At 39.6% G+C, this 72,089-nt stretch overlaps 2 protein-coding genes and 1 non-coding gene across 4 annotated transcripts; all 3 read left to right on the top strand.

Moving 5' to 3' along the window:
• Positions 1–24,568: 24,568 nt before the first annotated feature.
• Positions 24,569–29,860, top strand: ZBED5 (zinc finger BED-type containing 5). 2 transcript variants are annotated; one of them, XM_047071163.1, is made up of 3 exons: positions 24,569–24,759; positions 26,355–26,469; positions 27,568–29,860. In XM_047071163.1, the coding sequence occupies exon 3, from the start codon at positions 27,709–27,711 to the stop codon at positions 29,791–29,793; it is 2,085 nt and encodes a 694-aa protein (XP_046927119.1). In that variant the 5' UTR covers positions 24,569–24,759; positions 26,355–26,469; positions 27,568–27,708; the 3' UTR covers positions 29,794–29,860. The 2 variants fall into 2 exon arrangements, with proteins under 2 accessions (XP_046927119.1, XP_046927120.1); XM_047071164.1 differs by having other exon boundaries at positions 27,537–29,860.
• A 31,382-nt stretch (positions 29,861–61,242) lies between these two features.
• On the top strand, positions 61,243–71,213 carry EIF4G2 (eukaryotic translation initiation factor 4 gamma 2). Its single transcript, XM_047072017.1, has 22 exons — positions 61,243–61,258; positions 61,588–61,714; positions 62,042–62,107; positions 62,757–62,897; positions 63,437–63,539; positions 64,296–64,427; positions 64,516–64,582; positions 64,670–64,821; positions 65,073–65,183; positions 65,361–65,444; positions 65,535–65,633; positions 65,894–66,035; positions 66,137–66,297; positions 66,651–66,764; positions 67,320–67,445; positions 67,597–67,701; positions 67,790–68,005; positions 68,094–68,352; positions 68,662–68,866; positions 69,002–69,213; positions 69,308–69,429; positions 70,387–71,213. Exons 1-22 carry the CDS (start codon positions 61,243–61,245, stop codon positions 70,450–70,452), a joined length of 2,826 nt encoding a protein of 941 aa, XP_046927973.1. The 3' UTR covers positions 70,453–71,213.
• LOC124506595 (small nucleolar RNA SNORD97) lies at positions 66,817–66,955 on the top strand. Its single transcript, XR_006960842.1, has one exon. It is a non-coding gene; the product is annotated as a small nucleolar RNA SNORD97 (small nucleolar RNA).
• Positions 71,214–72,089: the final 876 nt, after the last annotated feature.

The raw sequence follows: 72,089 nt of genomic DNA, 5'->3' as shown, positions 1-72,089 counted from the left end.
CCACCTAACTACCTAAAATGGGTATCTCTAACTAGCAAGAGCAAACAGAACACTCTTGATTTATTCTTCACCCTAAGCAAATAACCAGCCAACAAAACAAACAAAAAAAGACCTGCTACTACTCTTTCTTTTGTCTCAGGAAAGACTATCCAGATATTCAAGCCCCCCCCCAAAAAAAATGTAAGCTATTTTTGGGTCCTCTCTACTATTCCCTACATAAATCCATCAGCAAGCCCTATCCATGCTGTGTCTAAGATACACCTCCAAAGTCTATTCTTCTCTCCATCACTATTGCCCCACTAGTCCAAGCCATTGACATCTCATCTGGACTTTAGAGAAAGCCTCACCACTTTCCCTGTCTTCTACTTGTGCCTGTCTATGATCCATTCTTCATCATCTGCCAAAGTAAACTTTTTAAAATGTAACTCCCATGCTTGAAACCCTCCACTAAAATTTCATTTCATTAAGAAAGTTCTATACTCCTTATCTATTTACAAAGCCCTATGTGATCTGACCCTTGTCCACCTTTCTGATTCCACTTGATACTAATATGTCAGCCACACTGACCTTATTTCCATCCTTGAAATATCCATCTCATTCATACCTTTTTGTGCAGCAAATGTTAAGGATTTATTGCATAATGCAACTATGCTTAGAGCAGATGTTAGTGGGCAGTGATGTAGGTTGTATATCCAGTTTACCACTCTAGATCAGAAAATGCCTCCGATCATAAAGAAAGAATGATATTACATATTGATAAAGGAGTCAATTCATCAAGAAGATATAACAGATATAAACCCATACATACCCAACAGAATCCTAAAATATTATGAAGCAAAACCAAAAGAATTAAAGGGAGAAGTAGACAGTTCTACAATAATAGTTGGAGACTTCACACCCCACTTTCAATAATGGATAGAACAGGGGCACCTGTGTGGCTCAGTTGGTTAAGCGTCTGACTTGGGCTCAGGTCACGATCTCGCAGTTTGTGAGTTCAAGCCCCGCATTGGGCTCTGTGCTGACAGCTCAGAGCCTGGAACCTGCTTTGGATTCTGTGTCTCCCTCTCTTTCGCCCCCTTCCCTGTTTGCTCTCTGTCTCTGTCTGTCTCTCTCTCTCTCAAAAATAAATAATAAAAAAAATTTTTTTTTAATAATGGATAGAACAATTAGAAGACCAACAAGGAAATAGAGGACTTGAACACCATAAACCCACTAGACCTAACAGACATATGTAGAACACTTCACCCAATAACAGTAGAAAACACATGTTCTCAAATATACATGGAACATTTTCCAGGATACACCATTTTCCAGAATACACCATTTGTGCTAGGCCACAAAACAAGCCTCAATAAATTTAAAAGAATTTAAATCATAAAATATCTTCTTCAACCACCATGGAATGAAACTAGAAGTAAATAACAGAAGCTAGTCTGGAGAATTCACAAATACATGGAAATGAAATATGCTTTAAGAATCAATGGGTCAAAGAAGAAGTTCCTGGCAAAATTTAGAAAATTCTGTCTCACCTAGTAACCCAGTAATTATAGTATCTACTTACTACCTTAATATCCTAGAGGAAGCAGTTGTATGATGTTGAGGCAATGCTATGAATCCCTCTATAAATCAGCTTTTGCTGCATGACAAACCACCACAAGACTGTCATGCAACAACAAGCATTTATTCTTATGTTCACAGGCCTTCAGATTGGCTGAGACAGGCTACATTAGGCTGTATATTTGCAAGATAACCAGGATAGTCTGGCTAAAGGAGCAACAGCTACCAGGGGGCATTTTCTTTTCATGGCAAAGGACAAAAGTTCCCAGAGCAATGTAAGGATGCACACAATTCCTCTTAAGACCTAGGCTCATGTGTTGTATGTTATCACTTCTGCCCATATACCTTTTGCTTTAGCCCAAGCAAACCATACAGCCAAGTCTGACATCAATGAGAAATAGAAGAATACTTGCCCCTACCGTAAGGGTTGGGAGGGAGGTAACGAAAATTCACTGAATAACAAACAATCTACTCTTCCACAGCCTCCTTTGGAGAAGAGCTTTAAAAAAAGGTGCTGTTAAAATAATACAAAAACAGGGAGGGGGGACAACACACAAGAGACTCTTAAATATAGAGATCAAACAGAGGGTTGCTGGAGAGTTTGTGGGAGGGGAGATGGGCCAAATGGGTAAGGGGCATTTAGGAATCTACTCCTGAAATCATTGTTGCACTATATGCTAACTAACTTGGATGTAAATTAAAAATTAATTAATTAATTAATTTAAAACTATGTTGTTATTACTACTTATGGATAATGAGCAATAATGTCTTCTTACTAACCACATTGGATGTATTATGAATGAATAATACTCATATTCTTGCTATATGTGTTACTGCTAAAAGCCATATAGAAATATTAACTTCTTCAAAGCAATTTTACCCAGATTCAGTCAACAAGCGTTGACTTACTACTTTATTCTTAGCTGAGCGGCGTTATCACCTCAAGAAGAACTTTTCCTTCAACACAATTTCTTTTCTAGTACTGAATGAGAACTTTTTAAGATGCCCATGTGATATATCAAAGCACTAAAAGTGAATCTGACACTATCAATAAGAACAGAATTAATATACCTTTTTTGAAAATCTTCCTAAAAGAAAAATCCTTTGACATCTGAATTTTTGACTTGTGGAAAACTTCAAGTTTCTGAAGGAATCTTAATGAACGCTATCTCTGCTCAAGTAAAAAATATCCGGTGTACATACGATATAGAGCCTAACCTTCCTTGGCCTTGAAGACCTTGATATGCTGCTAATATTTTCACATGTGAAATAAGTCAATGGTGAATGATGACATTATGCTGGATTCTGCATTGTTCAATTGAGGATACATAGCCTCCATTTATGCTATAACCTCCCTTCTAATAAACAACTCTCCCACAAGATTTTCATCCTATTTGTTTGATTTAGATCTTGGTGGAAAGACATGTTTATCTTAATTTCATGCCAGAAAATATGAAGTCATGAAAACATACCGAAAAGGATAGACATTTTTTAAACGGGATCTTAAGAGCCAGGCCCAAAGACTGTTGCCAAATTCAATGAAGAATTGTTTGGAGTAAGAACAGAACATTGCTCTGAGATTGAGCCAACTAGAAAGGCTGATACACTATGATATCTCTGGCATGTATAACCTCCCTGCCCTTGAAATGAACTCTGGAGGGAGGCAGCACAGCGAAAGTCAACAATGAGGTGACGAGTGCACCTCCGAGGCACAAAGTATCCAAAACCTCGCTCTGCAAGCCAATCTAATTGGGGGAAAGATCCATCTAAATTGGTGAAAAGTCAGAATTCCCATTATCTCCAAACACAAGGAAAACTTCTGGGTTTAAGATATTGACAAATGAAATCAAAGTTCTTTCCACTCCTTCCAAAATACCATTGAAATAACAAAGACATAAAAAGAAAAACAAATAGCAGTACTAGAAAAATTGAGAGGAATGCAATCACCACCAAAGAAATCTTGATGAATTTCTGAAAGATATGAAGCAGATAGGGTACAAGAACTCGGTGTATATTTTTGTAATGTTTGTTTATTTTGAGAGAGAGAGAGAGAGACAGAGACAGTGGGAGAGGGAGAGAGAGAATCCAAGCAGGCCCCACACTGTCAGCACAGAGCCCTACGCAGGGCTCAAAACCACGAATTGCAAGATCATGCCCTGAGCGAAAACCAAGAGTCGAATTCTTATGCAGCTGAGCCATCCAGGCACCCCAACTTGGTATATGTTTTTTAAATTATGTCTATGTATAAATATTTGACTTACTGATCAAACTGATAAAAAGGCAATTAATGTCAGAGTTGAGCACCCAACCCAACAGAGGCAGAAGAAGACAGGAATGAAGATTTCCCCCAAAAGAATCATGGGGAAAAAGTCAACATAGCAAGGACATGAAGAAGAGTAGGCTGGGGAAAGCTCAAGATAATAACACTAAAAGACTTAAATTTTAGAATTTTGTCGGTGTCTCATATGCTGGTCATGTAGACCCACTGTTCTCATTGTGTGAGGACTGTGAGATTAAAACACTAAGATGTTTTTTGCCTTTCTCACTGTGTTGACATTTGTACTGATGGAACAAAAATAATTGTGGGTAAGCTGCTGATTCCTTAGGCACCTAACTGGTACTAGTAGCCATTTTGTTCTTCATTACCAGACACTCAGAGGAAATAAAATAAATAAATAAATAAATAAATAAAGCCCATCTCATACAATGCCTTTGATGAAGCAGTAAAAAATTATTAATATTATGGAAATTTCAACCCTTGGGTCTAATATTCTGTGTGACAAAATGGGAGGTATATATAAAACACCTCTGTTGAATACCAAAATATAATGGCTGTCTCCAGAAAAAGTACTTGTACAATCATTGGAGTCACAAGCTGACTTAGCTGCTTTTTTTGTGGAACTCCATTATTTCTTGAAACAACAGACAAGCTATAGTAAATCAGACTTAGATGTCTGGCAGAAATTTTCTCAAAAATGAACGAAATGAGTCTGTCAATACAAGGAAAACAGCTGGCAGTATTTGTTGCCAGTGATAACATTCTAGCTTTCAAGAGAACATTAGAATTTTGGAAACCTTGTATACAATGCCATAAGCTTGACATCATCCCCATATAACTTAAGACTTTTTGATGAGATCAGTGGTAATAGTATTGAATTATTTTTTGATGTTTTATAATTAAATGCATCAACATGTGAAAGATCTGCGTAATTCAGCAAGTCAATGTTTTCCAAGTGACCAATGTATAATGTTACAAAATTATGCAAGGGTAATTAAAAAGTTCAAGGTACAAAACAGACCTCTGGATTGTAATGTAATAGAATACAAAACATTCACTGCTACAGTTCCAGATTCCACATTTGAACCATTCTTTTAAGAAACTTGCACTTGTCGAGTTCTGGGGTAATATCAAATAAGATTGTCCACGTTTAGGGGCGCCTGGGTGGCGCAGTCGGTTAAGCGTCCGACTTCAGCCAGGTCACGATCTCGCGCTCCGTGAGTTCGAGCCCCGCGTCAGGCTCTGGGCTGATGGCTCGGAGCCTGGAGCCTGTTTCCGATTCTGTGTCTCCCTCTCTCTCTGCCCCTCCCCCGTTCATGCTCTGTCTCTCTCTGTCCCAAAAATAAATAAACGTTGAAAAAAAAATTTTTTTTTAAAAAGATTGTCCACGTTTATCAAAAAATATCTTTTAAAATTTTTTTTTAACATTTACTTATTTTTGAGAGACAAAGCATGAGCAGGGAAGGGGCAGAGAGAGGGAGACACAGAATCTGAAGCAGGCTTCAGGCTCCGAGCGGTCAGCACAGAGCCCGACTCAGGGCTCAAACTCACAAATCGCAAGATCATGACCTAGGCCGAAGTCAGATGCTCAACCAACTGAGCCACCGAGGCACCCCTTATCTAAAAATATCTTAAAATACTCCTCCCTTTCCCAATTACATATCTGTGTGATTTATACATGATTTTTTTATATACTTCAACTAAAACAACATATTTTAATAGATTGACTGTAAAAGCCGATGTGGAAATCCAACTATCTTCTATTAAGTAGCTGTTAAAGAAATTTGTTAAAATGTAAAACAATGCTACTATTCTGAAAATTTTATTTTGGAAAACAGAATAATTTTTCATAAAATGTTATTTACATTCGGGGCGCCTGGGTGGCGCAGTCGGTTAAGCGTCCGACTTCAGCCAGGTCACGATCTCGCGGTCCGGGAGTTCGAGCCCCGCATCGGGCTCTGGGCTGATGGCTCAGAGCCTGGAGCCTGTTTCCGATTCTGTGTCTCCCTCTCTCTCTGCCCCTCCCCCGTTCATGCTCTGTCTCTCTCTGTCCCAAAAATAAATAAACGTTGAAAAAAAAATTTTTTTTTTAAATGTTATGTACATTCACATGTAATGAGCTTAGAGACATCTGGCTGGCTCAGTCAGTAGAGTGTATGACTCTTGATTACAGGGTTGTGCCTTCAAACCCAATGTTGGGTGTAGAGATTACTTAAAATAAAATCTTAAAAATATATATATAATAAACTTATTATTGTTACTTAAAAATAAATATTTCAAAAATGTCTCTAATTTTAATTTCTAACATAGGAGCTATCAATAGATATAACCCTTACAAACAAACACTCTTTGGGATCCTCAGTCATTTTTAAAGGTGTAAAGTGGTCCCAACACCAAACTTGGAGAATCAGTGCTGTGTTCTCTCTCATGCCTGCCGTCGATTTCTACCTTCTGGGTTAAAAAAAAGATGGAGGGGTGGAAAACTGAACATTGATAATGTCCTAGCTGCCAAGAAAGTGAGAAGGAGGATGACACATCATAGCAGTGATGTTCCTTAACTGTATCTCCTCATATCTTTCATGAGTCTAGAGTCCTGAGGAACACAGAGACTCAATGATCCATCAGTAGATTCTGGAAAAGTTGCAGTTTGAGAGTAGGCCTGGGGAAACGGAAAGGTTTCCATACAATCTATTCATATGTGGAACTGCTGGCCTGGCTCCATACAAATTTGAGAAAAAGTGGTGGAGGGAGGGGCATTAAATAAATAACCTATAAAGAAAAGGAAAAAAAAAATCACCTGAATATCAGTTTATGACTCTCCATCCTTAAGCAAACATCCTAGGAGGTTGTATAGTGTGGCAGTCACTTCCTTCCTTTAGGAATTGTAAGGTCAGGCCTGGCTATAAAGATGAGGTATGGTGATACGCAGGGTTTGGAGGCACAGGCAGGGGTGCCTGGGTCGCTCAGTTAGTTAAGCATCAGACTCCAGCTCAGGTCATGGTTTCACAGCTCATGGGTTTGAGCCCTGCATCCGGCTGTCTGCCTTCCAGCTTCAGATCCTCTGTCCCCCTCTCTCTCTGCCCCTCTTTTGCTCACTTTCTCTCTCAACAATAAATAAACACTTGAAGGCATAGGCAAACTCTCAGTACAAGCACTCAGATTCTCACAGACGATCATGGTTAAGCATTTAGTCATCTATTTATTCAGCAAAAATTAAATGTATTAACCAAGACTTCATGCATTGTGGACCAGGAAAAGGTTGGTATGGATTTTTTAAAAGTTTAGATATATATGGATCTGCTACAAGATACACTGTCCTTCATCTACTGCAAATTTTCTCTTCCTTTTAGAAGTGACTTGTTATTCTCAGTCTAGTGAACAAATTATTACTAGGTCGGTGATAAGGTAAAGCATTTCAGTAAGTCAATAATGCTCAATAATTCCAAAAACACATAAATCACTCTACTAAAATTTTCAGTGAAGTGACTTCACTTACTGAATATCCAACATAGTTCCTTTGATGTGTGATAAAATTAACTATTTTCTCCATTTCAATTCTGGTGACTGAACTCGAAATTTTAAAAAGCACATTATTGATAGAGGCTCCTGGGTGGCTCAGTTGATTAAGCATTCAACTTCAGATCAGATCATGATCTCATGGTTGTGAGTTCAAGCCCCCACATCTGGCTCTCTGCTATCAGTTGGAGCCCGCTTGGCATCCTCTGTCTCCCTCTCTCTGCCCCTTCCCCCACCCTAAAATAAGTAAACATTAAAAAATAACTTTTCTGTTTTTTTAACGTTTATTTATTATTGAGAGACAGAGCATGAGCATGGGAGGGGCAGAGAGACAGGGAGACACAGAATCTGAAGCAGGCTCCAGGCTCTGAGCTATCAGCACAGAGCCCAATGGGCGCTCAAACTCACAAACTGCAAGATCATGACCTGAGCCAAAGTCCAACGCTCAATCGACTGAGCCACCCAGGCACCCCAACATTAAAAAATTTTTAAAGCACATTATTGATAGAGTTGTTAAGTCCTAGGAAAACTAGAAAAATGGCTAATGGCCCTCACTGATAACACACTATCTTAGTTTCTTACACAATTTCTCCCCATTTCTCATTTTTATATTTGGTAACTAGGAGTTAGGGTTTGAGAACACCTGGCCCTGGTCTGCAATCTTTGAAATTTCCACCTCCTTAAAGTGATTCATCAGTTATACAGCAGCCAGGGATAAAAAATATTAGAGATATGAAATGCAAATGCTTCTCAATTCCTATGGTAATCCCAGCAAAATAAGACTCCATATGTGTTTATGAGGGAAAAAGAGGCAGAGGGACATGATTAGAAGGTGAATGAAGGGCGGTATTATGTCCATCTCAGTGCTGATAACTGCCACTATCATTTTGGGGCTGATACCTGCCACTATCATTTTGGGGACACACCACACAGCATGTCACAGATCCTAGTATCTTCCTCATTAATGTATTTCTTTCTTCTTCTTCTTCTTTTTTTTTTTTTTAGGATTTTATTTTTAAGTAATCTCTACACCCAACATGGGACTCAAACTCATGACCCTGAGATCAAGAGTCACATGCTTTACCAACTGATCCAGGCTTGCACCTGCTAATGTATTTCTTAATACTTCAGGGGAGGAAATCCCAACTGGGACTACTTCAGGAGATATAAGAGGAAGGTGCCACAAACTGAGTAGGAAAAACTCACTTTTCTGTGTCTCCTCTCTTACACCACTACCACCCTCACAACACTTCTGATGCCAGATGTGAGGGGTTATTCCCACAACAAGCAAGTCTGTGACAGTAGCTGGGTGTCTTACACTTTAACTCAATTCTAATACTATCTGCTTAACTCAATTCTGATACTATCTACTTGGATATAGTATCAGATCCCACAGGTTAAGGGCTCAGTCCCACATGACTGTCCCCCACTTCAGATGACAATCATAAGTAGTAGGTCCCCCAAGTTACCCACAACTTCTGTCTACTTGACTAGAAATCATACATTCCCATGGTTTCCTCCCCCTTGGATTTAATTATTTACTAGAACAGCTTACAGAACTCAGGGAAACATGTTTACCACTTTCTGATAAAGGGTACAGATGGACAGTCAGATGAAGAGGCACATAGGGCAGGGTCTGAGAGGGTCCAGGGCACAGGAGCTTCTGTCCTTGTAGATCACCTTCGCAGTACATAGATGTGTTTGCCAACCTAGAAGCTCTCTGAACCGTTCCTTTTGCATTTTTATGGAGGCTTTATTACATAGGCATGGCTGATTAAATTATTGGCAGTTGGTGATTGAGCTCATTCTCCAGCCCTTCTCCCTTCCCTGGAAGTAGAGGGGTGGGACCAAGCGTCCCAACCCTCTAATCACACCATTGATTCCCTTGGCAACCAGTCCCCTTACTTAGGTGCTTTCCAAAAGTCACCTCATTAACATAAATTCAGGTGTGGTTGAAAGGGATTTGTTATAGATATCAAGACACCTTTATCACTCTTTGGGGCACTTGGAGTCCTTCCATATATTATGTAAGGGAAGATGTGGTGCCAAATTTCAATGAATGTGCACCATCATAGAGTCTAAAATTTAATTATCCAAGCAAACTATTAGAGCCATTTCCAGCCTTAGCTAACCCACATTAAACCTAGAATATCTGGTAAATGTGCCTATATCAATATATTAATCCTGATACAAAACTGTATTCTGTTCCTTTTGGCTTAACATCCTTAGAATCTATTCTCACACATATCTCTTGGATTTCTACCAATATGAATTATCAAACTCCTGCATTTATTTTGTACTCTAAGCAATTTCCTCCCAAATCAGAATCTTCATTTGTTTTGCTTGAGCATTCTGAGATCTGACTCTAGTCTAGGTCTAGAATAGGAATAATGGACAGTTGAGGATGGGCCTTGAGGAGAATAAGCATCTCCTTGCAAAGCAACTGCCTCAAATAAGGTGATTTTAGAGTCCAAGAAGGAAAGGGCAGTGTTCTCAGTCATAAGAAGAGGGACTGCAGCTGCTTGCTCAGAAAGACCTGGGCATTTAACTTCATCCAAGTGCAATCCAAGTCTGAGAATCCCACTTGTTCCCAAAGCTCTGATTGTTACATAAACAATTTGGTGGCTCAGTGAACTCAATTTCCTTTAAAATTCTGCAACCACCTGATCACATTTTTAATATAGTTGGTCTTACAGTTATAAGAAATAGGCTTTTTTTGGATTGCCATAAAAGTTCTCTGATTGTGTGAATGCAACCTTAAAGCCTTGATTTTGTCTTTTTCTGTCATTTTTCTAGTGCAGTCATAAGGTATCATCCCACCCCATAGTCCTCAGTGTCATCATTACTACCATAATGGTTAAGTGCAACAATCTGCTTGATCTGGAAGGCAACTACTTCAAGAGGTACTTCTTCCCAAATAACTGTAGGTGATACTTTAATTAATCATGATCCTACTGCATGTTACAAACGATCAGAATCCTGTTTTCCATTGACAAGTAACTGAACATCTGATTCAAGGCCAAGGACATCCACATACATTCCAAGACCCCTAGTAGATGCCATGGTACCCAACCATACATATACTGTTTTTCCCTATACAACATACCTATGATAAAGTTTAAGTTATAAATGAGGCACGGAGAGACACAACAATAACTAATAATAAAATAGGACAATTATAACAATACACTGTAACGAGAGTAATGTGAATGTGGTTTCTTTCTGTATCTCTCTCCCTCTAAATATCTTATTGTTCTGTTACTCACCCTTCTTTGTATGATGACGTGAGGTGATAAAATGCCTACATGGTGAGATGAAGCGAGGTGAAGGATGTAGGCATTATGACTTAACGATAGGCTACTATTGACCTTCTGACAACATCAGAAGGCAGATCTTCTGCCTAAATAATGGTTCTAAATAAATGGAAAACACAAAATGCTCCAGAATGTGAAGACCCAATAATATAAAAATGCTAACTCTCCTACATTTAACCTATAAATTAAGTCTAATCCCAACCGAATCCTAACATTGTTATTTATCGAATCTGAAAAGCTTATTCTAATGTTATTATTGAAAAAAATGCATGGGGTGCCTGGGTGGCTCCATCAGTTAAGCCTCCAACTCTTGATTTTGGCTCGGGTCGTGATCTCATGGTTCATCAGATCAAGCCCCGAACTGGGCTCTGTGCTGGACTGCTGGACGTGGAACCTGCTTGGGATTCTCTCTCTCCCTCCCTCTCTCTCTGCCCCTCCCCTGTGTACACACATGCTCTCTCCCTCTCTCAAAACAAATAAATAAACATTTTAAAAAAGAAAAAAGAAAAAAATGCACAAGATATTGCTCTATGATGTGGGAGTGGGGGAAATAATGAGGGGAAACTTTCTATACCAGATATTAAGATAGATTATAAGGCTGTGTAAATAATAAAAATAAAATAATACAATATTGATACAGAAATAGACAAATAGCTGTATCTAGAAAGAGAATCAAGAACTGTAAATGTTTGATAGTTCTAGAAGATGGCATCTCAGTGCATTGGGATGAAAATGAAATAGCTAGCTTATGACTTGAAACAATTGGCTAAATATTCAGAAAAACATTGAAGTAAATCCCTTTCTCACAGCTATTCAGAATACACTCCACAGGAATTAAACAACACGTGGTGCTTTAAAAAAAATAATAGAATTTTTTTTCATTTTTTTTATAATCTTGGGTCAAAGTGGTGGAAGAATTTCCTTTTTAAGCAAGACCACAGAAGTCATCAATGAAAACCCTGATTTCATAAAAATTCAAAACTTCTCTTCAGCAAAAAACATTAACAATGTCTTAAAAGATAATCAGTAAACTGGGGAAAACCTGCTTAATACAGATTCATAATCATAATATTTCAACAGATTTTCCATATCAGTAAGAAAGAGAAAACCACCCAATAGGGAAAATGGGAAAGCTTCTGAACAGCAGTTCACAGAAGAGTAAATATGGTGGATAAACTTATGAAAAGATGCTTAACCTCATTAATAAGTAAAAGTGAACTAAAAATCAAGGTTTTTAATCTATAAAATGGCAACGTTTAGAAAGATTGATAATATATAAAACAGAGTTGGCATAGGGATGGACATAGGTACTCTCATGTGCTACTTATGGAAGTATAAATTGGTACAGACTTTTGGTGGCACAATTTAACATGTAGCTTTCAGGCTTAAAGTTTAAGCCAATGATTCCACGTTAGGAATCTAACCCACAGAAGTACACACATAGATGCACGAAGATGTATAAACAAGGAAATTTATTGTAGCATTGTTTCTAATGCTGAAGGATTAGAAACAATTTAAAAATCTTCCCATAAAGGAACAATTAAATAGATTAAGTAGAACACTCTGCAGCTGTTAAAAGTAAAGAAATAAAGGGGTGCCTGGGTGGTTCAGTTAGTTGAGTGTCCAACTCTTAGAGGTTTCCGCTGGGGTCATGATCTCACGGTTTCATGGGTTTGGGCCCTGCATCAGGCTCTGCGCAGAACCTGCTTGGGATTCCCTTTCTCTCTTTGTCCCTCCCCTGCTCGTGCTGTCTCTTTCAAAATAAATAAACAAACGAAACTTAAAAAAAAAAAAAAAAAAGAAAGAAATAGAGTTAAATATGTTGACATGAAAATGTCTTCAAGACATATTGACAAGACCAAAACATGTTGCAGAGTAATTTATAAAATAATGTATATCAAACAGTCATATGCATCTGTATGTATACACATATATCTGTGTAGACAACGAACCGTTAACTGTGATTACCCGTGGTGAGTGAGGGAAATAAGGGGAGGGCTGGGAGCAGATAAAATAAGATCATACTTGTATTTTTCTTTATTAATTCTGCACTTAAAAATTATAATAATTTTGGGGTGCCTGACTGGCTCAGTCCGTGAAGCAGGTGACTCTTGATCTCAGGGTCAAAAGTGTGAGTCCCACATTGGATGTAGAGATCACTTAAAAATAAAAATCTTTAAAAAAAAAAAAGGTATAATTTCTTGTGAAGTATTTGTAATCACAGTTTTTTAAGAAATACATGCTGGATGGGAAGCATTCAAAGCTTTTCAGAGCATTGGTATTGCATAAATTCAAGACACTGATATCATCGTTATTATCAATGTCCTTACCCTTCACAACTATCAACACTGATATGCCTTTTGTCAGAGAAATTTAAACGAGACTTACAAACAGAGGCTCATTTATTCACAGAGCACACCTTTGAAGCAAGGCTATAATTCCAAAATACAGACATAATAAATGACTTGCCTAGATTTTCAAACAAGTCAGGAAATGATCCAGAGCCAGGATTCCACTCTGGTACGAGTAAATATATATACTGGCTCTTAGCACAGCACCATAAATAACCCTATCCCCTGGCATTTCAGTCTCTCCCCAAGTAATTGAGTGTTTAAATGACTTGCAAACCTTCACTTTGGCTTTAAAAATTGCCCATGTCTGGCATCCTTTTTAAAGGGATGGCTTTTAACAATTTAACGTCAACCTTCCAGAGAAAGTAAGATTAGTTTTCACCTTCTATAAGAGGACAATCCTAGAAGAACATGGTGTTTTTCCAAATGACAGCTCTGATCATACTATTTAGCCTAAGATCAATAACTTAGCAAGAGTATTCTATAACTGCATTATCCTAATTCTGAAAACTTTCTAAAGAAAGTTTTTGTAAAAAAAAAAAAAAGGAAGCATGAAATACACCGATCTGAGTCAGGAAAACTGATCCAGGCACTGCCTCCGCCAACAACCATAGGTACGACCAAGTGCAACTCCATCCACTTCTCTAAACCTCAGATTCCTCATTTGTAAAATGGGAATAAGAGTATCTTCCTGCTTAACTAAATGGGTTGTCCTGATGCTCAAAGAAGAAAGATTGTAAAGGTGCTCTGTCAGGTATGAAGTTCCAGGTTAATTATTAATGTATGAAACCTGAGATCTCAATATATTTCCTGCCTCACTCCCTTCAACTCCAGAACATGAGAAGACATTGGATTTGCCATATTCCATCCTCTCCATTCGGGGCTGAATAATCTGTTCTTTCTAGACCAACAGGTCTCCACTGCAGTTATCTAGAAAAGGAGAGTGTAGCATTTATTTGTAAGGTACGTCACAATTTAAAATGACAAAGTGACTTAAGCCTTTTAAAGTAAATTAAATTGGATTATACTAGAGATGTTGTTCACTGCAATATCTGCCATATTCCTTTTCTGAGTGAACTGCCTCCTTCTTCAGCTTCTGCCGCTCACACGATCCTTCCTCAAAACACAGCCAGAGTTGGACTAAAAGGTGGACGGTTGGGCCCAAGTCATTATTCTATAAGGGGCACTGAAAAATCACTAGAATAATTGGTAACTACTGATACAAAAAGGTTTCCACAGGCGAATTCTTGCACAGGTAAAGGAATAGAAATTTGCCCCTGCTTGAAATACAGTACAGGGTAGCAGAAACTAAAACGGTAGTATTATCTAACGTTTATTGAATGCTTATTACATACCAGGCATATTATCAAGTGCTTTACATGTATGATTCCACTTCAACCCAAATATTTGTTGCTTGTATGTTATTGTTTTTAAACTTATTTCTCAGGGTGCCTGGGTGGCTCAGTCGGTTGAGTGTCTCACTGTCTCAGGTCATGATCTCACAGTTCGTGAGTTCAAGCCCCACATGGGGCTTGCTACTGTTAGCACAGAGTCTGCTTCAGATGCTCTGTACCCACCCCCCTCTCTCTGCCCCTCCCCCACTCACCCTCTCTCTCACAAAAATAAAAATAAACATTTAAAATATATATAGGGGCACCTGGGTGGTTCAGTCGATTAAACGTCCGACTTTGGCTCAGGTCACGATCTCACGGTTCATGAGTTCCAGCCCTGTGCTGACGGCTTGGAGCGGGGAGCCTGCTTCAGATTCTGTCTCTCTCTGCCCCTCCTCTACTCGCTCTCTGTCTGTCTGTCTGTCTGTCTCTCTCAAATATAAAAAATAAACAAAATTATTTTTTAATATGTAAACCTATTTCTCAGATGAGGAAATTGAGATGTGCCCAAGACTGTGCAGGTAGCAGACAGACACCAGTCTTCCTCTAGGACCTGTACTCACTATGCGTCGACAAGTCTAGCCAAGTCTGTCATATGCTTTTGTGTCTTGCATTTATGAAGGAACAATTAAATTAAATTTATCAGGCAGACTAAATCTGAAACCAAATAGTTCATGGATAGTGCTGTTGGCCAGGAACCAGTGATCAATTTTAGAATACAAATTTCAAACCTTTTAATATGTCTTCAGAGATTGTGTCTGGTTCGGAAAAATTGCAAAAGTGAAAAGAGAATAGAAACTATTAAAAAACATGAAATATATTGCCAGATTGCTTCAAAATACTGACACTGCTTAGGGACGTGTTTATCATTTTAATTGAAAATGAAGTTTCTGGTTGCCTCATCGAACTGAACAAATATTTAAAGAATACTTTTGACAGGTGCATCACTTAGAATTCAATTGTAAATCACAGATATCACTACAGCTAATTTAAACAGAAAGTTATTTTCCAAGAGAAATTAGAGATTTATGAAATCACTGGAAGGGCTAGCAGAACAGACTTGAAACTCTGCTTTCAGGAACAACTTCCAGAACACGATTACAAAACTGGCCCAACATGGTGCCATGCTTCTGACACACTTAAAGAGTTGGGAAGTTAGGAAGCCATCTCCACAGCTGTTGACTCTGACATAATCTGAATCAGCACAATGGACACCCTGCTCCCTGTCTCTCATCACCTATGAAATTTAGGGGCTGGACATGGGGGCCTCTGCTAAAGCTGACTCAGAAAAACCAACATCTGCCAGTGGAAATAACAGAAGTGGCAGAAATAAAGCCTCCACCTCAGAATGTTCACTTTTAACTTGCATATCTCACTAAAGTATATCTGTTTTATGGAAACTAGGTTTCATGGTCTAGGAAAAACTAGATTTCAGTCCAAGCTGTAAGGACTTCTGGAAAATACAGTCTCTAGGTTTCCAGTCTCAAGCATTAAGAATTACTGGAAGGGAGTCATAATTGAGTTTAGGGCATCAATGTGTGATGCCTGCTACAATCAAATGCCAAATTATTAGAGCCAGCCCAGAGCACCCACCCATCTTGTTCCACCCCTGGCAACAGTAGGGACTCAACTTAAAGGCAGCTCACCCAAAGGCTGGCCAGTGGTTGGTGGCTTGATGAAAAAACATTAACTTGGGACCAGATTCCACTCTCAGGATTTTGGGACTGGAACACTGAAGGATTGAGCCAATGAACTGAGGGCTTTAATGATTTTAGATAAGTAGATTCAGAATCAGAATAATGATGGATCATATGTGAGCAATGCACATATTCATTAAGAAATATAGAGGTAGGGGTGCCTGGGTGGCTTAGTCAGTTGAGCATCTGAATCTTGATTTCGGCTCAGCTCATGATCTCATGGTTCGTGAACTCGAGCCCTGCGCGGGCTCCATGCTGACAGTACAGAGCCTGCTTGGGATTCTCTCTCTCCCTCTCTCTGACCCTCGCTTGCTCATGCTCTCTCTGTCAAAATAAATAAATAAAACTGTTAAAAAAAAAAAGAAATATGGAGGTAAATATGAAAAGGTATGGCATAAAATGTTACAAGTGGTTGCATCAGAAAAAATAGCCAAGGAATAATTGTTGTTGTTATTTATAATCCTTCCAGTGCTATTTGAATTTTTAAACTTTATGCTTGGGATAAAACTTAAAATTAAAAATAAAACAGGGACACCTGGGTGACTCAGTCAGTTAAGTGTCCGACTTTGGTTCAGGTCATGATCTCATGGTCCATGAGTTCGAGACCTGTGTTGGGGCTCTGTGATGACAGCTCAGAGCCTGGAGCCTGCTTCAGATTCTGTGCCTCTCTCTCTTCCTGCCCCTCCCCCGCTCACGCTTTGTCTCTCTGTCTCTCTCTCTCTCTCTAAAAAATAAAATATTGGGGCGCCTGGGTGGCGCAGTCGGTTAAGCGTCCGACTTCAGCCAGGTCACGATCTCGCGGTCCGGGAGTTCGAGCCCCGCGTCAGGCTCTGGGCTGATGGCTCAGAGCCTGGAGCCTGTTTCCGATTCTGTGTCTCCCTGTCTCTCTGCCCCTCCCCCGTTCATGCTCTGTCTCTCTCTGTCCCAAAAGTAAATAAATGTTGAAAAAAAAATTTTTAAAAAAAATAAAAAATAAAATATTAAAAAAATTTAATAATAATAAAAAAATTAAAAATAAAACAACAAAACGAATAACTCAAACTTGGGCCTTTAAGCCAGAACAACTAACCTACATATTATATGATCACTGACTGAAGAGAGGGAGCCCCAGACAATCCAGTCCTTACTTGCCTCACTTCCTACCTAGCAGTAAAATTTCTTAAAAGTTGAAAAATTGAAATTAGTTTTGTGAGAACCTTGAATGCCAAGCCAAGGAGTTTATTGCCCCAGTAATGGGGATAGCTTTGAGTAAGGGAATGATTTTAATGTGTGTAAAGTGCTTACCTGCATGCAAGATAAATTTGATAAAAGATTGATGATAACCAGGAGATTAGTTAGGAGATTAATAATATGATCCTGGACTAAACTTATGGCAGTAGAATTAGAGAGAAAAGGTAGGACCAAGAGATATAACAGTGGAGGACTTCTTGGCAGCTGATCAGATATGAGGAGCAAAGAGAGTAAATTTAGTGAGTATCTACTTTTCCAGAATCTTTTCCTTCAAGAGACTGCCTCTCAATCATTTCTTGAGATTCTGGTGGTGAATCAGAGTAAACTTATGTTCTCAAAATTCAAGGAGATATGTGTCCCAAGTTGACCACTTAAGTACTCCTTCCCTTGAAGGGAAGGGCATAACACAAACAGAAGGAAAGATCTTTCTGGAAACCTTTCTCCCTGTGCTATTAGGGAAGATGCTCTCTTTCATCATAAGTTTAGGGATGCCAAAGGCAATTAATTACACTACCATTCAGAGAGGGCCTATAAAGACAGACTCAAACAGAGCCCTAACAACATCATTTGGGCCACTGAACTCATCCATACCTGTGCCAATGGGCTTTTTAGTAATGTGAGCCAAAAAATTAACTTTTTTGCTTATGGGTTAGATATCTATCATTGCAAGAGAAAGAGAATTTTTAACAGAGAATAAAAATGGCTAAATTTACATATCAACCAATATTTAACAGTGTATCTGCCAAATGAACAGTTTATGTCTAATGCAATGGGAGATAAAAAGGAATTCTAAGACATGCCCTATACCAGTGGGGCACGTGACATCAAAATCATGTGATAGGTCTGGGATTGATTCTTCTCTTTTATAAAACTAAGGGAAAGGGGGATTGATTGCATTATAATATTTTCTAAAGATTTTCTTTAGCTCTAAAGTTTTATGATTCTAGAACATAAAAGAATTAGTGAGTCACTGAGATATTAAAATATGGAAGATTGGTTTACAAAGCCAATTAAATGGAAAGAGACTGGAAGCCAGCAAGACTGTAGCAATAATTTAGAAGGAACATTTCTTGAGACTGGTCTAGAGAACATGCAAGAGCCATAGAGAGAAGGGAATGAACCTAAGCAACATTTGAAAAAAGTAACAACTTGATGCCTTTATATATGGAATATAAAGGTTAGTCAAGACTGACTATTGACTCCAAGTTTGCTTGGAATATTAAAAGAATAATAAAATCTTTAACATAAATGAGTACAAGTATTATTAGAATTTGTAAAGTTTTAAATATGCTTAATCTGAGCTGTTGGTATATATTCAAAGAGAAAGTCTACAGACTTGAAAATCTGGAACTGGGGTTCAAGTGGGAAGTCAGTTATGTAAGTGTTATATTTTGAGAATCATTGAACATGGAGTGGATAGAGAAAGTCCTAGGAGTGAATAAAAGCAATAACCAATAAATTGATAATTGGCATGATGAGTTTATCAATAGGCACAATATGTTAAAATTGCAAACTCATATTTCTTAAGCCTTTAAACTCAATTTATAAATGTTATTAGTCTATAATCTCCTAATCTTAGCATAAAAATATGGGCAATCACTTTCACTTATACTCTATGATTTAATTAATTCACAAGCTTAACAGACTCCATGCCTCCTAAACATGTAACATAATTTGCATATTCAAATAGTCAGCTTTTCTTAGCTATTTTTTGGGGGCTCCTGGGTGGCTCAGTCAGTTGAGCTTCCAACTCTTGGCTTCAGCTCAGGTCATGATCTCATGGTTCGTGGGTTCAAGCCTGCATGGGACTCCACCCTTATAGTGCAGAGCCCACTTGGGATTCTCTCTCTCTCCCTCTCTCTGTCCTTCCCTAACTTGCACATGCGCTCTCTCTCTCTCTCTCTCTATCTCTCTCAAAATAAAGTAAATAAACTTTTTTTAAAAACCCAAATTTAAAAAATTTAAAAAAGAAATATATCCAACATTCAGCCAATGAAACCTTTATAAGCACTTATGTAACTCTTGTAAATCCAATACCAATAATTCAATCTCATACACGTGGTCACAAAACACTTAAGTATTTCATACATCTCAAAAGTTGACAAAATATAGGGGTGCCTGGGTAGCTCAGTCGGTTGAGCGTCCAACTTCAGCTCAGGTCATGATCTCACGGCTCATGAGTTCAAGTCCTGCAAGTGTCAAGTCTGTGCTGACAGCTCGGAGCCTGGAGCCTGCTTCAGATTCTGTGCCTCCATCTCTCTTTGCCCCAACCCACTCGCATTCTGCCTCTCTCTCTCTCAAAAATAAATAAACATTAGGGGCACCTGGATGGCGCAGTCGGTTAAGCGTCTGACTTCAGCCAGGTCACGATCTCGCGGTCCGGGAGTTCGAGCCCCGCGTCAGGCTCTGGGCTGATGGCTCAGAGCCTGGAGCCTGTTTCCGATTCTGTGTCTCCCTCTCTCTCTGCCCCTTCCCCGTTCATGCTCTGTCTCTCTCTGTCCCAAAAATAAATAAAAAACGTTGAAAATAAATAAATAAATAAACATAAAAAAAATTTTTTTAGTTGACAAAATACACAACACCACGATAATGTGAACTTTCACAAAAGTAATGAAAACTATACTAATGTATCATATTTATGTTAAAGGTTACATGCTGTGTATAACCTCTGCTCTTCAAGACATGGAGATGAGCCACTCAGATCCTTTTTCAAGAAAGGACTTGCTGCCCTGCTCAAGGGTAGGTGCAAGATCAGCAAATGGCCCCCCAGCTGTCAGCTCACTCAGGGCCTGCCTCAGCTGTAGTCTTCCCAGGCCAGCCCACGTATACTGAAAAACAGAGGTGCCAGAGTCCAGTTCCAGCAGGTCCAGGGGTTCCCGAAGGATGAACGGCATCGGCAAAAATAACAAATGGACACAGACAACAACAGTGTGTTAGACTAGCCGCTTTATTGGGGCAAACGTGGCATTATATTTGTTAGCAATTTCCTTGTAGCTCGTGTCATCTATGTTTCTCGGCATTACCTAATTCTAAAAATGTTCCTTTGTGTAATCACCCATTAAGGAACATCGTGGTTATTTCTTTGTAACGTTCCCTCCTGCCCTTTGCTTATTGATTAATTTCTTCATACTACTTTCATTATGTATCTACGCTTACTTATAGTTTATAAAGTATTTGCGTTGCTATTTTCATGAAAGGTCATCTAGCTCTCAACACCTCAAGTGGAACGTTCACAGGGACATGACTTCTTAATTGTTCCTTTGAGCCATTTGCGGTACAAGGAACAAAAGTATTCGCTTTGGTCTGGGGTGCCGGGAGGGAGCCAAGAGGGCCCTGGGAACCCACGCCTTATGTGCTCCCAGAGAGACGATGTATACCTAGGAACTAATGAACCATTCTACACCTTAACCCACCAGGTCCAATTATCATCTGGAATGCCTCCTGGGGGCCAAGTGGGCCTAGGGGTTGGAGTAACTTGTATCCATGGATACCTTCCTTTGTTGCCAGAGAGGGGATTTTGAACCCATTTGTCCCCCTCCTTGGCTGGGAAATATATGGGGCTATCCTTCCTTTAGGTAGAGGACAGGCAGGCAGGGGTGGCACCTGCTAGATATAAGGTTTCTTTTTGTCCTGGGGGTCATCCCCAGAAAATATCCCCGAGTTTGCCCCCATGGGTTTATCTTGAATCATCAGTGCCAATTGGACCATGGGGATGGCCATGATGAGTAACAGAAGGGATACCAGTAGCTTCCCATTCGGAGGGTCGCTGTGTGTGGCCCTTCCACCAACCACCCGGGCTGTGCCATCAGGAAGGCTGGATGGATCAGCTCCTGGCACAGAGGAGTATAAAGGGTTGGGACGGGGGGGACACTCTGAACTACAATACTGGCTCCAGAGCTCCCTGTCTCATCACATGTTTCTGGCCAACCTAACTGCAATGCAAATTAACTCATGCAACCAATGTGAACAGAATTGCTATCTTAGACCTCTTACAGCAACTGAGGCTGCAAATTTGGGTGATCAGTTGAAATTCTTGTCACTGCTTCCAGTGATGATTTTACTTGAGCCCCCGTAACACACAGAGTTCCTTTTTTAATGATAAGTCTCTACCTACATACCCCATGTATTAATATAATCTTATTTACAATAGTTATCTGTCTAATACGAGTTTGCAAGTGCATGTGCACACACATACACATACACCATCTAGACCCACCTGGCTTGTAATTCCCACAACCAGAATTGCACCTAACCTAAGCTCTGCCACCAATTAGCTTTGGGAACTTAGGCAGTTATTACCAAACTGCTCAATTTCTTTATCTTTAAAATGGGAACAATCATCTGATAGGGTTGTTGTGAAGAATAAATGAGTTAACACCTTAAAAAGTGTGTAGAATAGCCCCTGGATTCTACTACATACTCAATAAATGTTAGCTATTGTCATTATTGGTCTGAATTCTACATTGTCTATATATTTTCTAATCTGTCTCATCAGCCAACATTACCTAATAATTTATTGACTAAGCAATTACAGTATAAGTTCTTATGTTTCAAGTCTTTGATTATCAGACTCTTCAGATGTTTAAGATGTAGGTGAAGTCCTAGACTTCAGCTGAACTTGTTTAAACACTATTTCTCCCATTAACCGAATGTTTCAGATTTTCTCAATTCATAAAGATGCAAACCAGATGTGTGAAGAGTAAATTGGGAGCTTATATGTAATAGTTTATTGTGAAATATAAAATCTATGAAAATATGGGATATCATTCCAATGTTATTATCAAGCTAGACAACTCTTGCAATGAAGAAAGGAAATTCTTTGCTCTTCAAGTAAAACTGCATCGCCCCCTTCCCAAAAATGATTCCCACCTTTGTGGTCAAAGTTCAAATGAAACCTAAAATTTTGATGATTTGATTTCACAGGGAAAATTTGTTTTAAATAATTAAGACATATGGATAGCCTACTTACTATAGGGCAAAGATCTGAAGATGTTGAATTAGCTTAAAAATATTTAGGACCAAATGTTGTCTTCTATGAACATTCCAAGGAAATCATCTATGCAGGCCTCCTGAAAATTGTGTCAAGGGGTAGTGCCAAGGTCCAGCCCCAGCAGGTCTGGGGGTTCCTGAAGGATGAATGGCGTCAGCGAAAAATAACAACAACAAAATGGGCACAGACAACAGCAGTGTGTTAGACTGGCCGCTTTATTGTGGCAAGTGTGGCATTATATTCGTTAGCAATTTTCTTGTAGCGTGTGTTATCTACGTTTCTCAGCATTACCTAATTCTAAAAATGTTTCTTTGTATAATCACCCATTAAGGAACAACATAGTTATTTTCTTGTAACATTCCCTCCTGCCCTTTCAAGGTCATCTAGCTCTCAACACCTCAAGTGGAATGTTTACAAGAACATGACTTCTTAATTGTTTCTTTGAACCATTTGCGGTACAAGGAACAAAAGTATTCACTTTGGTCTGGGGTGCCGGGAGGGAGCCAAGAGGGCGCTGGGAACCCACGCCTTATGCGCTCCCAGAGAGACATGTATACCTAGGAATTAATGAACCATTCTGTACCTTAACCAACCAGGTCCACTTATCATCTGGAATGCCTCCTGGGGGCCAAGTGGGCCTAGGGGTTGGAGTAACTTGTATCCATAGATACATTCCTTTGTTGCTGAGTGGGGACTTTGAACCCATTTGTCCCCCTCCTTGGCTGGGAAATATATGGAGCTATCCTTCCTTTAGGTAGAGGAGAGTGGCAAGAGCTGGACGTAGGGCCGCATAATTTCCCTGCGGAATCTTCTTTCTTTCCCCAATGGTTCTTTTCCTGGGGGGGGGGGGGTCTGTCACGGGCAATTCCCCAACCGACAAATCCCCAGGTACTTTCATTGGTAGGGGAGCTGCCCTGACCAACGCCAAGGCCACATTACATAAAAGCAGGAGTGCAAGAATCTTCACTGTCAGTGGGCCACCATGCAGTCCCAATCCGTCCACCACCCGGGCCCTGCCCCATCAGGCTGGTTGGATATCTTGGCTAACGGCAGGGTAGGCTTCTTTCTACGCCTAAGAGATCTGTTCACATATGTAGGAAGCATTTTTAAGAAAAACAGAAGCTGCCCTTGTTTTTGACTACAAGATGGGAATTTTGTCATTGGTGTAGTGCCTGAAAACACTATCCAGCGTTCATTTAGCTATTTCCACGGGACCTCGAAAGGCTGAAATATTACAAACAATGGGACCTACTGTTTAGTACTACTGGTACTTTAACAAATTATCCCTAGACGTGTATATATTTTAAGGAAACAGTTTGGAAAAACCGACTCCTGGTCTCCGCGACGGATCGCCAAAGGGGAAATACCCAGCCGGTACCCTCTGCTGGGCTGTTTTTAATAGGCGGGAGGGGCGTGGGAGAGAACCACGCTTAAACCACCCGAAAGCAGCAGCTAGCCAACGGAGTATTCCAGAGGGCCGGCCAGCCGGTGCAGGCGGCCGGGTGTTCCCCTCGGGGAGGGTGCCACTTGTGAGAGGTGCCAAGACGGAGCGAGCGGACTCTTCCTGTGACACAGCGGAGAGGCCGCTATCCCTACACGGCAGCCCGCACCGCGTCTGGGGTCACTCGAGACCTCTAGCGGGAGGCTCAGCTCCCGGCCGAGCCCCCACGAGCCCCTGGCACAGCAGCGTCGGGAGGGGCGAGGAAAGGAAGGGGTGTTGTGCCCCCACTCCTTTGGGAAAACAAGAGAAAGAGGAGGCGGTTGCGTAACCTGAGCCTGGGGTGCGGCTCGGGGAACAAAGAGGTCGTGAAAGCAGCCGCAGCCAGGCTGTGCGCGCTCCTTGGGGTAACTGCGAAACTACACAAATCACCGCCGCCTGGGCACCACGCCAGTGCTTGGGAGCATGCAGATTCCAAGAGTCATGTGCAGCCCCACAGGACCACCGACTTTGTCAGGCAGCACCCAGGAACCTGCATTCTAAACAAGCCCCCGGACTATCTGGAGCCCAGGGAAGTTTGAAAACAATCGCTTCACGTCTAGCACCAGCCGAAGCTTCCCATCGCCCCGGTCCAACACGGCGGCGGCAGCAGCTGGGTCGCGCCTCAACCGAGCTTGGTCCTTTCCTTTGGTCCCGCCCTGCTGCTCAGCGCGGATTGGTGGCGGGGAGCAGCTCTGGAGCTGATTGGGCGGCGGCGGAGCCGCTCGTGAAGACTGTAAGTTCGGGTGCTCCAGAGTGCTAAATTTATCTTCAGAGGAGCGACCGCGCCAGCCGCGAACTGGATCTCTATGGAGGTGGCATAGGCGATATCCCTGAGCTGAGAGCATCTCCCTGTCCCCGAATCCTTCCCTCTGTTTTGTTTTTCATTCCTTCCTCCCTTCCTCCCCCTTCCAGTCCGCGACGACTGGCTCTTGACCCCGTTCAGGCCTCGGTGAAGGTGAGGACCAGAGCCGCCACGGCGGCTGAGCGGTGCGCTCTGAAATGGCCGCTGCCTTGAGCTGTGTAAAATGGCGGCCGCAGGCTCAGCTGGGGACCGCGGCGCTGCTCTGCAGCCCAGCCGCAGCGAAGACCGGTCTCCATCACTGATGGAGGTGACGTAGAGAGACAGTGTTGGGTGCTGAGGAGACTTCCCGGGGACGCGAGAGAAGAGTTCTGGAGGCGAGGGTGGGCGAGTCCCCAGATGTGGCGGTCTGCTGGCAGCCTGCACCTGTGACAAGGAGGGATAGCTGGCCTGGGCAGCACATCGAAGTGGCCGCTTAAAGGAGCATGTAGGTGCAGGAAGGGGTGACCGCATCCACCTTTGCCCAGGCTTTCTGAGTGGACTGCGCTCTTAACCTGGCCCTCCTGCCCCTGAGGGTATTGTTCACAGCTGGAAACGCCTGAGGCGGGGGAGGGGGGGGTTGGTTGGTGAATGGATGGTATTACCTGTCAGTTAACTCAGAAGAGACAAAAGAACCGGGTTTCTCACCCGCCCCCGCCCTGCCCGCCTTTTCGGGGAATGGAATAGAAACTTTACTCTCTAGGGAGTCCAGACTCTTTGTCCTCGAGAGATTCGGGAAGCACCTCTAAAAGAGGTGGGGTTGAGGCCTTACTTAGGAAAACAAAGCTTCCTACTCCGTTGTGTCCTCTGGTACCAAGGGAGAGGGATCCTAATCCTAACCAGCAGCTCCACGAACTTCTCTGTTGCTAACTTCAAATCGGGATTGTAGAAACGAGAATCTATTGCTCTTTTGCTCCCAGTGATAAGAGTAGGGTTTTCTGTTGCTGCACTTTGAGACCCTCGACTTTCTGGCAGTCGTAATCCATTGTAATCCATTTCCCTCTGTTGCCCGTTAGTGCTTGGGAAATTAGAATACAAGGTACACACAAGGAATGGTTAGGTTCATGAGCTCTGCAGTCCCACCCAACCTTTTGGGTTCTGCTCTTAGTTCTTCACTTGCAAGATGTGTTAAGTTAGCAGATGACTTAACTTCTCTGTGTCTGTTAGTTCATCTCTAAAGTGGGGTTGTTGATAGTCCCTGACTCTCAAGTTTGTTTTGAGGATTAAATAATCTGTATGAGGGATCTAGCAGTTTCAAGCATAATAAAAAATGATCACTCACTAAACGTTAATAACCTAAATTAGGAGCTTGGTTAGGGGACAAAAGTGGTTATAGCAAAAATGCATGTTTCAAATAACACTTCCCTGTATGATTCTATTTTAGATAACTTTTCATGTTTAGTTTTAGAGACATTAAAATGTGGCTGTACTTTTAAAAGTTAGGTTTAGTTTTTGAAAGTTTTTTACATGTGTTTCTATGAAGTCAGTGGTTGGGAGACTGTCTCAAAACGATGAAATAACGAGGGCATTAAATGAAACAAAGATACTAGCATTTTTACTATGCTAGCCATCTTCTATTTCAGTTCACTGCATTGCAGTGAAGAATCTCTTGCACTGCCTGGGTCTAAAATAAATTGTAATGAAAGATCATCTTAGAGGTTTGTAGTTAGTTCTGCTTTTGCAGTGTCTAATTTTAATTTTTCTCATTCTAGGCTTTTGGTTACTCCCTTTCCACCCCATCCCTTAATTTTATTCTTTTGAAGAGTCTGCATTTCAAGCTGCCAAGGTGGAGAGTGTGATTGCAGAAGGGAGTACTACTCATTTCAGGTATCTTACCATCTAGCTGTTAATAGGAGAACCATTTTTGCTTTAGGATGTAACATAAGAATTCAAAGCTTACTCTGTAGCCAAATCATGAAGTTTAAATCAAAAGCAGATATATTTGGATAGACACTGAATATGTTTTCCTTAACTTGCAAAGTTAGTAGTCTTCTTCAGAGGTCTTAAAGTTTGCATTACTCTCCCTTCTAATTATGCTTTTAAAAATTATATGAGGAATAAACCTATTAAAATTATATGAGGAATAAACCTATTAAAATCAGAGTTTATGTTTTCTTTAGGTCCTGGTTAAATCTTCACCTATAGCATAATGGAATGCAGAGTACTCAGTAAAATGTACATTACTTTGAATGGGTCTTAATTTGGATAATATAAATATTTATGTGATTTTGATTCCAGAGAAATAGTAGGTAACTTTTGGTCATTAGTTTATTTTTCATTGTTAGCACAGTATTTAGGATACAGAATTCTGTGTTTTGCAAAACTTTGAACTGTGTGTATTTTTAATACAGCTCATCACAATTGTTGCTAGCCCTGGTAGGAGGCTTCATATGTATAATAGTATCAACAGTGAAAATATGTAATGGCAGTAGGCATCAGAAAGTTAAAAGGGATTCCAAGACACTATTTGCCATGAGAAGGGGTTGGTAAATTATGGCCCAAGCTGTCTGTTTTTGTAATAGAGGTTTATTGGAACGCAGCCATATCCGTTCTGTTAGTATTGTCTGTGTCTGCTGCCATGCTGCAACTATAGAGTTGAGTAGTTGAAACAGAGACTATATGGCCTGTAAAGTCAAAAATATTTACTAGATTGCTCTTTACAGAAAAAGTTTGCCAACCCCTGCCATGGGACATATTCTTCAAGGTCCCTTCCTTAAAAACACACTTATCAGCTCTTCATTATTTCTCAGCCCACTGGTTCCCACATTATATTTTATAGAACATTAATATTCTCTAAGTTAATAAGTGTTCTGAGAAAAAGATCAATGCTAACAATTTTTCTTTATAGTTTATTTTAAAATATAAGTTTAAGAATACTAAACTCATTTCTATAGCTTTATTTTTATGTGATAATCTACCTTTAAGAAAAGGTGTGCCAAACCTGAGAGCACCAGGAAGTCGCATGAGAGATCACCTGATACACGAACGTGTGATGTTCCATCTGCGCATTGATGCATAGGCAGCATTTACAAATTAACTGATGTATTGCTCTGTATCATCTCTTTGATGATTGCTCATCTTCTATGTATCCTGTCATATAATTTCAACATATTTGTGATACTCAATGTTTATTCTAAATTAACCATGTTTTGTGCCACAAACACGTTACCTATGGATCTCTTGCTGAAACAAGGAAGTCTTAAACAAGAAGTAGAATCTTTTTGTTATCAAATTGTGTCTGAATCAAATGATCAAAAGGTTGGAATATTACAAAGTGAGGATGAACAATTGCAGCCTTCAGTTTCTAAAAAATCAGAAGGTGAGCTTTCCAGGGTCAAATTTATGTCCAATTCCAACAAAATAACAACATTTAGTAAGAAACCAAAAAGAAGAAAATATGATGAAAGTTACTTGTCTTTTGGATTTACTTACTTTGGAAATAGAGATGCACCTCATGCTCAGTGTGTGTTATGTAAGAAAATTTTATCAAATAGTTCTTTGGCCCCTAGTAAGCTTCGAAGACATTTGGAAACTAAACACGCTGCATATAAAGACAAAGACATAAGCTTTTTCAAGCAACATCTTGATTCACCTGAAAATAATAAACCCCCAACACCTAAAATTGTCAATACAGATAATGAAAGTGCTACAGAGGCATCATACAATGTAAGTTACCATATAGCCCTGAGTGGAGAGGCTCATACTATTGGAGAATTACTCATCAAGCCTTGTGCTAAAGATGTCGTGATGCGGATGTTTGATGAACAATATAGTAAAAAAATAGATGCAGTACAACTATCAAATAGTACTGTTGCACGTCGAATTAAAGATCTTGCTGCTGACATTGAAGAAGAGCTTGTTTGTAGACTGAAAATTTGTGATGGGTTTTCACTGCAACTAGATGAATCAGCTGATGTTTCAGGACTTGCTGTGCTGCTTGTTTTTGTTCGTTACAGGTTTAATAAATCTATTGAGGAAGACCTACTCTTATGTGAATCTTTGCAAAGTAATGCTACTGGTGAAGAAATTTTCAACTGCATCAACAGTTTTATGCAGAAACATGAAATTGAATGGGAAAAATGTGTTGATGTTTGTAGTGATGCTTCTAGGGCAATGGACGGGAAAATTGCTGAGGCTGTCACCTTGATAAAATATGTGGCTCCCGAAAGCACCAGTAGTCACTGCCTATTATATAGACATGCACTAGCAGTTAAAATAATGCCTACATCTCTGAAAAATGTGCTAGATCAGGCAGTACAGATCATCAATTACATTAAAGCTCGACCACATCAATCTAGGCTACTAAAAATTTTATGTGAGGAAATGGGTGCCCAGCACACAGCACTTCTTCTGAATACAGAGGTGAGGTGGCTTTCCCGAGGTAAAGTTCTTGTAAGACTTTTTGAGCTCCGTCGTGAACTATTGGTTTTCATGGATTCTGCTTTTCGACTGTCTGATTGTTTAACAAATTCATCTTGGCTGCTAAGACTTGCATATCTTGCAGATATTTTTACTAAATTAAATGAGGTAAATCTATCAATGCAAGGAAAAAATGTGACAGTTTTTACAGTATTTGATAAAATGTCATCATTGCTAAGAAAATTGGAATTTTGGGCTTCATCCGTAGAAGAAGAAAACTTTGATTGTTTTCCTACTCTCAGTGACTTTTTGACCGAAATTAATTCTACAGTGGATAAAGATATTTGTAGTGCCATTGTGCAGCACCTAAGGGGTTTGCGCTCTACTCTGTTAAAATATTTTCCTGTAACAAATGACAATAACACTTGGGTTAGAAATCCATTTACAGTAACTGTTAAACCAGCTTCATTAGTAGCACGGGACTATGAGAGCCTGATTGATTTAACATCTGATTCTCAAGTGAAACAAAATTTCAGCGAACTTTCACTAAATGATTTTTGGAGTAGCCTAATTCAAGAGTACCCAAGCATTGCAAGGCGTGCAGTTCGTGTACTTCTTCCTTTTGCTACAATGCACCTGTGTGAAACAGGATTTTCATATTATGCTGCAACAAAAACGAAATACAGGAAAAGACTTGATGCCGCACCTCATATGCGGATTCGACTTAGCAACATTACACCTAATATTAAGCGGATATGTGATAAAAAGACACAAAAACACTGTTCTCATTAAAATTAGAGGGTTTTGCATGTCTCTTGATAACCAAGTATAAGATGAAAATAAAAGATGATTTACTTCATCTCTGGTATTTTGGGGTTTTAAATAAAATGATTCATATTTTTTATACTTTAGATTTTAGGAAAGCTAAAGAATCAGAAGCTTTCAGTGTGTATTTATTGTTGGTATTTCTTCTTCACATTGTAATTTCAAAAAGTTTCATGGTCCTAACTGTGGAAGATGTTGATCCACAAGATAAAATCCCAGTTTCTTAGCATAATTTATCTCTTTAGGATCTAATCACTACGAATCTTTCTGGTCCTGCCTACCATGCAGCCCTCCAGTCACATGGAACTTCTTGCCGTTCCCTAAACACATCACACTGTTTCATGCTTTCAGGTCTCAAAAAATATTCCTTCCCCTTGCTTCCTGACAAACTCTTACTTGCTTTTCAATACTTTGACTTAACTTATCTTTGGTACTTTGATTCTCTGTTATCTTTCTCTTTTGGTCCTGGTTTTTGTGTCTGTCTCAACTGGGAACTACTTGGTGGCCTCGTGATTCCCATTGTTACTGGACTGAGCTCCTGTAAGGTCTTATTCAGCACTGTCTCTGTTACCCAGCAAAAGGCCTTACTAAAGTAAAATTCTCAGTAAAGGAAAATGTTGGTGAAGGTGAATCAACAAAAAACGGAATAGGGTATGGTGGCTCATATTTGTATATCTGCATGTGTACTGAATGTTAGTTACCCTTTGTGTTTTTGGCTTAATTATTCTGTTACCCAGAATTCATGAGGCAGAAGTCACTAAATGATGTCACAGCTTTTATCCAAGCTGAAATATTGGAGAGGGGAAGAAGAATGAGGAATGCTTTCAGATATTTTTATTGTTTCTCGGTTCCTATATAGAGTATTGTAAATTCCATATACTGTAGACTAATGAGGTTTTACTAATCACTTACTAATGATTAGACTTGAAACACCCTATCAATTTATTTTTAGAATTCTTTGAAAGAGTTCTGACTTTCCATAGGCTCTCTTCCCATATCACCTCACATGTACAGGTCACCAGCTCAGTGTTAAATATTTTGTGTTCCTGTTATATGGGTAGCCATTATTTTATTTAATCTCACTTACTCAAACTGAGTTCACATTTTGGGGAGTAGAAGTACCTCCCCTCACTAAGGCAGAATGTGGTAGCATGACTAGGTTGGAGGACTTGCTCCACTGCTTAATTAGCTATTTAATATTGGGCAGTTTGAGCCTTCCCACACCACAGTTTTCTCATGTGTAAAAGTACACCTTATTTGAGGGTTGTTAATAAGATCAAATGAGTATGTATCTAAAATTCCTAACAGTAGATGATAGGAATAGGTGTACAGCATATATTAGTTCTCTGTCATATCCAACCATGTCCCATTTAAACTTCACTTCCACCCTCACTTGTAGTTATTTTTTTAAATGTTTATTTATTTTTGAGAGAGAGAGGGAGACAGAATCCCAAGTAGGCTCTTTGCTGTCAGCACAGATCATGAAGCAGGGCTCAAACTCATGAATTGTGAGATCATGACCTGAGCTGAAATTAAGAGTCAGACACTTAACCACCTGAGCCACTCAGGCGCCCCTCCACACTCACTTCTAATCTAGGTTTTTATTCTCTGGCAACTCAATAGCCTTCTAGTCCGTAGGACCTTACCTAACCTAAGGCAGCAAGGTTAAGTATGTCTAGCCCAGGTTTTGTCAGATAATATTAAGCACCTATTTTATCTTACTAGATGCTTGTATGTTAATCTTTACAGCAATCTTATGGGATTAAGTGAGTTTTTAATTTGTCCAAGGTTACACAGTAAAGATGTAATTTAAACAGATGGTTGGGGTGCCTGGTTGGCTAAGTCAGTAGAGCATGAGACTCTCAATCTCGGAGTCATAAGTTCAAGCCCCACATTGGGTGTAGAGCTTACTTTAAAAAACAAATAGGGGCGCCTGGGTGGCGCAGTGTGTTAAGCGTCCGACTTCAGCCAGGTCACGATCTCGCGGTCCGTGAGTTCGAGCCCCGCGTCAGGCTCTGGGCTGATGGCTCAGAGCCTGGAGCCTGTTTCCGATTCTGTGTCTCCCTCTCTCTCTGCCCCTCCCCCGTTCATGCTCTGTCTCTCTCTGTCCCAAAAATAAATAAACGTTGAAAAAAAAAATTTAAAAAAAAATATTAAAAAAAAAAAAAACAAATAAAATATAGCAGGTCTTTTCCATAGATGGTACTTTTTGTGGTCCACTGCCTTTCAGACTTTTCTTAAGAGCATCAAACAGTGACTTGGGAGTATAGCTAAAACTCCCTCCTAAAATGTGGACATTCTTTAAAATCCTGTGTTTTCTTTAGATTAATCAAAAATTAGCTTTCTACTTCAATGTATGACTGCTTAATATAAAACTATGTAAAAATAGGAAGTAAATTGCCATCAGGGAAAATTAATTCTCCAAAAAGATTCATCATAATTTCTCATATATGCAGGTTTTTTTGTCAACTAATCCTAGAATTAAATCTACCCTAATTTGAGAAGTGTATATAATGCCATAATGTCCATGTCTGGCTGATACCTCAAGTCTGTAACTGGACTCTTGTGATCACTGAACCTGAGCCCTTGATTAAGTTCTTTGTTCAGAGTATCATTCTCTTGAGATAGTCCTTTTTTTTTTTTTTAAGTCTTTATTTTAAGAGAGAGAAAGAGGGAGAGAGAGTATCCCAAGCAGGCTCAGCAGTGTCCATGCAGAGGCTGTTGTGGGGCTCGAACTCATGATCCCATGAAATCATGATCTGAACCAAAATCAAGAGTTGGATGCTTAACCAACTGAGCCACCCAGGCACCCTTTGAGATATCTTTCTTTACCTGTAACTTCCTCCTCTGAGAGTCTAGATTCTGGTATTAAACCCAGGTCCTTTGACTGGGACCCTGCTGTCTCGTAATAGACCACTTTAATGCTACCACTATCCCAACTTGATTCTTGATGCCAACTTCTTATCTGTTCTGTAACATATCAGGACTAACCTAGGGATAGTGTGTGTGGCTAGTGAGAGTAGACTGTTAGCACCTGAAGGTGGGCCTGGGATCTGCTGGATGATAGGCAAATCTAGTTCCAGACAGCAACTTCTGTGTTACCCTAACCTACTGTAGGTACCATGGCTGAATCCTAAGACAGAAGATGTTTTTTTCCTTGGATGTTTAAACCCTACATACTCTTCAGACTTTGCCTTTCTTAAATAAAAGCAAAGCAAACAAAGTCTTGAACACGGCCAGACTCCCTTTCTATTGTACTCCAAACCCTTTCACACAAAAGAGAAAACAACTCTTAAAGGAAGAAATGGGTGGCATGCTTCATACTGGAAGAGATATTTGGGAACTAAAAAATGTCCTTATGGCATCCTCAAATGATAGTTACTCTTCCTGTGCATTAAACAAAATTTGATGTATCTAACCCAAAAGGACTTTTTCACTGTGAATCTCTATATTTAAAGTAATTAAAATTGCGAGGTGCCTGGCTGGCTTAGTGGGTAGAGCATGCAACTCTTCATCTCCGAGCCGTGAGTTTGAGCTCCATGTTGGGCACAGAGTTTACTTAAGAAATAATGGTAGGGGCACCTGGGTGGCTCAGTCCGTTAAACATCTGACTTTGGCTCAGGTCATGATCTCACGGTTCATGGGTTTGTGCCCCATATCAGGCTCTGTGCTGACAGCTCAGATCCTGGAGCCTGCTTTGGATTCTGTGTCCCCCTCTGTGCCCCACCCCTGCTTGTGCTCTGTCTCTCTCTGTCAAAAATGAATAAACATTAAAAAATAAGAACATTAAAAAAAAAGAAATGGTAATAAAAAATAAGTAATTGAAACTGCTTTTATTTCTTAATGAGGATTATTTCCTAGTACCACACATACATAAATACTCATTGTAATTTCTAGTATCTGGGACTTCTTTAGGATCATTCATAGATCTTAGTAAATTTCTAATCATACAAAGGGGCACCTGGGTGGCTCAGTTGGTCAAGCATCCGGCTTCAGCTCAGGTCATGATGTCATGGTTCGTGAGTTTGAGCCCTGCATAGGGCTCTCTGCTGTCAGCACAGACCCCGCTTTGGATCCTCTGTCCCCCTCTCTTTGCCCCTCCCCTGTGCACACACTTGCATGCTCTCTACTATCTCAAAAATAAATACACATTAAAAAAAAGCTCAGTGAATTGAATTCCCTGCCTTAAAAGGTGAAATACAATTTATACTGTAACATTATAAAAATTAGCTTTAAAATTCTTAGCCTTAAACGTATAAAGTATTAACTTTTTTGCCTCTCAAAGACTTCAAAGGTGGCATTTTGTAAATAAGCTCCCATGTTGCCTTAAAAAATCAGTTTTTCTCCCCCAAATATAATTTACCTACACCTCTTAAAAGAATCCATCAGCAGTGTAAAACTAGGTGCATCTAGAATTTACTCATGTTCATTACTTGCTTTCATTTTTTTAAAGTTGGTGTAACTGTACTGTTAATTAGTACAGTGGAAAGAATTCTGAAGCAGGTGTCAAGAGACTCGTGTTCTACAACTAATTAACTGCCTTAGATAAGTTCATCCTCCTCTGTAGGCCTTAGTTTCTTGACTTAGTTAAACTAAAATGAACTCTAAAGTTATTGTCAAATAAGATCCACATTTAAACCTAAAGATTAGGATGATGATAAAGATGTGCTCAGTTATTTGAAATATGGGTTTTTTCCCTAGAAGCCAAGCTTTTCAATGAGTCTTTTACCATAATACTTTCCACCAACCAAATGATGAAATTTATAAATTGCCCCATCATGGATACTTACTGGATGGAAGGAAAGAAATGCTTTGGAAGAGAGGTATACTTTGAGAAAACATTGCAAAAATTTAAAAACGCTTGGTTATGACTGTATTGGAATCCAGTATAGATTAAATAGTAAGTGTCCAGCAAGCTGCAGTAGGAATTGTTGACTATCCCCAGCATCTATTTTCTTCTCCCAAATTGTATCTATTTTCTTTCAGGGATCCATTTTTCCCTTACATAATCCATGTACTTAAGCAACAGCTGACCCCACTCCAGTTTGGGGAGTGAACCTGCTTTGCATACGATAGTAGTTTTCAAACTCTTTTTGACCTCAGTTTACAATAAGAAACAGATTTTATACTATAATCCAGGTGTGTGTATGCATAAGCAGCAAAGTTTCGTAAAATACTACTAACCATATATGCAACACAATCTCAAATCTGTTTAATTTTTTAAATGAAGAGTAGGTGCTGAAGATTAATTTCATGATACATTCTTGGGTCATGATCCACCATTTGAAAAATACTGGTGAGTGCAATGCCATTGCACTTACAACAATTGTTCAGGAACCTGGATCTAAGTTTATTAAGGCATAGTATTACTCTGACCACAAGAATTTGTCCAGAGTAGCATGTGACCCAGTGTAGGCTAGAGAAAAGCAAGGGTGGATTATTATAGGGGCTTTGAGAAAAGATGTTTCCTCACTTTAAAGAAATCAAGGTCCTGGGGCACCTGGGTGGCTCAGTCGGTCAAGTGTCCAACTCCGTCTCAGGTCATGATCTTGTGGTTTAGGAGTTTGAGCCCCCTGTCAGGCTCTGTGCTGACAGCTCAGAGCCTGGAGTCTGCTTCAGATTCTGTCTGTCTATCTGTCTGTCTGTCTCTCTCTCTCTCTTTCTGCCTGTCTCCTGCTAGAACTCTGTCTCTCTCAAAAATAAACTTAAAAAAAATTTTTTTTTTTAAGGAAGAAATCAAGGTCCTGTGTACTTGGGAGAACTGGAATTGCTGCATCTCTCTAGCCTGGGGATAAAGCCAACACATAGAGGAGGGCAGAGCCAGAAACTTAGTGAGAAATTAAATCAGAGCCCTGACTGAATCAGAGCACTTGATTACTATCCTGCCTGTAATTTGTTTGTTACCTAGACCAATAAATGCCTTTATTAAGATGGTTTACATTGGAGGGGTGCCTGGGTGGTTCAGTTGGTTAAGTGTCCAACTTCGGCTCAGGTCATGATCTTGCAGTTCGTGAGTTCTAGCCCCGTGTCCGGCTCTGTGCTGACAGCCCAGAGCCTGGAGCCTGCTTCGGATCCTGTATTCTCCCTCTTTGTCTGCCCCTCCCCTGCTCACACTCTGTCTCTCTCTCAAAAAAAATGAATAAACGTTAAAAAAAATTTTTAAATAAAAAGATAGTTTACATTGGCAAAATCCTCATAACATAGTCCAAAGGGAAAGCAATATAAAGCTAGAATTTATTGGTAAACTTAGTTTCAATGTTGAGATGAGTGCCATCCCAAACTAAGATAGCCTGATCTCTTTACTTAGTCATCTACCATAGTTTTATCATTCAAAATTATGCCACTGGTAATATTTTATAGACCAGAAACTAAATCAGTGCATGTTGATATTATTAGGTATCATCAAGTGCCATTTATTTCTCCTGGTAGGACAACTTGATAAATGTATTTTATTTATTAGCTTAGGCTGGGATAGCTGTGAATCAGGCATATAAAATTCAAATTAGAAATTAACCTTAAAAACAAACTTATTTTTCCTTTAATTTGTTGAAGACCTAGATAAATATGGTGTGATTTTTTTTTTAATTTAATAACTCATATGCCTTGTTGGGACAGTAATCAGCCAGAAGTAGTTTGAGTAGTCCTCTTTCTTAAACGTTGCTTTCTGTCGAAAAAAAAAAAATTAAAAAAAAAAATGGGGCGCCTGGGTGGCGCAGTCGGTTAAGCGTCCGACTTCAGCCAGGTCACGATCTCGCGGTCCGTGAGTTCGAGCCCCGCGTCTGGCTCTGGGCTGATGGCTCGGAGCCTGGAGCCTGTTTCCGATTCTGTGTCTCCCTCTCTCTCTGCCCCTCCCCCGTTCATGCTCTGTCTCTCTCATGTCTCTGTCTCTCTCGTTTCAAATAAACGTTGAAAAAAAAAAATTAAAAAAAAAAAAAGTTGCTTTCTGTCGAAATTGTAAACAAGTTCCCTAAAGGATTGTTTTAACTTCTCAGAAGAATTAGATATTGACAGGGTAAAATCCATCACATAATGGTTAGCATGGCTTTCTTAACAAATCCCTTTGAGCAAAATAAACCTTTCCCCAAACAAGTGAGACTTCAGGCTTAAGGTGGTGACCTAAGTGCCTACCTTTGACTCTACCTTCCTAAAATTCCATAGACCTGCTGAAAGAAGTATCAAACTCAGACTAAATGAATAGTAACACAAAAGGGCATAAACATGTCATTTACTCTCAAAGAATTTACATTCTAGTGGGAAAGACAAGTTCTGTGAAGAAAATAAAACAGTAATGAAGCAGAGTGTTAACAGATAAGCTGAGAAGGTCTTCAAGAAAGTGACATTTGAGCTGAAACCTGAGTGATAAGGAGCCACTCAAATGAGATTGGGAAAAGAATATTCCAGATGGAGAGAAGGCAAATGCAAGCATCCTGATACAGAAAGAGCTTGGTGTGTTTAAAGAATAGAAAGATGAGTATATATGGAATAAACTTCTATGAGCATGATAGAAGTTGCCAAAGGTACAGGAATGAACCAGATTTTGGATTTTTTTTCAAGTACAATGAGAAGCCATTGTGGTTCTCAAACAGGAAAAGGGGTTTGGGGTTAGGTTACCATCTCCGGGGGTATCTTATTTGTAAAAATGTGTGAAGGCACTGAGAAAAGAGCTATTGTTAACTGTAGCTATTCTAACCATTAGTACAGACATAATATCTACCATATAGAATCCTTTCTTTGAAGAGCTCAAAATTAAGATGATACTGGGCCCTTGATATACTTCTGAGGAGACCCAAAACTGTGGAGACCCCTTTAGAAAATGTACACATTAGTTGAAAGATTCTCCATCTCCATTCTTAAGAGCAGGGAACGTATGTTGTACTTCTTTTCATCCCATATAGCTTGATGCTAGACTTTTTGTGGCACAAATTTGACAACTATCTAAATTTGGGGGCATTCAAAATTTAATGGTGATTGTCTTTATCATAAGTAAATGCAGTATATTAATCAAAGGTCCATGATGTATAAAAGATTTGGCCTTCATTATGTTTTTATTGAGTGAAAAGATGATGTTGGGTTTCCAAGCCTCATCTAGTAGCTCTTGAAGTACCTATACTCTTCTAGTAACTCTACATGCTACCACCATGTCCTTTTTGCTGTCACCTTTCCCCTGTCCCTCAAGGAAGAGAATTCCAGAATTTTTGGTAGAGGAGCGAAAGGGGCTCACCCATAGGAATTTCAGTGTTGGAATTATTTTTTAACTTAGTTTTAAATTCCTTCTACTAGATGATTTCAAGGTTTCTTATAAAGAAGCAGCCCCTACTTCCCTGCCCAAAATATATAAGGTAAATTCTGGTCTGAATATAAGAGTGCTGGTTTGGTTTATTCTGGGATGACAGAATAAGATTTTTTGTTCCAAAATTTTGTTTCACCATGCTACAAAAACAATAGATTTTTAAAAAAATTTTTACATTTTATTTATTTATGTAATTTCTGCACCCAATGTGGGGCTCAAACTCACGACCCCAAGGTCAAGAGTCACATGCTCTTTGACTGAGCCAGCCAGACACCCCCAAAAACAGTATTTAAAAATCACTCGATGTCAATTTCCAAAGCACTTCATAGGTGTTAGGCAATTCTGTGGTAGGTTATATAACCATGATATGGAAGAATTAATTGCCTAACATGAAGTACTTTTGGTTTAGACAAGGGCATTTAAAATGCAAAATGTTATTTTTAATTATTCTTTATGTATAAAGGAAAAGGCTAGACATGTCTTATAAGAAGTAGGAGGTCATGACATATTGTCAACGCCTCAAATACTTTCAAAAGCTCCCAGATTCACTCAGCAACATTCATTCACCATCTTTTTCCTCTACCAAGCACCTATTTCAGGAGGCAGCAGTGAAAATCACTCTAGAATACATCTACCTTAATAACAATTCGCTTTTCAAATACCCATACCAGCTTTTAAATATAAATATGGTCTATCAAAGCACCATAGATTGACCAGACACTTGGCATCAGGAACCAAGCCAACATCCCTTTTCAGGAAGGCTTGGGAAAGTTTTCTTCTGACAAACTGTGTACTTATTCTAGAAAACAAGGTACTCTCAAGGCTTCAGTATCAAGTCAGACACAATATAGATAATCTCTAGTCTGTTGTGAGCTTGAAGTGAGTCTTACTAATTTCACAATAAATTGACTATCAGTAAGTTCTCAGTGTTCCTGCAAACATCATCAAATAAGTCTAGCACTCCTTAAATAGTGCAACACCAATAAACTGTGTATCTATTCTACGTAATTTTGTACTCAAAGCATACCTTCATCAACTAAACTGTGCCACAATATGAGAGATGAGTAAAACTTAGGAAACAAAGGCCTGAAGTTCAAAATTTATTTTTATAAACCCTATTTTGAAAATCACTGAAGGAGGTTCCTGCGTGGCTCAGTTAAGTGTCTGACTCTTGATCTCAGCTCAGGTCTTGATCCCAGGGTTGTGAGTTCAAGCCCTGTGTTGAGCTCTACACAGGCATCAAGACTACCTTAAAAAAAAATCACTGAAGAAATTGTTTGATGTATGTGTGGAGCATTTATCTAGTATTTAGCCAAATACAGAAACACCACCGTGGTTCTGCTTTGTATTACATCATTCCTAGTGAAATTTACTCACATTAGGACAAAGTTGATGGTAAAGTAAACGTTGCATTTCCAAGTCATAAAATATTGAAAATCAATCCAGAATAAACAGAAAAGATTTAATGAATGAAAAGTTAATTATTTTTTTTCCAATTTTATAGTATAAAAAGAAATAGAAGCTCCTTGAGGACATAGGCATTGATTTTCTTATCTGCTTCTGTATTCTCAGGGCCTAGAATAATGATTGACACCTAATAATTGTTCACTGAGTAAGTGTTGGATGTTAACATGGTAATGAAGAGAAAAGACTAGGTGTGAATCTCAGCTCTGACACTTTCTACTTGTGAAAACTTGGACAAATCACTTAAGTTCTCTGACCTTCAGTTTCTTCATCTGTAAAATAGGAATAATATTTTATTCTCTTTTTCCAATACGTGGTTTTTTCAACAACACCAAGCAACTCTTCAATTTTCAGCAGACACTGACCAGTATCCTGCAATTTTTTGTGTAAGGTTTTATTTTTAAGTTATCTATACACCTAGTGAGTGTCTCAAACTCATGACCTGAGATCAGGAGTCACATGTTCTACTGACTGAGCCAGCCAGGCGCTCCAGATTTCCCATAATTTAATTCAGTTTTGACACTACATAGAGATAGTGTCAGATCCCACAGTTAGGAGTTCAGTACTATAAGACTGCACCCCCCCCCGCCCCACTTCAGACACCAGTAGCAAGTCCAGGTTGTCACCCTAGCAGCTGGCTAAAGATTCAAGGTTCCCATGACCCCCTCCTCCTGTTTAATTAATTTGCTAGAGCTACTCATAGAACTCAGAGAAACATTGACATACCTTTACCAGTTTATTATAAAAAGATATAACTAAGGAACAGCTAGATGGAAGAGATGCATAGGGCAAGGTATATAGGAGGGGGTGAGGAGCTTCCACACTCTCTTGGGCTAGCCATTCTCCTCACATCTCCACTAGTTTACCAATCCAGAAGCTCATCAACTCTTGTTGTTCAGTAGTTTTTATATAATCTAGCCTTTCCCTATATTTTCCTTCCCAGAGGTCAGTGAGTGGGTCTGAAAGTTCCAAGCCTCTGACCACTAGATCTTTCTGGTAACTAGCCCCATCCCAAGGCTATCTAGGGGCCCTACCTAAGTCACCTCATTAGCATAAACTCAGATGTGCTCAAAAGGGACCCCTAATGAGGGACAAAAGACATTCCTATCAGGAAATTCCAAGAGTTGGGAACTCTGTGGCAGAACCCCAGAATTAAAACCATGTATATTATTATGCCACATGTTCTTGCTCTGAGAATCAAACAAGATAATGTATGTAAAATCACTGTAAAATGCTACAGCACTATTTAGGAATGTCTGGGTGGCTCAGTCAGTTAAGCGTCTGACTCTTGATTTCTGCTCGGGTCATGATCTCACAGTTTGTGAGTTCTAGCCCCACATAGGGCTCTGCACTGTCTGCGCAGAGCCTGCTTGGGATTCTGTCTTTCCTGTCTCTGCCCTTCCCCCGCTTGCACATACACGTGCTCTCTCTCTCAAAATAAATAAACTTATAAAAATAAAAAATGGTATAGCATTAAAAATCATTTTTTTATTAAACATTTTTTTTTTAATTTTGAAAGAGAGAGCATGAGCAGGGGAGGGGCAGAGAGGGAGACAGAATCTGAAGCAGGCTCCAGGCTCTGAGCCGTCAGCACAGAGCCTGACACAGGGCTTGAACCCACAAGCGAGATCATGTCCTGAGCCAAAGTCATCCAGATGCTCAACTGACTGAGCCACCCAGGTGCCCCCAAAATCATTATTTTAATGTCATAAGTGTTTTGATAAAACATACCTGGTAGAGGTCTTTTATGGACTTGAGTTAATAGGTACCTTTCAAAAAATGTATATATTGAATTGCAAATGCTTTATATACATTATTTCATTTAATTATTGTAACTGTGAAGCTATCAACCCCAGTTTTAGAGAGGAGAAAGCTAAGGCTTTGCATTATCTGCTGCATAACAAATTAACTTAGTGGATTAAAACATTACCTCACAGTTTCTATTAAGTCATGAATCCAGGTACAGCTTAGGTTCAGACTCTGCTTCAGAGTCTCCTATAGGCCGCAGTGAAGGTATTGGCCAGGGCTATAGTCATGTCAAGTTTCTTTTCGGGAAGGATCCACTTCCAAACTCCCTTATGTTGGCAGGGTTCAGTTTCTCACAGGGTGTTGGACTGAGTGGGAGGCTGCCTTCAGCTCTTTAACACATAGACCTTTCTATAGGGCTGCTTACAATATGCCAGCTGGCTTTATCAAAGTGAGCAAGTGAGAGAATGCCAGCCAGTAAGACAGAAGTCATAAACTTTTACATTTTAATGTTTTTAAATTTTGGAAGTGTTCGCTTTGTCGTCTTTTCATTAAAAGCAAGCCACTACATGACCAAAAATGCAGGCTCTCACCAGACACCAAACCTGTTAGCACCTTGATCTTGGATTTCCCAGCTTCCAGAAGAACTGTAAGAAATAAATTTCTATGGGCACCCGGGTGGCTTAGTTGATTGAGCATCCTACTCTTGATTTCAGCTCAGGTCATGATCCCAAGGTCGCGGGATTGATCTCCAGGTTGGGCTCTGTGCTGAGTGTAGAGCCTGCTTAAGATTCTCTCTCTCCCTCTGCCTCTCTCTCCCGCGCTTTCTCTCTCTCTCTCTCTCTCTGTCTCTAAAATTAAAAAAAAAATTTTTTTTAATTTCTATTGATTATTTAAAAACAAAACAAAAACAAGTTACTAGATCCAGCCCACATTCAAGAGGAGAGAGTATTACAATAGAAACGGACTCATAAATACAGAGAACAAACTGGTGGTTGCCCAAGAAGAGGGGCTTGGGGGGGGAGGGATGGGAAAAACAGGTGAAGGGGATTAAGATATACAAACTTCTAATTATGAAATATTATGTCACAGGGATGAAAAGAGAGCATAGGGAATATAGCCCCCTGTCCCCTCAAAAAACAGGAGAGAATATTACACAAAGGCATGAATATCAGGAGGCAGAGAGCACTGTGAGCCACTTTAGAAGATTGCCCTCCTGCAGGCTTAGAGTGTTCCAGTTGCTTGATAAAGTAGCAAACCTGAGATTCCAAATTACGTCTGCCTGACAAAGCCACAGTGTTCCCTCTATTACTCTTCTCCCATTGAATGCATAGTAATAACGTAAGGTTAGCATAAACTTGTCTAGAAATGAATCATTCTAAAGTGTTAAAAATCTGTTCTCTAAGAGTAAGCCATTTCCATCCTAATTGTTTTTCCTAGTACTGTTCATCCTAATCATTTTCTTCATAGATAGGGCAAGTTCAACTTTTTTCATTCTCAGTCCATGGTACCATAAATTTCAAATTTTAGTAATATCAGAAGGTTCATAAGCACAGAAGCATCAGAAGCACATAAAATGTAAGTTACTTCTCAACAAGACCACATAAAGAAAAGAATCTGGTGGACACTCAGTGTCACCCATAGACCTTTAGAGAACGTATCTTTCATTTGTTGATTATTCACAGTTTTAGTGGGAAAGGATACAGACATTTGTAAATAACAATAAAGGTGTATACAAGGAGCTATGTAAGTTCACTGAAGAAATATGATTAAAGAATTATGAATTGAAGAAGAAAAATTACTTTGAGTCTTAAAGCATGAATCTGATTCTGCCAGGTGACAAAGGCACAGAATTGTAAAAACAAACCAAAAAACCTGATCAAGATTTTTAAAGATTTTTGGAGTCCAGGGTTGCCAGCAGATTTGGAATTTTGAGGACTCCCTGAAAGTCAGAGGGCATATGAAATCAGATTTGCAGAGCAAAAATCAGGCTTCAAGCTCAGAGGCAATGGATAACTGGGAGTTGAGGGGTAATGGGAAGGGTACATTGTCCTAGAGCAACCATAAAAGAATGGCATTTGAAACCTCTGGTTGAGTTGGTTTTTCCCTCCGTTCATTCTTTAAACCTTAGGGTACTCTGGAATGGTATTTGCCCCTAGGCTAGCTCAATGACTCTGGAAACTTGTGGCAGATAAGCCAGACAATACCCCAGGAGGCTATATCCAGGAAAGGAAGCCTCATTTCACACCCAGAATATTAGCTACTATACCCTCCCTCACAATCATCAAAGCAAACTATGGTAAACAGAAACAGCATCATGCACAGAGAATAAGGAATACCAAGATGAAGAACCGCCTAATACCCAAGGAAAATGAATACAAAATCAAGAACCACCAAATACCAAGGAAAACCAATACTATGAAAGGTTGACACCAATCAGCAAAAGAACTAACACCCAAGCAAATAGTGACTAGAGTAAACAGAGGAGGGTCTTGGAAATGACAATTAATTATTTACTGTATAATGGGTGTGGTGTCAGGCATTGTTCTAAGCACCTTACATGTATTTTAAGATTTTAATCCTTATACAGAATATCCCCAGAGGAATATGAGAGACTGAGAGAATATTGCATCTAAATTTGTGAAAAAGAACTGATTAAAGATTGTTAAAAATTAGGGGTGCCTGGGTGGGTCAGTTGGTCAGTTAAGCATCTAACTCTTGGTTTTGGCTCAGGTCATGATCTCACAGTACATAAGATGGAGCCCTGCGCTGACAGTGCGGAGCCTACTTGGGTGTCTCTCTCTCTCTTTCTCTCTCTCCCTCTCTCTCTCCTTCCCTCCCTCCCTCCCTCCCTCCCTCTCTGTCTCTCTCAAAATAAATAATTATTTTTTAAAAAATAATTGTTAAAATTTTATTTTTATTTATTTTTAAATTTTATTTTAAATGTTTATTTTTGAGAAAGAGAGAGCACAAGTAGGGGAGGGGCGGAGAGAGAGGGAGATACAGAATCTGAAGCAGGCTTCAGGCTCTGAGCTGTCAGCATAGAGCCTGACGCGGGGCTCAAACTCACACACTGAGAGATCATGACCTGAGCTGAAGTCAAATGCTTAACCGACTAAGTCACCCAGACACCCCTAAACATTTTTAAATTAAAGCATGGTCTAAGCAGCAAATGGACTTTGATGATGAACAAATAAACAAAACTGGAAGACTAAGCTGAAAAATTATTCCAAAATAACAAAGATACTGGAGAAGAGGTGGTTTAAGATGTAAGAAAAATCCAGAGATTTCAACATCTCTCTCATAGTTCCAAAAAAGAGATGAGAGAGAATTTTAAGGCAGCATTCACTGAAGAAATAATAGAAGAAAAATTATTGTGTGACTAGTGTAATTTAGAAGAAATATTTAATGCCATTTGTATTTTTAAAAAAGATCAAACTTTATTTAAGTGCACTTTTTATTGCCAGCTTGCATCTAAAATTTCATCACCTTATTATATGTATTTCTAAATTATAATATATTTTGTTTTTATCATTGTGCTTTTAACTTTTTATTTTGAAATAAATTTAGATTTACAGAAAAATTGCATAGTACAAATGCCCTTCACCTAGCTTCTTACAATGTTAACATCTTATATCACCATATCATAATCACACAAATTAAAAAATTAATATTAGCATAATACCATTAATTAAACTACAAATATACCTTATATCAAGTAGGAAGAAAACAAGTCAATGGGTAGGATTAACATACCTAGATGTATATAAAACAGAACACAGGAGATGGATAGCTACTACATCCTCATTTTATAACTGGTCTGAGGTTTTTTTCATCCATCATGTATTTTATATATATTTTGCCAGCATCTACAGCTGGTTAGGTTTTCACATGATGTGGTAATCTTCATTCTTCAGGAATGAAGCACCTTAATGCTTCTGCTTGAATTCAATTGCTATAGTTTTCTATTTTCCACTGTACATAGCAATACTAGGAGGTAACCCAGAGTACCTCCTGAGTTTCAAGACATTCTCATCCTTTCTCCTATTATGTAACAGCAATCGGATTTTCACTTGATATCAAATTATCCCAGCCTATGCTGTAACTTGTTTTCCCCCCCTATTGTTCCAGTCTCATGAAGAGCCCAAAATAGTCAACTATCAATTTAAACTTCCAGTTAAGTGGAACCATTGTTGAGTTTTTCACGGAGCATATTCCTCCCTTGGATACTAAGATCTTTAAATGGCAAACCTCAAAGTTATGGGAATAGAAAGCAAAACATTTTATGGGTAGATCAACAGGTATGATAGTGGGAGGTGTCTATCTCACTCCTGGATCCCCAGCTTATGTACTGTAGATAAGGGAAAAACAGCACTCTATGTTAGTTGCTAGTTCACAACACATAATACTATAGAACAGGAGTTAGCAAACTTTTTCCTATAAAGGACCATAAAGGATAGTAAATATTCTAAGATTTAAGGACCATATATGCTGTCTGTCACATATTTGCTTTTGTTTACAACCCTTAAAAAGTGTAAAAGCCATTCTTAAAGAGTGTACAAAAACAGGATGTGGGCCAGGTTTAGCCCTCAGACTGTAATTTGCTAATCCCTGCGATAGGACAACCCCTAACTTTGCAAATTGTTCCCTCCCTGCTGACACTGGAACTGAGTCTTCAGAAGACCACTCAAGAGTTCTAAAGGTTCACTGCTACTGGATGGTGAGGATATACAATAAGACCAGTGAGTCTTGTGTGCATAATATTCTGGGTCACCAGGGATTAACACCATTGTCCATATCTTCTCCCTTCCCCCCCACCTGTGTACAGTTTTATCCTAGGATATAGCTGTATGTCCCTTTAGGGAAAGGCTGAGAGAAAGATTTACACGTGATACATTTGATATTATCACAAGGTCCTTTTTCACAGGTACCTAGCACACTCTGTACTCAAGTAGTTCTGATTCTGTGAACTTTCCAGAACTAGGAAATGGGTGAAAGGTATTACATTACTCTTGGTGGTATCTCTAGTCAGGCCTCTGTTTTCCCAACCTAGGGTTTGTTCAATTACACAAATATTTAAGACCTTAGCTATTTTAATACTGGAAACTCTGAAGAGTTAACCACCACCAAAGATCTCTGTAGATCAAACCTTTCAATTACTACTATAATACTACTTTATATGGGTAATTGTGCCCACTGTGTCTACAGCAGTTATGTTCTGCTACCTGACCTCTGCCACCTCAGGATCTCTCACCGTCATTAAAATTAGAAAACCCATTTGAATGGCAACACATGGCAACCTTTATCCCCAGAGGACAGCTATTACAGTAGTGTTCCAGGATGCTTGTGCTGTCCTCATCAATCTATTTGTTCATGTTTAGGCAAACTTTTTAAATGAAAAATTGAGTGCTTATAAAATCTTCGAAAGTACCAAAGGAGAAACTTTTAGGCCCAACTCTTCAGAATAACCTTCAGTCCTCACCACCATCCATTTCTACCATGGTTAGAAATATTCCCACTATCATTGCTGTAGGAAGCCTCTGCCATTGTTGTTCACCACAGAACTGCATTACTTTTGCTGCTGCTGCTGCTGCTGCTGCTGCTGCTGCTGCTGCTATGTTATAGGAAACTGCTAGCTCCAGAATCACATATATTACCTCTGCCAAATCCACACAAGTGAATTAGATTCCATGTATCTTTCCATGGCTCAGTTCTGAATTCATTTCTCGCAAGATCCATTGAACTGAATCACATTTAGAATCCTAATGAAAAGGAGTCTGGGAAATGTCACTACTTTTCCAGCTTTTTTGGATTAGAAAGAGGTTGAGCATCAACCCACAGCTTCCACGGAATTTTGTTCACATAAAGTATTATTGTTATTATACTGTAGAATTGTTAGTTGTGTTATATTAGATTGAGGATTCTTTAAGAACAAGCATAAAATTATATTTTAGATATCCAGCATTCATCAGTGCCTCCCTTAAACATAATCCCTTAATTAAACATGATACTATTTTACAAACTGTCTTTAAATATTTGCTAAGAACCTCTGTATGTATGAGTAAACACTCATCCTTACACAATTCCTCTTTCAGCCAGAGCCTATTCATTTCCCATACACCTACCCCTTACTGAAACCAAAATTTCCTTCACATCACTTTCTTATTACACCTTGGAAGACAGCATGGTGCTTGGAAAGATCAAAGTTTTGGGGGTCAGACAAATCTGGGTTTGAATTTTGGCTTATCTACATACTAGCTGTTAATAAACTAGCAAGTTATTAACTCCTCTAAACCTTGGCTAAACTATGAGGATAGTAATACTTCACTAAGCTGTTTTAAGGACTAAGTGAGATACTGTTTTTAAAGTATTGGCACATAGTAGACACTTAATGAGTAATATATAATATTATTAAAATGTCTTCCCTTTGTTGAAAGAGTATCTAGTTCAGCTCCCATGAGTAAGCCCAAACCTAAAGGAAGTGGTTTCACATCTGTTTCCACCTGTTCCAGCTCTTCATGGCTCAACCTGCTCATCTCCTATATGTTGACATAATTGTACTGTAGATCCCTAATAGATACTTGTTTGAGTAGATTTTTATCTTCCCTTTGAGTGAGACAGTATGGAATTATCTTCCCTGTTCATTTGGCCCAGAAATAGCTGTCTAGTCCTGATCATTGGATAGTCTCAATAACAATTGAACCCATAATGTCTCATACTGAAAGGGAAGTTTTTGCCTGGCTTTCTGGAGTCCAAGACCCCCCTCCTAGATACCAGAATGTGTAATCTTGATGTCAAGTATTTATCTCATCATAACTACAGATCAACCCATCTTTGGCTACTCCCCTGTATTGCTGAACCTCCTTCCGTATGCCATTTTGAGCAACGCTCAATATGGTATCAGGGTCTAATGCAATGGTTCTCAACTGGTGGGTGATTTACCTCCCAGGGGACATTTGGTAATGCTAGGAGACATTTTTCGTTGTCATAACTGAGGGGAATGTTGCTACTGATGTGATGGGTAGAGGCCAGGATTGCTGCTAAAAATCCTCCAATACACTACAGCCTCCAATAATAAAGAATTATCTGCCTCAAAATGTCAATAGTTATGGAGATTGATAAATCCTGGTCAATTTTAAAACCCAGGTTTGTACACTAAGCCCTGTCTTGGGGTATCATAACTTACCAGTAAGTTCTAAAATAGGACATCTCCATCATGACATCATGTCTTATCATTCCTGCCCGTAGCAATTTCTTCCTCTGCCTTTTATAAGGCTTTATTCATTTATACCTCCTGACAAACTGCTTCTATTTCTTTCATTTTTATACATCGTCTCTCCAGGCTATCAGCTCTTCTGGACAATAGCCCTATCTCCCACATTCTGTAGCCCTGTTGTGTATAGCAGTTTTAATTAATCCATAAAAATAATGAAAGAGCCTGGATTCAGACCAGATCTTTCAGAGTGCTCCCACTCTCTGGACAAAGGCCCAAAAAGAAAAAGAAAAAAAAAAAAAAAAGAGCAGGGGGGGTCCTTACCTAATTGAACTATTCAACCCATTTGATGTCAAATGAATAAAATCTTAACTTCATGGATGTCCACCTATTCCCACTTATTCTTCAGAGTTCTTGGTTTTTATCTTGGCTTTTCTTTCCACTGAGAATTTCTCTTCTGCTTATGTCTGATTGCTCTCTCCGCTAATGCCCTTAGCAACTTGTACTTCCTCTTTCATAACAACACATCACATTTGAATTTCTTTTTCAGTGTCTTTCTTCCCCCAAAAGACTTTTAGCTACATGAAGGCTAAGACTTTTAGCTGCATGAAGGCAAAGCCTTCTTCATTATCATATCCCTAGCACCCTTAGCACAATGCCTGGCATATAGTAGGTAATTTCCTTATTAGTGCATTTAAGGTTGTTGTTTTTTTTTTTTTCCAAAATGAGTTTTATTAAAACATAATGGATTCCAAAAGGAAGTTCAGCAAAGAGACTACAAAAAGGAAAATTCCAATTTAGAAAGCATAGCCTTTTGTTCTAACACAGGTTAATTGATGACCAGGCTCATGAGATCTTTTCAATAGCCTACTTGAGGGTGCCCCTCATGTCCTTTGTCCCCTTCTTTCCTTGAGGTCTCAGACATGTAGGCCCTGGGGAAAATTGCATATGAATTGGATTTCAGGCCATTTTTTAATAAACTGTTGTCCTTATTCTTCACCTGGTGCCTATCAGCAGTTTATCTGTGCATCTACCTGTATATTCTGTGGATTTACATGTAGCACTTGGACCAAAGATGATTGCAGACCTCTTCAGTCAGTGAGGGGAAAAAAATCACATGCTATTCTTGTCTACCCAGGACCATTTCTGACAGTGTCCTTTAGATGTTATGCCACAGAAAATTAAAAACTCCAAGCTAAATTTTATATACCCCTTCCCCTTCTAGTCTTTCTCTCATAAGATTGATTTTTTAAAAACCATGTTCATTATTACTTGTTGGTATTTATATTGTTCCTCTGATCAAAAGGAACAAGACCTTTTAGCAGAATTTGAGGGGTGGAGGTAAGAGGAAACTTTTGAAACTCCATTCAATCATACTACCACCATAATGGATTTATCAACTTCTGAGTCTTGGCTGTCTGACTCCATCTCCCCTTTTCCCCATGCCAGTTTTTGTTCTTGGCTTTTAATCCCTATTTCTCTCTCCCTCTTGACCCCCTAACCTCTCTCCTTTTCCAATTTCTGTACAACATAAAGGTGACCAGAAAAGTGGTCTAAAAGACCTGCTGAAGAATTGAAATCTGTTTCACTTTCCACTAACCAAACTGTGGGTATGAGTGAGTGTGTTTGCTCCACTCCTAAACTAGCAGAGGCCCTTCCTGATTCCCAGGGCTTACTATCAGCCAACACCTCATATCTATGCTAATTCCCCAGCCTAGTGGCACACTTCGTCTTCTTGGTTCTTAGGTCAGACAGGTATCCAGCTTTGCTTAAATTTAGCATGGAGTTACTGTGGGGCTCTCTTGATTGACCCAAGGCAGTGTAAGTGGGGTATAGCTTTTGGAATCTAGAACCCATGCTACCTAGTCTCAAATTCTGGTTCTGTCACATACTCATTTCTCTGTGCCTCAGCTTCCTTGTCTTTGAAAGAAGAGTATCAACTACCTACTAGGGTTGGTGTACACATATAAAATAATTTAGAACTATATTTGGAACATAGTACGCACAGTGTTTGTTAATTATTATTATGAGTTGACCCATGATGTTATTGGTGAAAGATCTATGTTACTTCAGTCACACTAACAATTCAGCAAATGTTTATTGAATGACCACAATGTGCCAGACACTGTGCTAGGCAGAACATAGAGATGAAGCAGAAGCTAATACTGCATTTGTTTTTCAATGAGCTGCATTTGGTCTATAGGCAAAGAAGTAGCTGTTTATTTAGGTAGATTCTCAAGATTTTCCCCATTGACTCTTAAATGCAAGAAAGAATGTTTACCCTTGGGGGCACCTGGGTTGCTCAGTCGGTTCAGCATCCAATCTCAGCTCAGATCATGATCTTGTGGTACACAAGTTAAAGCCCCACATCAGGTTCTGTGCTGACAGCTCAGAGCCTGGAGTCTGCTTCCGATTCTGTGTCTCCGCCTCTCTCTGCCCCTCCCCTGCTCACACTCTGTCTCTGTCTCTGTCTCTCTCTCAAAAATAAATAAACATTAAAAAAAAAAGAATGTTTACCCTTTGACTTCTAACATTATATTATGTTTTCTTTGAGAGCTTAGAAGTGCATCTTGTAATCATAAATCTTGATCTCCCTTGTTTCTTAAACTTACCAGGGATTGTCAAAATTACATTTTTTTCTGACTTTCCTTTAAATTCCTTTAATTAAAAATAAACAATACTTTATCTTTCCCAAATCATCAGCTCTCCAAGTTCTCAAAAGTCATTACTTTGGACTTGAAATGACTCTGGTCCTTTTTTTACCCCTCTGACTTTGATTTGGTGGTTTGTCAGTATATGTGTGTTTGCTCTTTGGTTCCAGTCACATGTGGAAAGGTGAGCTGAATCAGAAAGGTGTGAGTGAATTTACCATTGAATAAATGTATTTAAGTTTCTTTCTCACCAGTTGTTTCCCCGAACAGCTGGATTTTGTCTCTGCCTTGTAATCACAGTGAATGAATGCAGAAAGCAGGCAAACGTGTAAAATGTTCTGTCCAGAAGAGAATAAAAATCCTTTCTAAAATATAAAGTTCTAAGTTAAATGATAGTTGAGAGGGGGAAAAGAGGATCTGAAACAGGATACAGTGAATTAACTAAAAATAAGGACAATCCTTTGTTCTGGTTTGTCATTCTGCATCCCAAGCCAAGATTTTTGTTGATTTGTGTACCCCAAGAGGTACTGTCTCTTTTAAGGGAGGGGAGGAGTCATGGACAGGCTCTGAGTTGAGCTGCAGGACATAAAAATGAAGATGTGCAGTGCTGTGGGAGAAAAAGTAAAGTCTTTAAGACAGACTTTTATAACTATGGATCAGTATCGGTTCACTATGATACTTTGCTTTCTGTTTTTAGTTCCTTGATTCACAAATGTTCTCTCTCTCCACTTATTATTTAATCAACCACAATAAAATGTAACTGTCAATCGGAGAACAGTGTATTTATAGCCAAGGAAAGGTAGGTATTTGGTGCACTAGCAACCAGAATTCACTTTGTTACACATAGGTCTGCCACACTATTTTCAAATTTCTTTCCCTTTTATAATTGGCTCTCTATTCTTTTTCTATAGAGCAAACATTATTCAATCATTGTATGTTATTTTCAGTAAGTTCTTTAGTTATTATAAGTAATACGTTATTATTTTTAGGAGCACAAAAATTATCCTACCAAAATTATTGATAGAATGACTACTACACTTTGAGCAATATTTACATGAACCAGAGCAATTACATGTAATGAATTTATAATTTTATGGGTAAAAATGAACATTCTTCTACATTTGAGTTTCATTGCCAAAATTTAAGATTCAAAAAAGCACATAGCTGGTTATGCTGTAAAAACTCCTTCACCTGGGGTGCCTGGGTGGCTCAGTCAGTTGAACATCTGACTCTTGATTTTGGCTCAGGTCATGATCTCACAGTTCGTGAGTTTGAACCCCACATAGGGCTCCTTGCTGAGAGTGGGGAGCCTGCTTGGGACTCTCTCCCTTTTCTCCCTGCCCCTCCTGTGCTCTCTCTCTCTCTCTCTCTCTCTCTCTCTCTCTCAATGGATGAATAAACCTAGGAAAAAGAAACTCCTTTACTTGGTATCACAAAACTTTCCCATTTCTCATTTTCTCATATCTTTCCCATGTTCACTAATATTTTTAGTCTAAAATTGCAAGCCATGATGAGTACTAGAGTACTCAAGTCCAAATGTGCTGGAATTCCCAACAGTATTCACAAATCCTTGAAATTCTCCATCATTGAAGTGGTCCTTCAGGGTTATACCACAGTCTGTGGCAAAATTACTAGAAATACAGGATATCTAAACACACAACAAACACAGCTCTAGTTTACCTCCTAAATCTGAAGAAGGGTCAGGGATCCTGAATTCCCAGCCCAGGAAACAAATGAGGCAAACAACTTAAAAAGAAGGAAGAATATTTGGCACAGAACTGGGTATCCTGGTTTCTAGACCCTGCCTTGGGCAACTTCAGGAGCAAGACCCTAGATATAGATCATAGAGTACCTCAGTTGCATCATCTGTAGAATTATAGAACTGTAATACTACCTATGTCTTACCATCCACCCTAAAAGATAGCATGATGTGACATGAGAAAATGCTTTGGACTACTTAGAAAAATACTGCTGCACAGCTCTGAAGTATTATTATTATGATTATTGTCATCATCCTTAAGCTCAGTACTTATCATGATTGGTCTTCTTTCATTAGAGAAACTTAAAACTTTATAAAGAGAAACATGTATTCATATAGCATATCTCTAATTCTCATTATACAAATTAAGTTTTCAAACAAGTTAGTAGATGAATTCCACTCCAGCACATATATATACTAGTTCCTAAAGCAACAGCATAAATAACCCATCTTCTGGCATTTAAAACTCACCCCGTAGTAATTGCATGTTTGAATGTCTTGCATATCTGTACTTGCACTTTAAAAATTACCTAAGACCAGGTACTCTTTTTAAATGACCTGCGTTTTAAGTTAACCATCAACCTTCCAGAGAAAGTAAGAAAATGAGATTAATTTCAACTTCTCCAAAAAGACAACTCTACCTGGCCACAGTAGTTTTCCAAGTAGCTGCTATATTAGTCAGGGTTCTCCAGACAAACAGAACCAGCAGGATTTGTATTTATATATAGAGAGAGATTTATTTTAAGGAATTGGCTCATGTGATTGTTGAGGCTTGGTGAGTCCAAAATCTAATGGGGCAGGCTGGCAGGCTGGAAACTCAGGAAAGAGTTACGGTTTGAGTCCAAAGACCATCTTTTGGCAGAATTCCTTGTTTGAAAGAGGTTATTCCTTTTTCTATTAAGGCTTTCAACTGATTGGATGAGGCCCACCCACATCATGTATGGTGATCTGCTTTACTCAAAATCTACCAATTGAAATGTCAATTTCATCCAAAAAACACCTTGACAGAAATACCCAGAATGTTTGACCAAGTATTTGGGCACTGAGGCTTTGGCAAGTTGACACATAAATTAACTATCATAGTTAAATAGAATTCTAAGAAGTTAGTTATGGATAAAATACTATGAGCAATTTAATGGGCTGAATAGTGACACCTCCCCGCCAAGACATATGTCCATATCCTAAACTGAAACTTACGAATATTACCTTAAGTGGGTGATCGACTTTTCTAAAAAGGTGACCATAAGTTGATAAAGCTGAGTCCTAAATTATGAAAAAGAGCCATCCACATAAAAAAACAACAACAGGAATAAGAGCTTTTTGGACAGTAGCACTTGAAAAAGCAGCAGCCTCAGCCTTTGCATGTTTGAGGAATAGAAAGCTGTGCATGAACTTAAAATGTTTGAAGAAAAGAAAAAGACCAGTGTGACTGAACTATCAAGGACAAGGAGGAACATGGTAGGAGATGAAGCCAGAGTGATATTCAAGGGCTGGATCATGGAAAGCTACGTAGGCCACAATGAGAAGTTTGAATTTTACTATGGATATAACGTATATCCATGATCAAAAGGGTTTTAAACATGGAAGTGGTGTTATCTGATTTTCGTTTTTAAAAGATGACTGGCTTCTGGGTAGAGAATGTATTAGAGAGCAAGAGATGAAGTTGAGAGACCAGTTAGGAGGCTATTGCAGTAATCCAGGCTAGAGATAATGGTGGTTAGATTAAAGTGACAGTGATGTAGATCAAGAGAAATGGACCGATTTAAGATATACTTTGCAGACAGAGCCAGCAGAACTTTGATGCATTGGATATGGGAGAAGAAAGACAGGAATTAAGAGTGATTCATAGGGTTTTGGCTTTAGCAACCAGCATATAATGAACAATGGGGAAAAAACTATTCTGAACATGTTAAATCTGAAATGCCTATTAGATACCCAAGGGGAAATTTCAGTAGGCAATTTGACATGTATCTATAGTTTGCATGGGGGAAGGGATGAATCAGATGGAGTTATGAATTTAGAAATCATCATTATATAAATGGTATTTAAAATCATAGGATAGGTGAATTACCTAGGGGGAAAGTAGTCAGAGGGAAGAGAAGAAGGTCCAAAATAAATCCTTGGGTACTTTAATATTTAGAGGTCAAGCAGAGGAGGAGAAGCCAGTAAAGACAGCTGAATTGGTAATGGAGACAATGAGGTAGGAGGAAATCCTGGAAACTGTAAAGTCATGGAAGCCAAGAGAAAAATGAACGAATAAATGTCAACAAGATAATATGCATAAATATTTTCTCAGCTCCTGCTGTGTACAAAGAACTCTACTGGAAATGCAAAAGAAATGTTCTCCATCTCAAGGACCTTATGATTTTGAAAGGGAAATAAAAATAAGCCCCATAAAAATAATACAGTACATAGCCTTCTAACTGATTTCCCTATCTTCAGGTTTGCCTTTCAATCCATTCTACTCCAAGCACAAGGTTAATTTCCCTAAAACGGCACTCTAATCAATTAAAACTGATTAGTTTTAAACTAAAAGTAATCAGCGTTCCGATCAACTCAAGAACTTTCTTTGCCCATTTAGACCATCCCAAATCATCATTTTGGTACTCAAGGAAGGATGGCTACAGTTTCATGAAACCTTATAGCACTTTTTCTTGGCAGTGCAGTTTAGCATTGATTCTACCCTTCCCTGCCCTCGTATGTAATTGGCTAGATTACATATCTTTTGTCTAGATTGTGAGCTCCTTAAAAACAGAGATTAAGCCGAAGTTCCATGTCTAGCCATTAGTATATTAACTCACTGGCTTTATTTTTTTCTGCCAAGTAGACAAAGACCTCCAAATTTTAGCCATATGGTATAGAACACTGGAATAATAATGAAGTAGAATTTGAGTACTATAGAACAAGAATATGGATAATTAGGAATAGAAGAGGGATGTGCCTAGGAACAGGGAAGTAGTCTAAAACAAGATTGCAAAGTGCCTTTTATGCCAAACTAAGGAGATCAGATGTTATTCTGCTGTGGTAGACCTTACTGAGGTTTTTGAGCAAGGCAATTATACACTCATAACTGTGCTTCAGGAATGAACTGGAGGCAATAAATGAGGATGGCCTCAAAATTCGAAGCGATGGAGAATCACTGGGAGTGAATTTTTTTGAGGTAGCAATACCAGCTTAACTGGCTCTATGACGGAAGATTGGGTGTCTGGGAGTGGTGAAAAATAAGGCCAACAGAAGAGGTATGGTAGGGCCAGAACATGAAGGGCTTGAAAGCCAGACAAAAGCGTTAAGAACTGGAATTCCTGACTTCTAACGCCTGTTTCCCTACTTGGGGAAAGTCCTTTGTCTTTTCTAGAACGCAGTTTCCTTTTCCTAGGGTTTTCTCCAACTGTAAAATGTATCATTTTCTGTAATACTCTGACCTGCTACAGTAGTTCTCAAACCTTAACTGTACATTGGAATCGCACGGAGAGCTTTGAAAGTGGTTGATGCCTGGATCCCACTCTAAGAGATCCAAATTTATCTAGAACTGGATCCAGCCCGGACATTGTTTTAAAGTCCTGGTCCTCAGCGGGGTGCCTCACTAGAGTGTGTGACTCTTGATCTCAGGTTCATGAGTTCATACCCCACGTTGGGTATTGAGATTACTTAAAAATAAAACCTTAAAATAAATAAAAGGTCCTCAGGTGATTCTACTGTGCAGCCAAGGTTGAGATCACCTCATGTAGAAAACAATGAAGCACTAATATTCTTGAGCATGGATAATATGTTGTGGGGGGAGAAAAGTGTTTTAAGGAGGACTAATGTGTATACAGAGTAGAGGGAAAAGACTAGGAGACCAACTGGAATTTTTCAATAATTTAGGAGAAAAAGATACTAAGGCCTAGATTAGGATGTATGCAATGACACTGTAGGGAAAAAGATGATTTAGAGGGAAGTAACACTAGGACTTAGTAACTGACTGAATATTAAACCTGATCAAAAGGAAGGAGAAAATGTAGAGTCAAATTTCTAGTATAAATTCTAGTAGAATCCTTAGCAAAACTAGAGCAGTTGTCAAACGGTTGATCAATATTATTGATACTATGGTAACAGAAATTAATTGTCAGGGTCTAGGCTGTGTGCCTTACAAACATTATGTCATTTAATCTGTACAACTCTATAACTACTATTATTCCCATTTTACAGATTTAAAAACTAAAAAAAAGAGAGCAGTTAAATAATTTGGCCAACATTACACAGTAAGAGAAGATAGTTGAACTAACCGGTCTGACTCCTTTTCTTTATAATAGGAAAATGATCAGTTAGTTACATACTGAATTGTTTGAGTTTTAACAAATAACTCAAAAACGTAAACTGGCATAGAGGCCAGGCAGAAATATAAATGAGTAGATCAAATCAGATTTAACTGTAGTGAAATGAAGAGAAAACATAAATGAGGCAGTGGCTACTCAGCTATACTTAAATGTTGCCCTGTTGGAAATTCAATCCCAGTATTGCCATGTTTTAAGATTTTTCATAAAAAGATAGAAATCTAGATTTCTGTGTAAAAATCTTCAAAAATGTAAATGTCAACTAATTCAAATGTTTAAAATTACTGTGTGGCCCAAATACAATATGGCTGCAAGTTTGCATCTCTGATTAATAATAGGCTGTTGGAAATTCAGAACTGAAGTTAGAGATTTGAGCTAGAGATGTATGATTAGGGAATCTGGAAGCACAAAGAGGGTAGCAGATGCTCCAGGAGTTGTATGTGTTAGAATAATAACCAGCATTTGACATGGCTAGTTAAAAGAATGCAAAAATATATTAGTTAACAAGTCAGTCAGGACTCTGTTTTTCAATCTTATAGAAAACTGACATAAAATGGAAATGTGAAAACTAGCATATTGAAGTGGGTGTATTTAAAATTCAATTTTCTATAAACTAAAAGTTAAAATCCAGATAATGACTTGAATTTTCATACATCCATGATGTGATGGAAACATTTCAAAATTGTGAATCTATCTCTCCTACTGATTGAAAGGTAATTATGATCATGTTTTATCCATATTTTCACCTTCTTAGTTGCGTTACTTTCTCCCAGCCAAATTTCTCACATACATTCATACCTGCAAAGTCCATAGCAGAGGAGTTCACAATTACCAAAGATTAAGTAAAACCTTTTTTTATTTTTAATTATTGAGTTTCAGTTTCCTCAAAAGACCATCTGGGTGTTAGGGCTCAGTAAATACTCTCTTTGAAATCTAGACTAGAATAGTGTTTTTGAACACTATTCCTTTAGATTAATGTATTATCAGTCATGAAGAATGTAAACCAGTTATGTAAAAAAGTACCACAAATATGAAAAGCTCTTTTGCAAACCTATAAAGCCCTATAACAATATTATAAAGAAATATTGTTCTTGTGTTATTTTGAAGCTACAGGGTCCTGAAATTACAAAGTACTTGAAACACAATTTCTTGTATTTGATATACAATTTTCCTCCTTTCCCAAAATGTTTTTTTTTTTCACATGTAACTAACTCCAAGAGTGAGATCTTTTCCAATTGTTAAAGATAAAGGTCAAGTGAAATTGACTTAATAACAAATAACTAGTAAAAGAATGAGGGATAATGATCAGCCTCATATATGTCAAAGATCCAAAGATGCTGGAATTGTGTTAGAAATCTTCAGAGCCACACCACACCCTTCTATTAGCAGGTTTAAACGTCCTAGGACAAACTGCAACTTTCGTGAAGACTATATTACGGACTAGGTGCTTTCAACACCAAGAACTGTTTTGACCTGTCAAACATGTCTGGTCTGTGAAAATCCAGTCCTTTATTGGACACTTTCTTTAAAAGACATGCATGTTAAAACACAGTTTCTTGCTCTTGATATACATTGTATCGAGAACTGCATGTTCACAATGAAGATGGGGAAATTTCTTCAAAGTACATGGAAACATGACTCCATTTTTGCATAGCCAGGACTCCATTTTTTTTGTAGCTGAAATGTCGCAAACGATGGAACACTTCATTTGCCGGTAGCCCTCCTTAAAAATATTACCTGAGAAGTATAAATAGTTCATCCTGCTGCTTTGAAAAGCCTAATCCTATTTGTTATGGTGAACCTTACATAAAATGGAAATACACGGCTGACAATCTTCAACGTGCTTAAAAACAAGTAAACAAAACCAAAAAACAAAAATCAGGAGCTAGCAATTAAAATCCTCCAAACGCCCGCGCTCCGCAAATACTTCTTCCAAAGAAGTCTAGTATAGTCTGGGTATTCCTGTGACCGCTGGCCGGACATTCCTTCGGGAAAAGCTGCTTCTCGTGTGAGGTACAAAGACAGTAAACCCCTTCTTTTTATCCCTCATTCACTCTGCAGGGGGTAGAATAAAAGAGAGGCTGAATGAAGTCTTCTTTACGCATCTGGGTGCATCCTCTTGTCTCCTGAACCCATCCTCCCGCCTCCCCGACCTAAGGAGGCCGTAGCTGAGCACCTGGAGACCAATAGTTATTCCAGGCACTGCGCCCCGGGGGCGCCAGGCCTCAACCCTATAGGCCGGTCCCGGAGAAGCCGGGGCTGCGGGGGGGAAATCAAGGCTCCTTGGGGGCGCCAGGAAAGATCAGTGCTCTGACTCGCCACGGACCGGAATCGGGTAGGGTAGGGGAGAAGTGAGTTCCACCCCCATATTCCCGGTGACAAAACGAGGTAGAGGGGAAGAGGGCTACACAACTCGAGCAAGGGTAGAGTCAGGGAACAAAGAGGAGGAAGATGAGACAGCCACACCAACGCAGACGCAGAAGGGCTCTCCGACTTTACGCAAGTGGCCCGCATCTCCACGGTACTCAGCTCCCCTTACGCCACTGGCTTGGTCTCAGAGCCTTCGCGAATATGGCTTTGCGCACTGCGGCGGGGCTGCGCCGCAACCGAGCTTGGCCCTGTGACTCCTCCCCACCGCTCTACGCGGATTGGTGGTAGAGTGCAACCAGACTGCTGATTGGGTGGCGAAGGAGCCATTCGGGGCGGCTCTGGTGGGTTCGGCTGCTCCAGAGTGATAAGTTCGGCTTCAGACACGCCTCAGCGCCAGCAGCGAGTCGGAGCTCTATGGAGGTGGCGGCGAGTACCGGGTGGTGGCTGCGGCAGCGACTCCTCTGAGCTGAGAGTTTCAAGTCGTTCCCGACTCCTTCCTCCCCCTTCCCTCCCCCTTTTTTGTTTTCCGTTCCCCTTTCCCCTCCCTTCCCTGTCCCCGACGACCGGATCCTGAGGAGGCAGCTGCGGCGGCAGCTGCTGAGTTCTCGGTGAAGGTGAGTGGAGCCGCCGCCGCCGCCGAGTAGAGCGCTCTAAAATGGCCGCCGTCCCCTGGCCGCTTCTTCTCGAGCGGTACAAAATGGCGGCCGCAGGCGGAGCCGGGCGGGGCGGCCCTTGTTAGCGTGTTTTCCGCGCTCCGGGCACCTAGAAATTCTTCTCCTTTGTTCTCCTTTCCCGTTGCTGATGGAGTAGAAGGAAACCGGGAGCCGTGGCGTCCCCCGGCCGTCATCGTGGCTGTCGGTGGCCGGGGTCAGGGCGGGCCGAGGCGCTGGTGTGCTCGGAGGGAGAGAGCGTGGCGGGGCCGCACGCGCCCCGGCGGGGAGCGACGTGCAGGCCGGCGGGGGGCCCGGCCGTTGGCGCGGGACCAGCCGAGGCGTAGGAGTCCCGGAGTCCGTTCTCCCGGCGGGGAGGTGGTATGTGAGGCCCCGGTGCCGGCGGGGAGCAGGCCCCGCCTGGGACCGGCGAGGGTAGAGAAAACTAGGATTTGCGTCTTTTTGTCAGCAGGGAAGGGAACGGAGAAGCGGCTGTCAGTCCCTCGGGGATTTATGCGGAGGGAGGGGGCCCGCTCGGAGGCGGCGGGTGGGAAGGAGGCCGCCTTCCTGCCTGGAGAACAAAGAGCCGGGCGCTGGGCCGGCGGGGGCGGCCTCCGCTCCTCCCCGCCGAGGCTTGCCCCCAGCGGCTTCGAGGGGAGGCTGTCGGAAGCACTTCCCTAACTCCAGCCTGGGTGGGAGGAATCCACTGCTCTTTTGTTCCCAGGAAGGGAAAAAATGGGGCGGAGGTTCCTGCTGCCATGTTGTTGCCGGTGTCTTCCGCCTGAGTGCCAGCCACCGTACACCCATGTCCCTCTCGCATCTTCCTGGATGCCCTGTGTGCGGAGGGGTTAAAAGAACGGACAGTGAAGGAAAACTGCTAAACAGCCTTTAGTCAGGTCTTATTCGGCCCGCTGGGCTCGTCGTCGAGGCAGTGCAAACTTAGGATATTTTCCACATAACATGCCCGTGCGGATAAGTTAGGTTTTCTGTTCTTGATGTCGGTGCTCAGCTTTCAAGAAAGTAGAATGTGGCTTTTTCAAAGATTCGTTGTTCACAGTTGAAATGCTGCCTCTTGTATTTCTGTGAAGGTTCTTTGCATCTTTGAACATAAGGGAATTTCCAGGTGGCTAAGCAAAATAATTGTCCACTTGTGTTTGAGTACGTTCTATTTTAGTCTTAGGAAATCTGCAATGCAGTCAAAGTTCAGTTAACTGCAGTGCCAGGATCTGAAATAAATTCTAATTGAAGGAAACTATAGATTTGTGTGTTAGCAGTGTCTAATTTTGGTACTCTTTCTCATTCTAGGTTTTTCATTTCTCCCATCCTCTTCCCTCCCCACCCCATCCATTAATATTATTCTTTTGAAGATTCTTCGTTGTCAAGCCGCCAAAGTGGAGAGTGCGATCGCAGAAGGGGGTGCTTCTCGTTTCAGGTATGTGGAGATTTATTTTTGGCAATTGTTACCAAGAGACCAATCACAAAATCAAAAGAATCCCCACGCTGAGTAATTCTGACTTAATATGCTGCAAGTTCAATGTATAATGTGCCACGAACATTTTTTTTTTTTTAAGTTCTTCTCATTATCTTTTTGTTTGTCCTCTGAAGAGTAGTTGTCAGTGATTTGACTTTCCTTTAGGCCCAGTTTCCTCTTCGTCTATAGTGTAATTTCTGAAATACAGAATACTTAAAGAGACCCTTTAGCCCTTTTAAGTGAGACAGGTGGCATATGGATTTTTAAAGAAGTTTTTCTTTTAAATAGTGCTTCTTCGGGCGGAGGAGGAAGTAGGGGTGCACCTCAGCACTATCCCAAGACTGCTGGCAACAGGTATAGTAAGTGTGTAGAAGCCATGAGTTGCCATAGAACAGATTTAGTGTAATAGTATTTCACACATATAACGATGTAGTTACAGATATCGAGAATCTTAATCATACTGGGCATGGTTTCTGCTACGTATCTTAGAATATCAGCTCTTAATTATCCTTTTTGCTAAATTACCTGAATTAGGGCTCTCGATCCGCTCTTTATCCTTAGCTCTTTGGATTGTTTTCATTAATATTCAGAAATCAACAATTACTATTATCAGCAGTTACCTGTACTAATTAGTGGTAGAACTGTATGCATGCAAGGAACATGGTCACACAACATTAGAAAATGTTGGTTCTCAAGGTGTGACTCCTAGAACCACCAGCATTGGCATCACCTGGGAGTTTATTAAAAATGCAAATTATCTAGTCCTACCCCAGACCCACTAAAACAGAAACTGCGGGTGGGCCCAGCAATCTCTTTTAACGAGCCCTTCAGGTGATTCTGAATTTGAGAAGCATTGATTGCGAGTTGCTTAGTTGTAAGGGAAACTGAAAACATGTAAACTGCTTATTCTATTTAGAAAGATATCCGAGTGGGATGACGTTTGATAAGTGACTGTGCTAGGTTTTAAATCATCTTAATTAGGAATCTTATAAATTTTTACTAGCGAGTTCCTGGGGAAAACCCCAGGGCAAAACGCTCAGAAATGGATTCCTGCACGAAGCACTAGACGAGATGACAACTCCGCAGCAAACAACTCCGCAAATGAAAAAGAACGACATGATGCAATCTTCAGGAAAGTAAGAGGGTAAGTTTATAGATCTGCTTTGTTCTTTCACTAAAACGAGGGAAAAAGAATGAGTTGGCTGGGTTTGTCTCGTGTGTAGGCTGTATTACTTAGAAGGCAATGTTCACGTCCAAAGTGTGTATTTTAACGAATGCCAGTGTTGGCAGTTTTATCTTAAACTGAAGAGCAGCATGTTGGCTATTTTGAGGCTTAAGAGTTGCTTGTGGTCATTGAGTTAAAATACATAAGCCTTTTTGTCCTGATATTTCCCATGCCTGATGTGTAACCCACTGAAGAAGCATGGAACACACTGGTCTTAGTTCCTGGATTTTAGCCTTAATAAGATTCTTGCTCTCTGACTTTTGAGGTAGTGAGATTTGTCAAACAGCTGGGGACCCCGAAGCAGGTACAGATATTACCTGAATAACAGCTTTATTTTAACATACCTTTGGTTATACGGGTAAGATGGGTCTTGAAGAAAAAATTAATTTCAAAGTTGTTTTTCAACTCTTAATTTTTTGTGTGTTGCCTGACACTTAGTATGATTCCTTTCTCCCCAGCATACTAAATAAGCTTACTCCTGAAAAGTTTGACAAGCTATGCCTTGAGCTCCTCAATGTGGGTGTAGAGTCTAAACTCATCCTTAAAGGGGTCATACTGCTGGTAAGTTAAAAATTGGCTTAGCTGAAAGGGAGAGTAAAATAGTTAACAGACCCAGGTTTTCTGTACATTACATTGTTGCTTAAAACTTGGAGGCGTGAGCTACGTGTTTATTGAATTGTGATGGTGATTTTAAAAATAACCAACTTTTAATGGCATCAGATTTAAGAGGTGGGTTTTTACTTTTCGTGTTGAAGTATAGTGTGACATACAATTTCATATTAGTTTCACATACACAACAGAGATTTGCTAATTTCATACATTACACAGTGCTTACCCCAAGTGTGGTTGTCCTTTGTCCTAAAAGGTGAATTTGTAAATTGTTCATACAATGCTTGGAGAGTTAAATGGGCTAAGCACAGGCTATTCACATTTTTTGCGTTTTTCTTTCTGTGGAAAACCTATTTTGGTCTTGGAAATGAATTGTATGATAGTTGATAATAAGATTTCAGTGTCTGTTTATAGTTTCAGTATCCAAGATATTTTTAACTCTTGGAGGGGGTGGGGGGGCTTTACTTGTAAGAGATCTGTATAGTTGGACTTTTTTGGTACCGTGTTGCAGCTAGTGTTTAAGTGCTTGTATTTTTCAGGCTGTGTGCTAATAATCATTTTATATGCATAAGGTAAATGAGGCAGAGTTTGTCAGTAAAGTTAGGAGGTTTAAGATTCTTAAGGCTTATAAGGAAGTATTAAGTTAAAGGAAGGGTACTTTCAGAAGGTTGTCCTATTTAAAAAAAAGAAAAATGCCATTTTCTGTAGATTGTGGACAAAGCCCTAGAAGAGCCAAAGTATAGCTCACTGTATGCTCAGCTATGTCTGCGATTGGCAGAAGATGCACCAAACTTTGATGGCCCAGCAGCAGAGGGTCAACCAGGACAGAAGCAAAGCACAGTAAGTGGTAGTGTTTGCTTGCTTATTTCAAAGTTGATTTGAAAGATTGCATTTAACAAAATCTGCCAAATGTCTTTGTTTCCAATAGACATTCAGACGCCTCCTAATTTCCAAATTACAAGATGAATTTGAAAACCGAACCAGAAATGTTGATGGTGAGAGTTTATGTTTGATACCTAAGTACTACTGAGGATATTGAATTTCATTTTGAATGTTGACTTTTTTCTGTTGTGTATTTTCAGTCTATGATAAGCGTGAAAATCCCCTCCTCCCCGAGGAGGAGGAACAGAGAGCCATTGCTAAGATCAAGATGTTGGGGAACATCAAATTCATTGGAGAACTTGGAAAGCTTGATCTTATTCATGAATCTATCCTTCATAAGTGCATCAAAACAGTAAGTATGTGAATGTAGGCTTAGATTTATCACTGGTTACATGATTATTTGTGGGAGAGGGGTCAATTATAATTACTTTGTGCTATCTGAGAATGTTGGTAGGTTAGTTTAATATTTCAGAATGGTCAGCAAAACTGCTAGTTAAATGTTGTAAATAGTGACTTGAAGTATGCAGTGTGTTTTGTAAAATACAGGTAGAAAAGTGTTACAACTTAAGATTTTGTCAACACATTGGCATTTCTTTTTGGTAGCTTTTGGAAAAGAAGAAGAGAGTCCAACTCAAAGATATGGGAGAGGATTTGGAGTGCCTCTGTCAGATAATGAGGACAGTGGGACCTAGATTAGACCATGAACGAGCCAAGGTATGTTATTAAGTAGCTTGTGTTAATTTTCTTCAAATCAAAGGACTTGTTTTTGTGATACAGGGGATTATCATATTAGCCCATCAACTTTGATTATAACGTGAGAAGTCTTAAAAGCCTTAAATAGTACACTTTTGTCATAACATGTTTTAGTGAAGTATTTTTCTCTTCTATTAGTCCTTAATGGATCAGTACTTTGCCCGAATGTGCTCCTTGATGCTAAGTAAGGAATTGCCAGCGAGGATTCGTTTCCTGCTGCAGGTAAAACTGGTTTAACTGTGTTGATAAGCTGATTTCTTCTCTTTGGAAATACTAAAATTAAAACTTACCGGAACTATTTTTGAATTAAAGGATACCGTAGAGTTGCGAGAACACCATTGGGTTCCTCGCAAGGCTTTTCTTGACAATGGACCAAAGACGATCAATCAAATCCGTCAAGATGCAGTAAAAGTAAGATACTGATGTTTTTTTTTAATCCAGTTGGTTTTAAGTTTATTGAACCACAAGGATCCTATTAACACTTGAGACTCCTCTTAGTGGTGGAGCTTATTAATGTTTTTAGTTTCTTGTTTACCATTTGGGGAAGAAATTATATACAGAAATTGCATAATTAGCACTCCAGTAGCCTGAAAGGATTTTTTTCCCCCCAAATGAGAATTATTTATGTAAAATAGTGTCTAGAATCAGGTGTTTATTCGCTATTTCTAAAGGATCTAGGAGTCTTTATTCCTGCTCCTATGGCTCAAGGGATGAGAAGTGACTTCTTTCTGGAGGGACCGTTCATGCCACCCAGGATGAAAATGGATAGGGACCCACTTGGAGGACTTGCTGATATGTTTGGACAAATGCCAGGTGATTTTGAACAAAACCGTGGTTTTGTTAAAATAAAAAATCAACTTTAAATGTTTTAACAGTAGCAGAGTTGTAAAGAGTTGTTCTGTATGTATTTTAAGGTAGCGGAATTGGTACTGGTCCAGGAGTTATCCAGGATAGATTTTCACCCACCATGGGGCGTCATCGTTCTAATCAACTCTTCAATGGCCATGGGGGACACATCATGCCTCCCACACAATCGCAGTTTGGAGAGATGGGAGGCAAGTTTATGAAAAGCCAGGTAAGGAAACGTAAGAATGCTTAGGCAACAAATATTAAATCCTCCAATACATGTGATTTATTTTTTGCTTTTTTAAAAGTGGTATTTTAGGGTCATGTTTGTTTTTCTAAACCAAAGCATCTGTGTGACCAGTTACTTAAAACTGGGTAAGATGCTTATCCTTAAAATTAGTAAAATCACAGCGTTTTTATTTGATAGGACTAAATTTTTATTCTTCCCTTGTTGCATCTTTACTTTCTCTGGGCAAATTCAGTTTAGCTTTCCTTATGGCTTGGCTCATTCCTTTGGTACTTGATTACCATAATTTGTGGACCCCTTTTTATCTAGACTTTCTTTCTCCCTTTCTAAAATAGGGGCTAAGCCAGCTCTACCATAACCAGAGTCAGGGACTCTTATCCCAGCTGCAAGGACAGTCGAAGGATATGCCACCTCGGTTTTCTAAGAAAGGACAGCTTAATGCAGATGAGGTACATTTGCCTATGTTACTTCTATGCCATAGTTTGTCAATTCAGAAATCTATTGCCCGATGATTATAAATAAGACGCGTTATTAAGAGGACTTAATGCTGGAGTTCTTTAATTCTTTCTTTTCTATACTTCTTTTTCTTTCTTTGGATGTCCAGCGTCCTATGAGCGAAGATTATGAGATATGAGGGCAAGTCTCTTAAAATCTTCAATTAAAGCAAAGAAAATGGTTGTCAGGATTTTGTGTTTTTCTGTATATAGAATGACTTAACTATAAGAATAAAACAAGACATTTTCTAGCTAATACTTTAGTGATGCTTATTCTAGGAGAATCCTAGTACAAATACAAGATTTTTGTAACTGTATATTATTTTCATGTGGATCAGATCTTTAGTTTTCTTGCCAGAAGTTACGTTAACATGGAGCTTACTTTTCAGCGGTCCATTCTCTAACTTCCGCCCTAGATTCTAGGATGTCTGTATATACTGAATTAATCTTAGGATGTTGGATCTAATGTTTACCAACTGCATGTTAACTTTGTTTTGTTTTCAATTCTAGATTAGCCTGAGGCCTGCTCAGTCGTTCTTAATGAATAAAAATCAAGTGCCAAAGCTTCAGCCCCAGATAACTATGATTCCTCCTAGTGCACAACCACCACGCACTCAAACACCACCTCTGGGACAGGTATGGACTGTAGTAGGATAGTATTTTCTATGGTTATGGTATTTTATGAAGATGTCTGAAGATTTTTTTTAGGGTCTTTCCTATAACTTCACACACTTTAAAAAAAATGAAGTCATACTTGTCATGTTGCTGTGTTTTTGTTTGTTTTTAGACACCTCAGCTTGGTCTCAAAACTAATCCTCCACTTATCCAGGAAAAGCCTGCCAAGACTAGTAAAAAGCCACCACCATCAAAGGAAGAACTACTTAAACTAACTGTAAGTTTCAAATAATCCCATAGTCTGATTCATGGAGTCTATTTGAGATAGGAAAACACTAAAGAGATTTGGATTGTGTTCTTTTCAGGAAACTGTTGTGACTGAATATCTGAATAGTGGGAACGCGAATGAAGCGGTCAGTGGTGTGAGAGAGATGAGGGCTCCAAAACACTTTCTTCCTGAGATGTTAAGCAAAGTAATTATCCTGTCACTAGATAGAAGTGATGAAGATAAAGAAAAAGCAAGTTCTTTGATCAGTTTGCTCAAACAGGAAGGGATAGCCACCAGTGACAACTTCATGCAGGTGAGAACACTGCTCTGATTCTGGGGGAACTTTTTTGCATTCACGTTTGAGAACTGCTAAGTTGATTGTGTTGTGTATTCCTTCTAAGGCTTTCCTGAACGTATTGGACCAGTGCCCCAAACTGGAGGTTGACATCCCCTTGGTGAAATCATATTTAGCACAGTTTGCAGCTCGTGCCATCATTTCAGAGCTGGTGAGCATTTCAGAACTAGCTCAACCACTGGAAAGTGGCACCCATTTTCCTCTCTTCTTACTTTGTCTTCAGCAATTAGCTAAATTACAAGATCGAGAATGGTTAACAGAACTTTTTCAACAAAGCAAGGTCAATATGCAGAAAATGCTCCCAGGTAAGAGAATTTTGGGGATTTTTTTTCTTAATACAAAATCTGAAGAGTCTTTAGTATCTTGAGTGGATCTATACAAATCAGACTGGATTATCTTGTCCAGATAATGATAAGCATTACCATAGGTTAGATTTCACTTTTATGAAAAGTGATAATGATTTAACTGCTCTCATTTGATCCAGATACTGTTTGCTTTGCTGGATTATTATAAATCTTGTACATTTGGGAAATCATTTGTAAAGCCATTTTCTAGACAGGCCAACTGGCTAAAATGAACTACCTGCTGATGTGTAGATGGTTTTGTCTCTTCAGAAATTGATCAGAATAAGGACCGCATGTTGGAGATTTTGGAAGGAAAGGGACTGAGTTTCTTATTCCCACTCCTCAAATTGGAGAAGGAATTGTTGAAGCAAATAAAGTTGGATCCATCCCCTCAAACCATATATAAATGGATTAAAGATAACATCTCCCCCAAACTTCATGTAGATAAAGGATTTGTGAACATCTTAATGACTAGGTAAGGTAAAGTCCAGGGTTACATTAACACTTGTTTTATTTACTAGAAAAAAGTATAAGGCAAGGGACTAAGGATGGTCTTTCTTGGGCTAGAAAATTTTGCTTTGGGGTTCTGACAAGATCTCTTTCTGTGCAGCTTCTTACAGTATATTTCTAGTGAAGTAAACCCACCCAGTGATGAGACAGATTCTTCCTCTGCTCCTTCCAAAGAACAGTTAGAGCAGGAAAAACAACTGCTGCTTTCTTTCAAGCCAGTAATGCAGAAATTCCTTCATGATCACGTTGATCTGCAAGTCAGTGCCCTGTATGCTCTGCAGGTGCACTGCTACAACAGCAACTTCCCCAAAGGTGAGTGGCCGAGGACAGTAGCCGGGCAGTGGCGAGCGTGGGGCAGTTTTTTCCACATCACACTAGATCACGGGGTTTGTGTGTTATCTTTTAGGCATGTTGCTCCGCTTTTTTGTTCACTTTTATGACATGGAAATTATTGAAGAAGAAGCTTTTTTGGCTTGGAAAGAAGATATAACCCAAGAATTTCCTGGGAAAGGCAAGGCTTTGTTCCAGGTAAATCTTTTGTTGGAGGCATTTAGTCTGCTTTTTTCAGTTTACTTAGTATTTAGTGAAGTACAGGAGGCAAAATAGTTGTAGTTTTATCTGTATGTATCTTTCTGCATGTTTACAAGCTTTGGTAAAAATAGTACAGTGAGGGAAAGCTGTGAAGTGGTGTAAGGCTTCTATCCTAGTGATTACATATGTAAGATGTTGGCAGCTAACATTTTTTAGAAGTAAAGCTACTCCCAAAGGTTGAATGGTTGAGTGATTTCACAAGATTGGATTTAAGCTTTTAAAAAAATGTTAGTAAAGAAGAGATTGCTTCTCATTTCTCACATCTTCATTTTCTGTGAGTGGAATTCTAGTCCTAGGGGAAGACCTTTATATCTCTGGGGATTCTAAAATCACAGTACATTAATCACCTACAGAGTAGTTGAAAAACCAGTTTCAGATTTAGCGGGTCTGTGGTACACAACACAGTCCAGGCGATTCTCATGCTGATTTCATAGGGGATCAGGCTTTGAGAAACACTGGTCTCTACAGTATTTTCTTCCTAAGGTTCACAGGTGAGCTTTGTGAGCTAATCATTCTCCCTGCCCTTGGGGAATCTGCTAGCAATTCTGGGGTAGGGCTAGAAATCTTTTTAGGAATCTTTCTCTTCTCTCTCTCCCCAATATTGCTAACATAATTCAGGTTTGGGAGAACCCCTGTCCCATACTAAAATGAGCCTACGATGTGATTGGAAGTAGTGTCAAGAAGTCAACAGCTTCCCAAATATAAAGAATAAATTCTCTTTAATAGCCAAGTAATATTTACAGTATGTTCTGAGGCTTTTGTTACTATAAAGGGTGTACCACCTAAAACTTAGGATCAAGCTAGCAAACCCACTAAAGGAGCTAAGTCAAAACTATGGATTTGAGTTTCTCTTTCAGAAGCATGGCTTAATTCTGTTAACTTACAAATTTACAGGTGAATCAGTGGCTAACCTGGCTAGAAACTGCTGAAGAAGAAGAATCTGAGGAAGAAGCTGACTAAAGAACCAGCCAAAGCCTTAAATTGTGCAAAACATACTGTTGCTATGACGTAACTGCATTTGACCTAACCACTGCGAAAATTCATTCCGCTGTAATGTTTTCACAATATTTAAAGCAGAAGCACGTCAGTTAGGATTTCCTTCTGCATAAGGTTTTTTTGTAGTGTAATGTCTTAATCATAGTCTACCATCAAATATTTTAGGAGTATCTTTAATGTTTAGATAGTATATTAGCAGCATGCAATAATTACATCATAAGTTCTCAAGCAGAGGCAGTCTATTGCAAGGACCTTCTTTGCTGCCAGTTATCATAGGCTGTTTTAAGTTAGAAAACTGAATAGCAACACTGAATACTGTAGAAATGCACTTTGCTCAGTAATACTTGAGTTGTTGCAATATTTGATTATCCATTTGGTTGTTACAGAAAAATTCTTAACTGTAATTGATGGTTGTTGCCGTAATAGTATATTGCCTGTATTTCTACCTCTAGTAATGGGCTTTATGTGCTAGATTTTAATATCCTTGAGCCTGGGCAAGTGCACAAGTCTTTTTAAAAGAAACATGGTTTACTTGCACAAAACTGATCAGTTTTGAGAGATCATTAATGCCCTTGAAGTGGTTTTGTGGGTGTGAAACAAATGGTGAGAATTTGAATTGGTCCCTCTTATTATAGTATTGAAATTAAGTCTACTTAATTTATCAAGTCATGTTCATGCCCTGATTTTATATACTTGTATCTATCAATAAACATTGTGATACTTGATAGAGTTGTGTGTGACTTAAGTAGCAACTACAGGCAGGTTTAGGAATTATGGTTTAGGAGCACCTGGGTGGCTTAGTGAATTAAGCATCCACATCTCGATTCACGATGATCTCATGGGTCGTGATATGGAGGCCCACGTCCAGCTCTGTGCTGACAGCACGGAGCTTGCTTGGGATTCTCTCTCTGACCCTCCCCTGCTCCTGTACACACACTGTTGCTCTCTCAAACCTTTAAAAAAAAAAATGACAGAGAAAATTCAAGGGGAAGTCTCACAAATTTAGAGAACCCTTAATGCATAGCAACAAACTTGGTGACATTTGTCCTGTGAAATACATGGTAACTTGAGAAGCTAACCATACATGGATGGCCGGACGACACAAAAATGACCGTGGTGTAGTAGCAGTGGTATATCTTAAAACCCACTATACTATGGAATGGTATTAAGTCAAGATAGTACTTTGGTCTGCACAGCCCTACATCTGATCTGGTCTGCAGTCCTGTCCTTTTCCCAACACCCTATTTCTCTAACTTCCTGCAACTTGGCACTCATTCATTCTCCTGCCACGCTGGCCTCCTTCCTGGGACATGCCAAGCATAAGCGGCTTTTTCCCATTTATCCCCTCACCCCCATAACTAGATGACTTGGCTCCCCAAGTTGTGGCTCAAATGCCGGGTTAATTAGGACCCCACTGTCTACCCTATTTAAAAAATGTAACTCAGGGCTACCTGGCTGGCTCAGTGGGAAGAGCATGTGACTATTGACTTCAGGGTTTGGAGTTACAGCGCCATGGGTGTAGAGCTTACTTTAATAACAAAAACAAAACGCACATAATTCTCTTCTTTTTACATTGTGCCATGACCACCATTACTGCATAT

The sequence above is a fragment of the Lynx rufus genome, unplaced genomic scaffold (assembly GCF_022079265.1).
Source record: "Lynx rufus isolate CCGP_SWC_20201006 ecotype Redwood Valley unplaced genomic scaffold, mLynRuf1.p SCAF_9, whole genome shotgun sequence".
NCBI classification, from domain to species: domain Eukaryota; kingdom Metazoa; phylum Chordata; class Mammalia; order Carnivora; family Felidae; genus Lynx; species Lynx rufus.
Note: the sequence above shows the minus strand (reverse complement) of the source record. Positions and strands in the feature narration are given on the sequence as shown.

Bases quoted from the DNA above. Each gene is read 5' to 3' on its own strand.
- ZBED5 (XM_047071163.1), top strand. From the start codon at position 27,709: ATGATTGCTCATCTTCTATGTATCCTGTCATATAATTTCAACATATTT.
- EIF4G2 (XM_047072017.1), top strand. The intron at 65,445-65,534 runs GTAAAACTGGTT...TTTGAATTAAAG, and splicing joins GGATTCGTTTCCTGCTGCAG to GATACCGTAGAGTTGCGAGA. The intron at 69,214-69,307 runs GTGAGTGGCCGA...GTTATCTTTTAG, and splicing joins CAACAGCAACTTCCCCAAAG to GCATGTTGCTCCGCTTTTTT.